The sequence below is a fragment of the Oryctolagus cuniculus genome, chromosome 8 (assembly GCF_051225735.1).
Source record: "Oryctolagus cuniculus isolate XC-2025 breed Fujian yellow rabbit chromosome 8, ASM5122573v1, whole genome shotgun sequence".
NCBI classification, from domain to species: Eukaryota; Metazoa; Chordata; class Mammalia; order Lagomorpha; family Leporidae; genus Oryctolagus; species Oryctolagus cuniculus.
This window is the reverse complement of record NC_142874.1, coordinates 70,458,420-70,530,508: the sequence shown is the minus strand read 5'-3', so window position 1 is coordinate 70,530,508 and position 72,089 is coordinate 70,458,420. Positions and strand designations below refer to the sequence as shown.

The 72,089-nt window shown below is 41.3% G+C and overlaps 1 long non-coding RNA gene across 3 annotated transcripts; it reads left to right on the top strand.

The window, feature by feature from the left end:
* The first annotated feature begins 20,067 nt into the window (after positions 1 to 20,067).
* Positions 20,068 to 55,984, top strand: LOC138843491 (uncharacterized). 3 transcript variants are annotated; one of them, XR_011378257.2, is made up of 5 exons: positions 20,068 to 20,149; positions 28,444 to 28,610; positions 30,077 to 30,136; positions 55,394 to 55,556; positions 55,771 to 55,984. It is a non-coding gene; the product is annotated as an uncharacterized LOC138843491 (long non-coding RNA). The 3 variants fall into 3 exon arrangements; XR_011378256.2 differs by lacking the exons at positions 20,068 to 20,149; positions 28,444 to 28,610; positions 30,077 to 30,136 and adding an exon at positions 33,020 to 33,129; XR_016211989.1 differs by lacking the exons at positions 20,068 to 20,149; positions 28,444 to 28,610; positions 30,077 to 30,136 and adding an exon at positions 39,934 to 40,080.
* Positions 55,985 to 72,089: the final 16,105 nt, after the last annotated feature.

Sequence of the window (72,089 nt, the reverse complement as noted above, 5' to 3'; positions counted from 1 at the left end):
GTTCTACTCATCAAAGATGAGTGGCTTGTTTGGTCACATTGTAAAAGAACCCAGCACATTCTATCCGCCACCAGGTTAGAACACAAGGGCTCTGTGTTCTTTTCCATCTACTGGTGTCAATCAAGAGCAACAGAAATCCATCTTCTCTGCCTACCGAGGTGGATCAACATTCTGTCACGGAAGTCTCTACGGAGCATGCACTACCTTTGCAAACTGGAGCGTTGGAGGAACTTGGTCACCATCAGCTACTCAGACCCTTCAACGAGATGCTCTTCAGGGGCCCCTTTGACCTTTATAATGTTCTTTACTTTCATAGAGAACCGTGATCAGGATAAAGACCCGTATGCTGAGTAACAATTTCATTGGGACATTATGCTGTGTGTGGCCATACAGGGCATTCAAAAGATGGATTGCCTTGATCAGACCAAGAAAACTCAAATAGCACTATTCGTCTCCTTATTGCTTCCAAAGCCTTGTTATTTCAATGATTATATAACAATTGGGCATACTGAGATCTCTGGCAAGGTCCAGAACCTCAAATTGTAAAGAAACATTTTAATTCAGGATACACAACGAGACAGTGTTTTGCCAGCATGCTTGCCCCTTGCCAGCCAGTCCGTAACGATTTTGCCCAATAGGAATTCTGAGCCTAATGACATCCCCTTTGGCCTCCTGCATAATTCACCTAACGAGATTGGAGACAGCTTACCGGAACATTTTTTTATTTTAATTGAACAGTCAGCAACGTATCATACCATGCACTCATTAGGAATGAGAGAGCAGAAGTATTGATGGACCTGTGTTCCACTGTCCTTCCTGGACAGTTAACCGGTCAAGGGAGGCATGAGCCTGCACAGGCAGGGCTGTCACTGTGCCCACCATGCCATTAGAACAAGGCTGAATGTTTATCTAGTTTTTACAAACCAGAGTCCACATACAACTTTATTGAAAAGATAAATCTTCTGCTAAAACTGTTTCAACATTCACTCTAGTCAATGAATATTTACTAACACTGAAAATGTCCACTTTATATAAGCCAAAAGACAAGGCAGAATATGCAAGTAGAAGACAGAATGAAGCTGGTTCTGTAAAAAAATAAAGAAAGAAAAAGAAAAAGAAATAAAAAGCAAAACCACAACTGGAAAAAGAAAAGTTGAAATACATTTTTAAGATTTTGTAAAATCTGTTAAATATAAGAGTGGGAATAAGAGAGGGAGAGAGGGAGGAGATGTACAGTTTGGGACATGCTCAATCAGACTTGCCCCAAATGGTAAAGTTAGAAACGTGCCAGGGGATTCCAATTCAATCCCATCAAGGTTGCATGTACCAATGCCATCTCACTAGTCAAAGTGATCAGTTTTAGTTCACAACTGATCATACTGATAGGTCTAAGAGTCAAAGGGATCACATAAACAAGACTAGTGTCTGCTAATACTAACTGATAGAATTAAAAAAGAGAGAACAATCCAACATGGGAAGCAGGATACATAGCAGACTCATAGAATGGCAGATGTCCTAAACAGCACTCTGGCCTCAGAATCAGCCATTAAGGCATTCGGATCTGGCTGAAGAGCCCATGAGAGTATTTTAGGCATGGAAAGACAAGACAGTATGGCAATACGAAACAAAACAAGACAAAACAAAACCTAAATGAAAGATCTCTGTGAGTGAGATCCCAGTGGAAAGAACGGGGCAATCAAAGAAGGAGGTACCTTTCTCTGAAGGGAGGAGAGAACTTCCACTTTGACTATGACCTTGTCTAAATAAGTTTGGAGTTGGCGAACTCAAAAGGCTTCCATAACCTTCGCAACTGATGACAAGAGCCTAGGGTGATTACTGACGCCATAAAAGAGTGTCAATTTGTTAAGTCAACAACAGGAGTCACTGTGCACTTACTCCCCATGTAGGATCTCTGTCCTTAATGTGTTGTCCAATGTGAATTAATACTATAACTAGTACTGAAACAGTATTTTACACTTTATGTTCTGTGTGGGTGTGAACTATTGAAATCTTTACTTAATATATGCTAAATTGATCTTCTGTATATAAAGAGAATTGAAAATGAATCTTGATGTGAATGGAAGGGGAGAGGGAGCGGGAGACGGGAGTGTTGTGGGTGGGAGGGAAGATATAGGGGGAAAAAGCCACTGTAATCCATAAACTGTACTTTGGAAATTTATATTTATTAAATAAAAGTTAAAAAAAAGAAAAAAAAAGATTTTTGTACATGTGTAAAAGCTGAAAAAACAGACACTGACATGTGGACTGTTTGTCCTGTGCCATGTGGCTAAGTTCTCAAAGGTTACAGGAAGAGAGTGTTATTGCTTAAGATGACGATAATTTATATGAAAAATGAAATACAGGCATGTGAGCAGGAAGGGGAAATTGCTTCATTAATTACCTCGTTATCTTATCAGGGCTCTAATTTTTTGGTTTTCTGGAATGCAGAGCAGGCTTCGCGAGCAGCGCTTACAGTTGCTTGGGCGGCAGCTAGCCGTGCTGGGAGATTTGCAACACTCTTTGTTCATGCTGCGTTTATGCTTCAGAAAAATGAATCTCAGAGCCAGCGTCACGGTGTAGCGGGTGAAGCCACAGCCTGCAGTGCCTGCATCCCAGATGGTGGTGGTTCAAGTCCCAGCTGCTCCAATTCTGATCCAGCTCCCTGCTAATGACATAGGAAAGCAGCAGAAGATGACCCAAGTCCTTGGGCCCCTTCTCCCACGTGGACGATCTGGAAGAAGCTCCTGACTCCTGGCTTCGGCCTGGCCCACCTCTGGCTGTTGCAGCCATTTGGGGAGTAGACCAGTGGTTGGAAGACCTCTCTCCATGTAACTCTGCCTTTCAACTAAATAAATCTAATCTTAAAAAGAAAAAAGTGAATGCCATCCTGGATGTGTTTGCTGCCTCCCAGGTCCAAGGATAGGGGAACAACTTTTTCCCACTTATGCTTTTAGTAGGCACAGCTGTCCCTGCCTCCATCTGCTGTGGTCAGGGCAGAGCCTAATGCTACCCCCCACCCCTAAGATGAGCTCCAGAATCCAGAGTTCCTACACTTGACCCTAGTCAAAAGGTTGAGAAGCATTGGGAATGCAGAGTTCCTGTGAAGGAATGAGAGAGAGAGAGAGAGAGAGAGGTCTTCATTTGTTGATTAAGTCCCCAAATGGCCACATGGCCAGGTCCAGGACAGACTGAATTCAGGAGCCAGGAACTCTATCTTGATCTCCTACATGGGTAGCAGGGCCATCATCTATCTGCTACCTTCCCAGGCACCTTAGCAGGAAGCTGTACTGAAAACAGAGTAGCTGAGATTCAAACTGGCACTCCAATGTGGGATGCCTGTGTTGCAAGCAAAATCTTAACCCACTGGGCCACAACCCTGGCCCCCAATTTCTATTTCTTGATTCTGTAAAACTCTGATATTTGTAGATTCAATTTGCACACTTTATGAATGAATCAGTTGGTAGCAGAATTAATACAATAGATTACAATAACTTTCATATGTTAGAAATATTCCCTCGATCTTAAAGGATGAGGCTGTGGAATGACTAGATGAATGGCCAGCATAGAAAATCAAATCACCTATGTAACATAATACTAATGGTAATATGAAAATTAAAATAGCAATAATGTAGCAGTAATCATTATAATAAAAAAGACTCCACATTTGATGTTCTTTGAAAATAAAAATGGGGGGAATACACTCTTTGTTTCCTTCTCCCCCATATGATTTTCATAAAGACACATGAGTATAGATTTTGTGTGTGTGTGTGCATGTGCGTGAAGTACAGCCCCGACACAGCCTACCTGTCCCTGTGTTTCAGTCCACAACAGTTGCAATCAGATCATTACCCACAGGTATTACATCGGATCACTGACATTTTCCAAGATGTGTATGTCCTGGAAAACTGAGATAAAACTGATGTAAGAAAATCCTAGTAAGGAGAGTTTGGTGATCCATGAACAGACATGTGTGATATGTGAACTGTTTGTGTAGTATGGCTTCTTGACCTCAATGAGCCATAGTAAGAGGTTGCCAGCTGAGAGTAAATGTTATGCATATTTATCTTAGAACATTTCACGTGGTGTCGCATATATTCTATCATTTCAATCAAAGCTAACCTCTGTGAGACAGATGGGGCAGTTACATCCCTGTACAGATGAACACAGCAAATTCAATCAGGGCAGGTGATTTGATTTGACTATACTCTGTACTGCCTCAAGTGACCTGGAACTGGGACGAGGCTGGGCTGCCGGACTTCAGTCAGCACTTCCTCTTCTCAGCTTCCGCCCTCCTTACTCTCGGTCGCTGCTCTGTCACCTGGAGCCCATGGCTGCCATCACGATCTTTTCTCTCCTGTGCAACAGTCTTCAGTTGGATGGCAATTCATCAGGAGCTCATAAAAATGTTAGCATTTCCTCTTCTGCTGTGCCTCTTCTCCTTGGGACAAGTTACCTGAGCCCCAGGTGCAAAGCAGGATGGTTCAGTTGCTTTCTCTGCGCTGTCATATTAGTTGACATCAGCATTGCCAAGAGAAACAAAGAATTATATATATATATATATATATATATATTTTGACAGGCAGAGTGGACAGTGAGAGAGAGAGAGACAGAGAAAGGTCTTCCTTTGCCATTGGTTCACCCTCCAATGGCCGCCGCGGCCAGCGCGCTGCGGCCAGCGCACTGCACTGATCTGATGGCAGGAGCCAGGTACTTATCCTGGTCTCCCATGGGGTGCAGGGCCCAAGCACTTGGACCATCCTCCACTGCCTTCCCAGGCCACAGCAGAGAGCCGGCCTGGAAGAGGGGCAACCGGGACAGAATCTGGCGCCCCGACCGGGACTAGAACCCGGTGTGCCGGTGCTGCAAGGCGGAGGATTAGCCTAGTGAGCCGTGGTGCTGGCAAGAATTATATCTTAAAACATAAGTGATTCCAGCTACTTCTGTCCCAAACAGTGGGAAGCAATTATTGGCTGCAGGTGATGACTTTTCACCCAGGAAACTCCTTGTCATCCCCCTTGAGTGGAAAAGGTCAGGCTCCGATGATTCCCTTGTCTCTGTGGAGGGCGGTGCCGGAAGGTCTGTGGAGCAAGACCGCAGGCAGAGGGTCATTAGGTAGACGCCAGACGTGTGCGCTAGGGCGACAGAGTACTTTTCAGAGGATGTGTCATGACGAGTGCTAAGTTAAAGGGCTGTAATATCATGTCCTTCGTCAAATGCGAGCCTCGTTGAAAATGGCTCGGTAGAAACACAAGCCTTCAGTGAGTGAGGTTTGTTGGGGAGGGGGATTGACAAGGGGCACGATGATTGCATCTCAGTCTTAGCTGGGAAAGTACACGTGGCTGATGCTGGAGGTGAAAGTCTAGACTTCAGTGGGTTCACAAAAACAGATGCAGAATCTGGGGCACACGCCACACAGATCTGTGGAGATTTTGAGGGGCACCAGGCTTCCTATTTGGTTTTCGTTTGCCAATTTAATGGAACTTTTAAAATATTATGGTGGTGCCTTCCATTGACTTTTTTCTTATACAAAGAAGAGACAGAAAAGTCGTTAGTGATTATTCTCAAGAAATCTGAGACTAGGCCATGGCCAATTAGAAGTCTTAAAAAGGCTCTTAGATTAATGAACCATAGACACTGAGACACTTCAAATATCAGTACGTTCAACCATTCTCTACCTTCTCCTCCTTCTCAGCTTATTTTGCAATAAAGGAATCTAAGACCTAGACAGAGTACCTAAATTACTCAAGGTCAAGGGGGCCTCTGAGCTGTCACAGACGCAGGACTAGAGCCTGACTGTGGAGTCAGAATCAGAAGCCCTGGGTCCTGGTCCAAGCTGCGTTTCCTTAGTTTTCAAAGTTCTTTCTTTAAAAAGATATTTTTTTTCTAATATTTGTTTGACAGGGACTGAGAGAGAGAGAGAGAGAGAGAGAGAGAGAGAGAGAAGAGAATGAGAGGGACAAAAAGGGAGAGAGAAAGAGATCTTCCATCTGTCGATTTACTCCCTAAATTGCCTGCAATATCCAGGGCTGGGCCAGGCTGACGCCAGGAGCCTGGAACTCAGTCCAGGTCTGACATGGGGGCAGAGACCCAAGTACGTGAGCAATTACCTGCCGCCTGGCAGGGCTGCGCTAGCAGAAAGCTGGAATCGGAAGCAGTGCTGGGATGGGACCCAGGTATCTTGATATGGGCTGTGGGCATCCATGCAGCGTCCTAACCTCTGTGCCAAGGGACCTACCTCCCTTTACTCGCTTTCTTAAGTTGCAGTTCCTTGCATGTGAAACGGGGAAGGTAAAATCGTACCTTACAGAACTTTTGGAGAACCAGGTGAGTTACTGTGGAATTTGAAAATACAACGGAATATCGGAACACGTGATTGGTATTATTTAGGAGGTTGTGTGTATTGCCAACAATGATATGAAAAAGATGACTTTGGCTTCCCCAGCAAGTCTGAAAACTGTAGCTGTGGTGTCATTGGGGTGACTCCCCTGTTCCCCGAGTGTGTGCACAACACACCTGCAGATGCTGGCAAGGGACACACAGCGGCGTCTGCAACGTCTCCTGGGACAATGGGCTTTGCCTTCTTGGTGAGTGTCCTAAATAATACATGATTTTCCTCTTCTTCCTGCAAGCATTAGAATAAAATCTGAAATCTCCCACTTTCTCCTAAGGAAGTTAGGGATATTTCTTCAATCCAGAGGGTCAAGCATATCATCCAAAGAAGCTTGAGGGAAGCCCTTAGCATGTTCACCTGTGCCTCTCGAGAGCCCCAATCCTGGGCACTCTTGGTAGAGCAAGTCACGTGAGGGGCCCTGCAGGCTCCCAGGCTGAGGGCTGTCCAGGTCATTTGTGGCCTGAACTCTTCTTATCTCCCTGTAAGAGAAGATTCCTGGGAGGAGGGGGAGGGAGGTTAAGTACCGGGAATCTAAGTCCATATGTATCGTTCCCATAGAAAATCCCAGATTGACTTCTCTCTTCCCTGAACACTGTTGGATGCGGCAGGGAAAAAAATTTAGACACAAGGATCACATTTGAGTTTCAGCTTCACTTTTACATCTTCAGTTTCCAAAACCCTCTCAAAGCGTCCAGTCTTCTAAGCTAGAGCATTTTACTCTAAGGCAAGAAGAGAGAGAGAGAGAGAGAGAGAGAGAGGGAGGGAGAGAGAGATTCCCTAGAGGTGTTTGCCTTTGCGGCCTGGAAAGAATGGAGTCTGTTTTACACCCAGAAGCGCCGAGCCCGGCCTCCCCCTCAGCCAGTGGTGAGGAAGGATGTACCCCTTTAATCTCACGGGCAACAAAATACCACAGCACATGCCTTTGGCAGGTTCACTGGGGGCTGGCGGCAGGTTGGCCAGGCCGGCAATCAACAGCTTCCAGAGTTCAGCATGACAGGAAGCTCAGTCTGCTCATTAGCTAGGACCGGCTGAGATTGGTGATTAGTCTCACAGTGTTCGCATATCTGGCCCAGGGGACCGGAGAGGTTCCCAAAACATCCCAGACATTTGGTCGTCAACCCTTTCCTTCCCTTCCCTCATCACTCAGGAAGTTAGAAAAGAAAATAAAAGCAAATTAAGAATTTTTGTTTTAAAAGCAACCAAGTTGTTTTTTACATTTTCCATTTCTTTTTCAAACAAGTCACACGTATAAGGGTGTGGAGAACCATGAAGCACACACAACCTTAGCTCCCTCTAAGGCTACAAAAAGCAGGAAGTGAATCCCTTGCGGATGCCACTTTCTCAAGAAGACATTTCTAGAGCAGGGATGAGCCAGGGGGCGTGTCTGGAAGGTGAGTGGCCGCTCTCAGAGGCAGGAGTGCTTTGTGGTGATGGGGAGGAAGGTTGGCGGGAGGGCCTTGGGAGGATGCATCAGGCTCTGGGAAGTGAGGGCAGCCTAACAGCCCCCAGATTGGGCCTAGGAATAGGCCTCCTGCAGCGGGGCCACATCCTCCTTCCTTCTGGGTGAGCCAGCTCGGCTCAGTAGACCCACAGTAATCACCCCAGCAGGTCTGCGCATCAAATGACAGCACTGCTGAGGGATTAAGAGCAACTCTACCCCCTTGGCTTGGACTTTGGCATTTTCATTAAAATGACCTTGGGTGTGGTGAGAAAGGAATTCAGGTAACAAGGATCCAGTCTTAAACACGTCTGTCACCTGGAAAAACAACCCAAGGGCCCTTCAGGAAGGGCCTTCTTTCTGGGCCTCCAGCGGAGTTGTCACACTTGTTTTCCCAAGTGTTATTCTCATGGGATTAGCCTCTGGATTTGGGAAAAGTAGGGAACTGAAGGGCCTTCCCTCGGTCAAATGAGCAGCAAAAGTAAACTACAATAAGCTGCAGCAGGCCGACTCCTCGCGTTGTCCGGGCTGCCTCATCTGGAGACTTCTTTCTTCCCCTCCTCATCCAGCTGTTCTTGCGGGAGGAGAGTGCGCCATCTTGCACCTGGTGATGGCTATTGTGAAGAGCAGTGCTGCCAGTTGGACAAAGGGCTGTCCTTGCCGGGGCAGGAGGCTGCAGCCCAGCAGATGTGGATAGATTGACTGTGGGCCTGAAACTTTGAATGATAAAGAAGAGGAGGACATAGAGGCTCCAGAAATTTAATGACCTCTGAAATGGGAGGACTTCAGAGGACAAGCAGTCTGATGATGACTAACAAAGTTCGTAACAAGAAAATAGAACTCTACTTCTATGGGTTCTTGGTGTGGTTTACACGAAAGAAGGCAAAATCAAAGAAAAAACATTTGCTAGGATCACTCATGAGATCCACAGGCTCAGATTAGGAAATGGCAGTGAGATTGGGATAGAGTTAGACAGCAGAAGTCTGCTGGATTTGCAAGGAAGTTTTGTTGGTCTTTGTTTATGGTCAACAAAGTGTGGATCTTAATCATTTCTAGTATCAGCCATGCTCAGTTCTTGAGGCTGGGGTGGGTTGGGGTAGCAGCTTGGTCATGTGACATGTCTTTTCCCATCAGTGGATGGAGTGATGAGGAGGTGAGACCTAGTTCTTGGCCCCAAGATTCATGAATGATATTAGGGTTGGAGGCTCCCAATCCAATCATTGACAACATAATGAGAGCTATCTAGTGTCGGATAAACTGTGCTACATAATATTTATTGCTTTTTATCTTTTCTCATTTTGGAGAGAAGGGACGTCAGGATCCCTCTGATGATGGAAAGTCTAAAATTCTAAAACTTAAGAGTGTTTGGAGACCAGATTTTAAGCTATATGAAGGTACCATTTACTATTGTAGTTAGAGAAATAAAAAACTGGAACAAATCTGATGAAAGATAAACAATATCGCTACATTAGTAACTTTAAAGTATTATTTAGAACAATAAAAGAAGATTTTAAAAAAATGAATCTTTATTATTATTATTAAAGATTTATTTATCTATTTGAAAGGCAGAGAGTTACAGAGAGGCAGAGGCAGAGACAGAGACAGAGGACTTTCATGTGCTGGTTCATGCCCCAGAGCTGGGCTGATCCATGTTCATGGGTTAGAAGATTCAATACTGCTAATACTTAAATTCTTTCCAAATTAATCTATTAAGTCAATAAAATATAAATAGGAGTTATGGTCAATATTTTGGAGGTGGGACTGGATCACTTGATTCTAAAATCTACATGAAAAGACAAAAGACTAAGAGTAGCAAAGCCAAACTTGAAGTAGAAGGAAGCTGGAGTATTTTCATTGTGTGATAGCAAGGTTTATCATAAATATAAGGTAGGTAATTGAAAGAATATGATATTGGTGTGAGAGTAAATAAACTGTCCATTGAAAAGAATAGAAATTATGGAAATAGACCTACGCAAATTTAACCAAATGGTTTATGATGTAGTAACCCTGGAGAACAGTGAGGAACGAATCATCTTTTCAATGAATGTGTTGTGTTAATTGGATATCCACATTGACAAAAATTGTAGCACATACCATACTGCAAAAGTCAGTCTAGATAGACTATCAATCTACATGTGAAAAATAAAATACTAAAACACTAGGAAATATTTAGATGAATATCTTTTTTGCTTTTGAGTAGACAAACTTGTTAAAAACTGGTATCAGATACCCTAACAGGTAATTAAATAGTCATATGATAGAGTAAATAAAAATAAAACTTTTTGTTTATAGAGTGAAAAAGTTCTTGTACTACATGTATGTAATGAAAGACTTGGCATCTATAATATATTACAGAATCCTAAATTGGTAAGAAAAAGGTAAAACCCAAGAGGAGATCAGGCAGAAGTCTTGCAAAAGAGAATTTCAAATGTGCAAGAAACATATGAAAAGTTGCTCAGTTGTATTAAACTTAAGAAATTCAGTGAATAAAAACTATAATAAGATACTGCCAAAATGGCTAAATGAAAATAGTAGACAATATCAAGTGCTGGTGAAGGAACTGGCTCTCTTGTTAGATCAAATAATAAATTTGAAACAAACTGCACAGCAGGACTTATTAAAGGTGAGCAGATGCATATCCCATGAAGTGGTAATTCTAGTTTTGGGTATATACACAGCAGAAAACTGTTTATCAGACCACCAAAGATATATGCCACAGTAGTGTTACAGTCTATTCATAACAGCAAAAAAATAAAAAAAAAATTAGAAAGCAAGCAATGTCCATCAGTGTTAGAGTGGGTTGATAAATCCTACTGCCTTCAAATAATGGGTTACTATATAGTAATAACAATGAATGATCTACACTAAAAGCACCAGTATAAGTGCTTCATGCTGAATAGAAGAATTCACAAAAGACTGCATAATTCTTTTTATGAAGTAGGAAGACAGGTAAAACTGATCTACAGTGATAGAAAAAGTCAGGGTGGTAGTTCTTTCTGGATGAATCATCACTGGGAAGGTGGGAGTCTGTGATTTTGGTAATGACTGAGGGCCACTTGTACGGTTAGGTTAGGTTTGTGAAATTTCAGTAAGCTGTCCATATATGATATATAAATTTCTCTTCCTATATATTTTTCTTCAGCACAAAGCTGAAAGGATAGTTTTGGGGCATTTTATTTTATTTATTTGAGAGACAGAGTTACAGAGAGAGGTAGACACACACGCACACATACACACACACACAGACACAGAGAGAGAGGGAGACAGAGAGAGAGAGAGAGAGAGTTTTCATCCACTAGTTTACTCCCCAGTTGGCTGCAACGGCCGGAGCTGTGCCCATCTGGAGCCAGGAGCCAGGAGCTAGGAGCTTCTTCAGTCTCCCATGTGTGTATAGGGGTCTGAGGACTTGGGCATCTTCCACTGTTTTCCCAGGCTATAGCAGAGAGCTGGATTGGAAGAAGAACAGTCAGAACTCGAACTGGTGCTCATATGGGATGCCGGCACCATAGGCAGTGTCTTTACCCACTACACCAAGGCACCAGCCCTGTCTTAGAGCATTTTGAGTGTTTTTGTTTCAGGGACCTGATACGGTAATTTGAGTAGACTGCAGATTGAGTTTAAAGTATTTTAATTTCTCTTACTACTTGTGATTGCGCTGTTAGTCCCAAGGTGAAAATCTGAATGTTTATATGTAATTTACATATAAATCATTTTAAACTCCAAGGAGGTATGTCCCAAGTTCTTGTGGAGACTGAGAATGGAATGTGTACTTGTGCAGGGAGTAGGGATGGACTTAGGGAGTACTCATGGAGAATATGATGTTTAAGAAGAGCTTTATGGAGGTTGAATCAAACCAGTGCATTTCTCCTCCATCCTTTGCTATTCCTACTTTTAGCATCATCTAAAATTATATTATTACCTGGGCAACTAAAAACAAAACAAAACAGAAAACAAAAAAGAAGCCAGAAGCTATCTCCAGGAACTCAGATTTAATTGATCTGTAACTAGGATCTGGGCATTACTGTATTCTTAAAATGTCAAAGAGATCACATAAACAAGACTAGTGTCTGCGAATACTAACTGATAGAATAAAAAAGGGAGAGAACGATCCAACATGGGAAGCAGGATGCACAGCAGACTCATAGAAGGGCAGATATCCTAAAAACTACTGATTTAGGCAGACAGGGTGAGAAAATCTTTATGGATGGAGAGAGGAGTGAGACACAAGGCCAGGAAACTGTAAATATCTCAGTGAGGCTGCATTGAGGGAGCAAGTGGAGAGGAGGTGGAGATGGAGTTGGCTAAGTTGGCTCGCGAGGGTCCAAGCTAAGTACCAGCCTGAGGTGTGTGTATCTCTTTAGCAGCTGAGGGAAGATGTTGGAGTATTAGAAGCCTATGAAGGAAATGACCAGATTTACAGTGAGCTCCTTGGAGTCTGGCTGATCCGGAGAATGAACTGGAAGGAGCAAGATTGCTGGCAGGAAGATGAGACTTTAATTAGGCTTCTTAACACAACATTATAAGTTTTAGGGTCCTTATAATCATCCCCAGTAATGAATCCGTTTCCTCTGCGTTTGTGACTTCCTTTCCTTTTCTGAATGAGCACGTCCTGTCCCTGAAATGTCCCCAGTGTGCCCTTTTGTCCCGCTTGTCTTGTAATCTCAGTTTAAACATAGTCTTCTTTGGAAAGCCTTTCTTATCCCTTCTCAGAGAAACTTGTCCGAAAAGTGGAAATAAGGGAAAAGAGGCACAACCTCAATGGCTGGGTTTGTCTGTGCCACCCAAGGATTATCTAATTCTGCAGGAGAACGCACTTGTGTTAATTCTGTTACTGACGAACTGGTGAAAGTGTAGACACTGTGAAGTTGCACGTTAACTTGAATATTACTGTGTAGTAGAAATGATAACCCAAAGATTACAGCTTTGTTGTCCTCTAGGACATCCATCAGTCTCATATGTAGTTATCAATCATATTCTAACATTTTAAAAACATGTGTATGAATACCTAATTCTTCAAATGAACTTTGGGGCAGCTTTACCTTTTACTAGTCCCCATATTATCAGCTAAATAAGACTTTGGCTTCTATTTATTCTATAATTAAATGGGAATTGTGCAGTTAATGTTTGGCAAATTTTACTTCAACATCCTCTAAGAGTGAATCTCATGGTTTGATTCCATCATAGCCAGACTACTTCACTCCAGTCACCAGCACCATCTTAACCATTCCTAACCCTTTGACCTAGCTTCAGGGCACTGTGCTATGGAATCATATATTTTTTATGTGTAAAAATGTTCTTTTAATTTTTAAAATTCTGTTTTTTTGAAATCTAGGGAAATTATCCAAATACTCATGTGTCTTACATTCCTTTCTCTGATTTTTATGAATACCAAAGGTGACAAGGTAGCCCTCTAATTTTGCCTAGCATTTTTCTTTTTTTAAAAACTTTTATTTAGTAAATATAAATTTCCAAAGTACAGTTTATGGATTACAATGGCTTCCCGCCCCCATAACTTCCCTCCCACCCGCACCCCTCCCATCTTCTGCTCCCTCTCCCCTTCCATTCACATCAAGATTCATTTTCAATTATCTTGATATACAGAAGATCAATTTAGTATATATTAAGTAAGGATTTCATCAGTTTGCACCCACACAGAACATAAAGTGTAAAATACTGTTTCAGTACTAGTTATAGCATTAACTCACACTGAACAACACATTAAGGACAGAGATCCTACATGAGGAGTAAGTGCACAGTGACTCCTGTTGTTGACTTAACAATTTGACACTCTTGTTTATGGTGTCAGTAATCTCCCTGGGCTCTAGTCATGAGTTGCCAAGGCTATGGAAGCCTTTTGAGTTCACCGACTCTGATCATATTTAGACAAGGTCATAGTCAAAGTGGAATTTCTCTCCTCCCTTCAGAGAAAAGTACCTCCTTCTTTGATGACCTGTTCTTTCCACTGGGATCTCACTTGCAGAGATCTTTCATTTAGGAGTTTTTTTAATTTTTTTTGCCAGAGTGTCTTCGCTTTCCATGTCTAAACTACTCTCATGGGCATTTCAGCCAGATCCAAATGCCTTAAGGGCTGATTCTGAGGCCAGAGTGCTGTTTAGGACATCTGCCCTTCTATGAGTCTGCTGTGTATCCTGCTTCCCATGTTGGATCATTCTCTCCCTTTTTTATTCTATCAGTTAGTTTTAGCAGACACTAGTCTTGTTTATGTGATCCCTTTGACTCTTAGACCTATCATTATGATCAATTGTGAACAGAAATTGATCGCTTGGACTAGTGAGATGGCATTGGTACATGCCACCTTAATGGGATTGTATTGGAATCCCCTGGCACATTTCTAACTCTACCGTTTGGGGCAAGTCCAATTGAGCATGTCCCAAATTGTACATCTCTTCTCTCTCTTATTTCCACTCTTATATTTAACAGGGATCACTTTTCAGTTAAGTTTCAACACCTAAGAATAATTGTGTGTTAATTACAGAGTTCAACCAATAGTATTAACTAGAACAAAAAAATACTAAAAGGGATGAAGTATTAAATTGTTCATTAACAGTCAGGATAAGGGCTGAACAAGTCATTGTTTCTCATAGTGTCCATTTCACTTCAACAGGTTTCCTTTTTTGTGGTTGGTTAGTTGTCACAGATCAGGCAGAACATATGATATTTGTCCCTTTGGGACTGGCTTAATTCACTTGGCAAGATGTGTCCCAGATTCCTCCATCTTGTTGCAAATGACCGGATTTCATTGTTTTTGACTGCTGTTTAGTATTCTATAGAGTACATGTCCCATAATTTCTTTATCCAGTCTACTGTTGATGGGCATTTGGGTTGATTCCAGGTCTTAGCTATTGTGAATTGAGCTGCAATAAACATTAATGTGCAGACAGCTTGTTTGCCAATTTAATTTCCTTTGGGTAAATTCCAAGGAGTGGGATGGCTGGGTTGTATGGTAGGGTTATATTCAGGTTTCTGAGGAATCTCCAGACTGACTTCCATAGTGGCTTAACCAGTTTGCATTCCCACCAACAGTGGGTTAGTGTCCCTTTTTCCCCACATCCTCGCCAGCATCTATTGTTGGTAGATTTCTGAATGTGAGCCATTCTAACCGGGGTGAGATGAAACCTCATTGTTTGCATATGCTCTAGGGATTCCTGAGTTGCTAATTTCCAACTTCATTCCCCTATGGTCTGAGAAGCTACATCATATGATTCCAATTCTTTTGAATTTGCTGAGAATTGCTTTATGGCCTAGTATGTGGTCAATCCTAGAGTAGGTTCCAGAGGAAGCGGCAAGATGGCAGAATAGGAAGGGAGCACACTGATAGTCTGGGAAGAGACAGTTTAATAAAAGTGGAGATACTGCAGGTTCAAGGAAGAGTTGGGGACGAAACAGCAGAAGAAACTCTTCCGGATCTAGTGATTCATGGTGGACCTGTGTGGAGGGCGTGGGAACCCACGGCTCAGAACACCAGTTTCTCTCTCTCTGCTCACCTCTCAAAGGTGAACAAGACAAAGAGCAGGTGCCATTTTGGACATACATAAAAGCTGCGTGACCTCAGGGCTGCACCCAACCTGAGCCAAGCAGAAAAACCTGACTGGGTGGGGGGGTGAAATAATAGGAGATTAGAACCTAGTGAATGTGTGGAGCTAATGAACTGAGACTGTGAAAAAAGAGACAGTGGGTGAAAGAACTCACAGAGTGCACGTGAGTACTCTCCAGAGTACTCACAATTCGGTAACATTGGAAACCCAGTGGGAGACTGCAGGAGAATTTGAGCCCACACTGAGAGCAGAACAGATTCCCTGTGTGGTCCGTGGGAAAGAGCAGGCGAATGTTATACCCACAGGAGCCAGAGATCGGAAGCTGACTACCTTCAATTTCGCTCAGCTGTGCGGAATTCCCTTCTGAATCAAAAAAAAAAAAAAAAAAAAAGAGAGAGAGAGAGAGAGAGAGAGATTTACCACGCCTAACCTGGGAGTGTCACCTTTGGCACACTCTTAACCCTGAGGAACCAAACAGAGCTCTCTGCATTGTGGTTTTGATTTGCATTTCCCTGATTGCTAGTGATCTTGAACATTTTTTCATGTGTCTGTTGGCCATTTGGATTTCCTCTTTTGAAAAATGTCTATTGAGGTCCTTGGCCCATCTCTCAAGTGGGTTGTTTGTTTTGATGTTGTGGAGCTTCTTGATCTCTTTGTAGATTCTGCTTATCAACCCTTTATCTGTTGCATAGTTTGCAAATATTTTTTCCCATTCTGTCGGTTGTCTCTTCACTTTCCTGACTCTTCTGCAGTACAGAAACTTCTCAATTTGATGCAATCCCAAATGTTAGTTTTAGCTTTGACTGCCTGTGCTTCCAGATATTGCTTGTTCAAATTGATAAACTCCTAGATAAGTTTAATGCAAGAACTGTCTTTGAACATAACCTGTAATAGTTGACAGATGAATTGTTGGATTCTCTGCTTTTTAAATTTCCTTGTGAAAAAAAAAAAAAACTGGATGTGATTTAATTTGATATTATATAATTTTTCAATGATAAAAATAACACATACTTGATGGGGCACAAAAGAAGAAAAATGAATCAACCACTGGTCAAAAATTAAAAAAAAAATAACTAAAAGTTGCTGTAATTATCTTCAAATACAATTTTAAATCCTTTATTTTATTTTTAAAATTTTTGTTTATTTAATTTATTGGAAAGGCAAAAAGATGCAGAAAGACACAGATGAGATCACCTATGGTTTGGTTTACTCTGCAAATACCTGCACCTATTGGGGCTGAGCCAGGAGCTTAGTGAGGTCTCCCATGATGTGAGTAGCAGGGGCCCAGGTACTTGAGCCATCACTTGCTTTCTCTGATTGCGTATATGAGCAGAAAGCAGGAGTGAGGAGTGGAGCCAGAACTTGAACACAGCTTGATATGAGAGGTAGGCATTCCAAGTGACATCTTGCCAAATACCCTCCTGCATTTAAAACATTTTTATATTACGACACTTTTCCCTATAACTACACATTTAGATACAAAATGTATAACCCTGAAGCAGATTGAAGAAGGTTCTCAATTACTGCATTTTCTTGAATTTGTTTGATTTCAGTATTTACAAAACCAGCCAGCTGTCTTTCAAAAGCACAGTGAACATTTTGTTCAATCTTTATAATATACTTAAGAGCTAAAGCATAAAGTGAGAAATTCGGGGTGCCTCTGCAATGCTCCACTTTTATGTCGTTCTTACTCTTCAGGGTGAGTGGGTTCACATCTTCCTTTCATGTGTGCTCGGGCATTGCAGGAGTTAAGGAAGAGTTATAACAAAATTTTCACCGGATGAAATTTATGTTCCATTTCCAAGCTCCTTTTTCCTGTTTGCCATTTTTTATTCTTCTTGAAGTGTCAGTTCCCAAATTCATTATGACTCTTGTCTTAACTGTCATGCAGGGTCAGGACCAGGGTCAGGATTAGGGTCAGGCCAGAGAGGTGCTGAGGATGTAAAATTTAAGGGGGAACTATCAACTGCAAGGTCCACACCTGAAAGTGAGTACTTCCTTAAATTTTGTGTCTCAGGTAACTGACTTGCTTCAAATTGGTCTCCAGCAAGATCTGCCCCATATGGAGAAGTGAGAAATCTGGAAAACAGGGTATGTCGTTAGCATGACCTCTAATAATGAGTAATTATCAGTCTGGATGCTAATAATTATAACTTTGGCAGCTAGATTGTGGACCACTGGTGCTTACTTGGAGCGTATTAGAAATGCAAATCCGGACGCCCACTCACAAAATTAAATGCTGCATTAATTTAAGAAGATCTTTGGTGATTCCTATACCTGTTATATTTTGAAAATCATTGCTTCAGGGAATTGTCATTGTGACAGAGATTGCTACCTTAGACAGATATCTTTTTTTTCTGAGCATGAAAATAATTTATTGATTAGACATCTGATTTATTCATTAGACGGATATCTTGGCATATGGGTTTCACTGGTCTTTTTAGGAGGGAATAATTATAAAGGGCAGGATTCCAATGAGTTTAGAATATCTGCACATTTTGCTATGAATCATGTATATTCTTTATAAAAACAAAAACTTCTGTTCTTCAATATTTAATACTCCTAGCTTTGAAAATGTCTTCATTTTCCTATTTTTTCTTCTGATTTTCAATTGTCTTCTATAGTTGGGCTGTTATTTCTGTGCTATGTTTAAGTATGGTTTGGATATGTCCCCTCTAAGGGTTTATGTGTTGAAATGTAATCACTATTGTGAACGATTAGGAAGGGGGAACTTTAATCCAACTATGGTGTTTAAAGGTGGGGCCTCTGGCAGGTGATCAGGATTAACGGATGCCCTGTAATTGCAGTCTAATGGCTTCATAAGAGGGAGAGACTCCAAAAGAGATACACAGACACACATGCATGCCGTGTGATGTTCTGCACTGCCCTAGGACTCTATCAGCAAGAAGTTCATCATCAGATGCAGCCCCTCAGTGTTGGACCCCAGAATAATGATTCAAAAATAAATTATTTTTCTTTATAAAGTTATCCAGGCTCAGTTTTTTTTTTTTTTTTTGACATGCAGAGTTAGAGAGTGTGAGAGAGAGAGAGGCAGAGAGAAAGGTCTTCCTTTTCCGTTGGTTCACCCTCAAAATGGCCGCCACAGCCGGTGTGCTGCACCCATCCAAAGCCAGGAGCCAGGTGCTTCCTCCTGGTCTCCCATGCGGGTGCAGGGCCCAAGCACCTGGGCCATCCTCCACTGCACTCCCAGGCCACAGCAGAGAGCTGGCCTGGAAGAGGAGCAACCGGGACAGAATCCAGCGCCCAGACCGGGACTAGAACCTGGTGTGCCGGCGCCGCAGGTGGAAGATTAGCCTATTGAGCCATGGCGCTGGCCAGGCTCAGGTATTTCCACATAGCAATGCAAATAATACTAGTATAATCACAAATATACATTTTAGTTTCTTACTCCTACATTTTTGAAAATGATGCATAAAAGATGTGCACCCTTTTACTATTTGAAGACACTGGAGAACTTCTCAAAGCAAGCAGAAATGGAAGGAAATTTAGCCCTTGAAGGAAGGGTAATTCACTGGGTGAGATATATATATATATACACACATATGTATATATATACATACATATATATATATATATATATGATTTTGCTGTTTCTGAGTGGACAATACATTCTGTGGAGTATTTTCTAGGACAATTATATTCAACCAGAAAGCTATAGTCTTGTTGACTTGAAGTATAAGAGGATAGTTTGGGGCTACATGAATGATTAAAAATTCAGAGGGGATGTCTTTTGAAGGAAGACTATGAAATTCTATGAATAAGCTCTCCTGCCCGGTGGTTGATTTTTTTTATCTTGATATTCAAAAGGGGTAGCTTTAAAAATTCTATTAGAAGGCAAGAGTGGAAAGGCTGAAGGTGAAAAACAGATATTTCAACAGATGCTTGCTAGAGGGGAGACAGAGTCTGGAGTTTCACCCCTACTTTTTCAGAAGGGCTTGGTGACTGCTTTGGGCTTTTCATTTGAAACTCCAACCAGGCTATGCTTCAGAAGCTGTAAAAAGTTACAGGATTAGAGAATTTGCTTTCATACAAAGTGTGAATTAAAAAGACATGCACCAACAAATTCTCCACATTTATGGAAGTTTCATTAAGAATGCCTCTTCAAAATCCAGTTGGTCAACCAGTAATTAAATGGCATGCTAGAACAAAAGTTAACACTCCTCGGAGAAATGTAACAGAATTCAGTGTCTCTTCAATGTGTTATTCACAGTGTACCATTTGCAATAAAAGTTTTTGTGCACATGAACAGACCTATTATAATGGGTGAAAGAAGTGAATGCAAACAGATTGAATTGACATAACAAGACAGTACACCAGGACTTTAAAGCAATCATATATATTCAAAGACTTAAAGGAAAACATATTCATAATAAATGAAGAAATGAGGTACTACAGTTTGAACATGATTTTGCTTGTAAACTCATACAGACATTTAGACACCAAATTCTTATGTTAGCAGTAAACAGATTAATAATGGAACATGGCTTAATGGTGGAGGCTTGATCCAAGAATGGTGTTTGAGGGCTGGGCCCATTGAAAGGTCTTCAGGTCACTAGGGGATTTGTCCCCCATTGTCTTGTGAGGGGGTTGGTTATATAAGATGAGTTACATCGAGCTATTATTCTCTTTCTGCTTCCTGATTCACCGTGTGATCTTTTCATGGCACATGTTCCACCGTTTCTCATCTTCTTTAGATGCCAGACCAATGAAATAACCTGATTTGGACTGTGAACCTTCAAAACTGTGAGTGAAAACAATCCTTTTCCTTTATAAATTAGGTTTTCTAGTATTTTAGTTATAGTAATGAAAAGCTGACTAATACATGGGGAAATAGCAGAGGAATGAAACTTATAAGAAGAACCAGATGTAAACTCTAAAATAGAGAATTACAAGAAATGAAAATAGAAACCTGTTAAAATGAAATGAATACTATGAGAAACGGTGACTTGATCAGTCCTTGCCCTGACTGTTGATGAACAACTTAATACGTTATCCCTCTTAGTATTTTTTTTGTTTGTTCTACTTAATACTATTGGTTGAATTCTGTAATTAATACACAAATATTCTTAGGTGTTGAAACTTAACTGAAAAGTGATCCCTGTTAAATATAAGAGTGGGAATAAGAGAGGGAAGAGATGTACAATTTGGGACATGCTCAATCGGACTTGCCCCAAACGGTAGAGTTAGAAACATACCAGGGGATTCCAATACAATCCCATCAAGGTAGCATGTACCAATGCCATCTCACTAGTCCCAGTGATCAATTTCTGTTCACAATTGATCATCATGATAGGATTAAGAACCAAAGGGATCACATAAACAAGAATAGTGTCTGCAAATACTAACTGATAGAATAAAAAAGGGAGAGAATGATCCAACATGGGAAGCAGGATACACAGCAGACTCATAGAATGGCAGATGTCCTAATAGCACTCTGGCCTCAGAATCAGCCCTTAAGGCATTTGGATCTGGCTGAAGAGCCCATGAGAGTAGTTTAGGCATGGAAAGCCAAGACACTCTGGGGAAAAAAAAAAATGACCTAAACGAAAGATCTCTGAGGGTGAGATCCCAGTGGAAAGAACAGGTCTTCAAAGAAGGAGGTACCTTTCTCTGAAGGGAGGAGAGAACTTCCACTTTGACTACGACCTTGTCTAAATATGATCAGAGTCGGTGAACTCAAAAGGCTTCCATAGCCTTGGAAACTCATGACAAGAGCCTAGGGTGATTACTGAAGCCATAAACAAGAGTTTCAATTTGTTAAGTCAACAACAGGAGTCACTGTGCACTTACTCCTCATGTAGGATCTCTGTCCTTAATGTGTTGTCCAATGTGAATTAACGGTATAACTAGTACCGAAAGAGTATTTTACACTTTATGTTCTGTGTGGGTGCAAACTGTTGAAATCTTTACTTAATATATACTAAATTGATCTTCTGTATATCAAGATAATTGAAAATGAATCTTGATGTGAATGGAAGGGGAGAGGGAGCGGGAGATGGGAGTGTTTTGGGTGAGAGGGATGTTATGGGGGGGAAGCCATTGTAATCCATAAACTGTACTTTGGAAAATTATATTTACTAAATAAAAGTTTTTAAAAAAAACATTATTCCCAAAGTCCTAGCTGATAAAATTCAAGAAAACTAAGGTAAACACATGAGAAAGGATGAAATAAAATTGTGTATTTGCAGGCAATGAGTTGAAATCATCAAATGTTGGCAGAGCTCTGGAGTTCCAGTTGTGGTATAGTTGTGCAATGGAATATTACTGAACAATATAAAATAATCATCTACTGTTGCAACTATACAGATTCATCCAGATCTTTAGATTCCATTTACAGAAACTTCCACAGTAGTTAGATGGAATCCATTGTGCTCAAAATCAGAACAGTCTCTGCCTGTGTGGGGCTGTCCCTGCCTGTATGGGATAGTCTACGGAAGACAGTCTGGAATCTGGCACAAGAACACTTTCTAGGATGCAAATAATACTTAATACCCTGATTTGGATGCTTTTGTATGATATCATCAAAATGTCCATTCTCCCAAAAGCAATTTATAGATTCAATGCAATACCAATCAAGATACCGAAGACCTTCTTCTCAGATCTGGAAAAAATGGTGCTGAAATTTATATGGAGACACAGGAGACCTCGAATAGCTAAAGCAATCTTGTACAACCCAAATGAAGCTGGAGGCATCACAATACCAGATTTCAGGACATACTACAGGGCAGTTGTAATCAAAACAGCATGGTACTGGTACAGAATCAGATGGATAGACCAATGGAACAGAATTGAAACACCAGAAATCAATCCAAACATCTACAGCCAACTCATATTTGATCAAGGATCCAAAACCAATCCTTGGAGTAAGGACAGTCTATTCAATAACTGGTGCTGGGAAAATTGGATTTCCACGTGCAGAATCATGAAGCAAGACCCCTACCTTTCACCTTACACAAAAATCCACTCAACATGGATTAAAGACCTAAATCTATGACCTGACACCATCAAATTATTAGAGAGCATTGGAAAAACCCTGCAAGATATAGATACCGGCAATGACTTCTTGGAAAACATCCCAGAAGCACAGGCAGTCAAAGCCAAAATGAACTATTGGGATTGCATCAAATTGAGAAGTTTCTGTACTGCAAAAGAAACAGTCAGGAGAGTGAAGAGACAACCGACAGAATGGGAAAATATATTTGCAAACTATGCAACTGATAAAGGTTGATAACTAGAATCTACAAAGAAATCAAGAAACTCCACAAGATCAAAACAAACAATCCACTTAAGAGAGGGGCCAAGGACCTCAATAGACATTTTTCAAAAGAGGAAATCCAAATGGCCAACAGACACATGAAAAAATGTTCAAGATCACTAGCAATCAGGGAAATACAAATCAAAACCACAATGAGGTTCCACCTCACCCCAGTTAGAATGGCTCACATTCAGAAATCTACCAACAATAGATGCTGGCGAGGATGTGGGGAAAAAGGGACATTAACCCACTGTTGGTGGGAATGCAAACTGGTTAAGCCACTATGGAAGTCAGTCTGGAGATTCCTCAGAAACCTGAATATAACCCTACCATTCAACCCAGCCATCCCACTCCTTGGAATTTACCCAAAGGAAATTCAATTGGCAAACAAACAAGCTGTCTGCACATTAATGTTTATTGCAGCTCAATTCACAATAGCTAAGACCTGGAACCAACCCAAATGCCCATCAACAGGAGACTGGATAAAGAAATTATGGGACATGTACTCTATAGAATACTATACAGCAGTCAAAAACAACGAAACCCAGTCATTTGCAACAAGGTGGAGGAATTTGGAAAACATCATGCTGAGTGAATTAAGCCAGTCCCAAAGGGACAAATATCATATGTTCTCCCTGATTGGCGACAACTAACTGAGCACCAAAGGGGAAACTTGTTGAAGTGAAATGGACACTATTAGAAACAGTGACTTGATCAGCTTTTGTCCTGACGGTTGATGTACAATGTAATACTTTATCCATTTCAGTATTTTTTTTTTGTTCTAGTACCATTGGTTGAACTCTGTAATTAACACACAATTATTCTTAGGTGTTTAAATTTGAACTGAAAAGTAATCCCTGTTAGGAATTTGGAAAACATTATGTTGAGTGAAATAAGCCAATCCCAAAGGGACAAATACCACTTGTTCTCCTTGATAGGTGACAACTAACTGAGCACCAAAAAGGAAACCTGTTAAAGTGAAATGAACACTATGAGAAACGGTGACTTGATCAGCCCTCACCCTGACTGTTGATGAGCAGCTTAATATGTTATCCCTCTTAGTATTTTTTTTTGTTTGTTCTACTTAATACTTTTGGTTGAATACTGTAATCAATACACAATTCTTCTTAAGTGCTGAAACTTAACTGAAAAGTGATCCCTGTTAAATATAAGAGTGGGAATAAGAGAGGGAAGAGATGTACAATTTGGGACATGCTCAATCAGACTTACCTCAAACAGTAGAGTTAGAAACATACCAGGGGATTCGAATTCAATCCCATCAAGGTGGCATGTACCAATGCCATCTCACTAGTCCCAGTGATCAATTTCTGTTCACAATTGATCATCATGATAGGACTAAGAACCAAAGGGATCACATAAACAAGAATAGTGTCTGCAAATACTATCTGATAGAATCAAAAAGGGAGAGAATGATCCAACATGGGAAGTGAGATACACAGCAGACCCATAGAATGACAAATGTCCTAATAGCACTCTGGCCTCATAATCAGCCCTTAAGGCATGCAGATCTGGCTGAAATGCCCATGAGAGTATTTCAGGCATGGAAAGCCAAGACACTCTGGGGGAAAAAAAAATGACCTAAACGAAAGATCTCTGAGGGTGAGATCCCAGTGGAAAGAACAGGTCTTCAAAGAAGGAGGTACCTTTCTCTGAAGGGAGGAGAGAACTTCCACTTTGACCATGGCCTTGTCTAAAAATGATCAGAGTCATTGAACTCAGGGGGCTTTCATAGCCTTGGCAGCTCATGACAAGAGCCTAGGGTGATTACTGAAGCCATAAACAAGAGTTTCAATTTGTTAAGTCAACAACAGGAGTCACTGTGCACTTACTCCTCATGTAGGATCTTTGTCCTTAGTGTGCTGTACGTTGAGATTTAATGCTATAACTTGTACTCAAACAGTATTTTTCACTTTGTGTTTCTGTGTGGGAGCAAACTGTTGAAATCTTTACTTAATGTATGCTAAAATGATCTTCTGTATATAAAGAGAATCGAAAATGAATCTTGATGTGAATGGAAGGGTGAGGGAGTGGGAAAGGGGAGGGTTGCGGGTGGGAGGGACATTATGGGGGGGAAGCCATTGTAATCTATATTCTGTACTTTGGAAATTTATATTCATTAAATAAAAGTTAAAAAAAAAAGAAAAAAATTTTTTAAACTTGAGCATTTCATTCTCTCACAGTGTTGAAGGCTGACATTGTGGGTTTTATTTATTGATCGATTTTTAAAGATTTATTTATTTATTTGAAAGGCAGAGTTATAAAGAAGGGGGGTGAGAGAGAGAGAGAGAGAGAGAGAGGTCTTTCATCTGCTGATTCACTCCCCAGATGGCTGCAACAGTAGGAGCTATGCCGATCTGAAGCCAGGAACCAGGAGCTTCCTCTAGGTCTCCCATATGGGTGCAGGGGCCCAAGGACTTGTGCCATCTCCTAGTGTTTTCCCAGACCACAGCAGTGAGCTGGATAGGAAGTGGAGCAGCCGGGACTCAAACTTCAGATGGTGGTTTTACCCACTACCCCATAGTGCTGGCCCCAAAGAAATAAATCTTTTTTAAAAAATCGCACTTTAATTACCATGGATTTTTGTGTTTGGTGGATGTTAAGGAAGGGTGCTACAATGTTCTGATTTGGGATACTAAATACTAAGAGCAAAATGCAATTCAAGTTCATTAAAGCAGATAAAGAAGAAAGTTCCACTATAGAACCTAGGATGCCACTATTGAAAAAAAAAACTTTAAAGGTAATCTTGTACTAATTTCTCATTCTAGGCATGAAAAAACACAGGCTCAGAGAAAAGAAATGACTTACCCAAAGTCATGCAGTGGAAGAATGTTGATGATAAACCAGGTGTTTGGCCTTTTCTCCAAATTTTCTCTCAACAATGTTACCTGATTCACCTTGTCACATTTTCATCTGTCAAAGTCACAACCCAATAACACTGTCTCTCATCATAGTGGGCATCTATGAGCCAGGAATGATGAGATGCAGGCAGGTTCTAGATTCAGTTGGGTGTATGGTCTGGGTGGGTGCCAGGCCCTAGGAGTCACAAAATGTTTAGTTTGGTGAGACTCCCATAACCACCATTAGGCATTGTTTTTTGGCCAGGCGCTTTTGCTTTCCAAGGATTGTGGGGAAGTCATATGAGGGGACTTTAAACCCTTCATGGAAAATAGAATTGAAAGTGTATTTTGTGTGGATCTTTCATATTGTACATTTTCCATGAAATTTCAGATACCTCTTGTACTGAAATTGGTGCAATGGGTGAGCAGGTATTGAAATAGATATGCAGAGTATCAAGGGAGCACAGATGCTTCAACTTAGCCAAGAGAGTTCTGGAAAATTTCCTCAGAGGCATTGACATATGTGATCCATCTTGATGACAATCAGGTGAGAGGAGTGAAAGAAAGGAGAGAGAGGGTTTTAGAACAGGAAACCCACCTGGCCGAGGATAGGCAAAAGCTCACTGCCTCTCAGATGGACTGTCCTTTTGTTGTCAGATTTGAACCTCATTGTTTTTATGCCCCAATATCTTCTTGGTTCCATGTATAGGCACCCATGACCACTTTACAAATTCATTGCTTTAAAGTGTTTCTTTTCCTTGTATATGTCTTCCCATTTGCTTTCTGGATCCACACACTTGCTGCCCGCCCCAGCATGGAGATCTGTCCCTACTCAAAGAGCCAGGCTGTCTAGGGAGAAGATGGATGCATAGAAGGTCAGGAGGAAAGGTTGGAGCAACAGGCACCATGCGGTTCCTGAAGTTCCTCAGATATCTTGATAAGGTGTTTGAAGTCTATGCAAAAGGTTATGGAAACCATTGAGGCATTTTCATTCCAGGAGATACATGATTAGATTTATGCTACATAGAGATCATTGTGGGAAGGATGAATTGGAGGGGTCACGTCTGATGGCAGCAAGAATGAATGGGAGGCTATGAGAATTATCCACACAAGAATTATTGTGTGCCTGAACTAAGACTGCAATTGCTGAGAGTAGAGTGAAGATGATGTGTATTAGTTATGTTGTTAGACTAGAGAGACCATAGTGAGTGGTTATAACTAGGGAATCTTTCAGTTCGTTTGATGAATTCCAAGTGGCCATTTTGTTTCTGTTGTTCTTTCATTCTTTGTTAAATGTGACATTCAACTTCTAAACCCCTCACAACAAATTGGTAAAAGAACTTAGCCCATATATTGGCATATCCTTATTAGATGTTAGCCGTGCAACAGAAAAGATGGGAGATTCTGATATTCTTAGCATATATCTGATTTAGGGAGGGAGTAATCCCATTTCCAGTCAGTTGTATTGTATTAGTCAGAGTTCTTCAGAGATGCGGCATCTATAAGATACGTAAATATGAAGGAGGATTTATTAGAGTAAGTGGCTCATCCAGTTTCGGCAGCTAAGAAGGCCCGTGTCAAGTCATCTGTAGGCTGGAGCCCCCAGGATGACGGCAGTGTGGCTCAGTCTGAGGACCACAGAACCAGGGAGGCCAAGAGTGCAGCTCTCAGTTGGAGGTTGACAGCCTCAGTGCTAGGAAGGAGGTTGCTCTCATAAGTCCTGGAGTCCAGAGGGCAGCAACTGCCATCCAAGGCAAGAGCCAAGTGTGTCAAGGCTTCCAGAGTGCGAGACTAATTCATTTCTGCAGTCTCCGCAGTCTCCCAGCAGCTGATGGTGCCTGTCCACACTGAGGCCTGGTTTTTTCCATGGAGTCCATTCAGACTTGCATGTAAATATCGCCTGGAAACACCTTTGCAGACACACCCAAAATAACGATCTTCCAGGCTTTCCTTGATCCAACTTGACACAATAAAATTAATCATCACTTCCATTTAGGAGGATGGTACGGTTTTAAGAACTTCAATAGAGGCAGGCACTGCGGCTCACTAGGCTAATCCTCCGCCTTGCAGCACCGGCACACCGGGTTCTAGTCCCGGTCAGGGCGCCGGATTCTGTCCCGGTTGCCCCTCTTCCAGGCCAGCTCTCTGCTGTGGCCCGGGAGTGCAGTGGAGGATGGCCCAGGTGCTTGGGCCCTGCACCCCATGGGAGACCAGGAGAAGCACCTGGCTCCTGGCTCCTGCCATCAGATCAGCGCGGTGCGCTGGCCGCAGCACGCCGGCCGCGGTGGCCATTGGAGGGTGAACCAACGGCAAAGGAAGACCTTTCTCTCCGTCTCTGTCTCTCTCTCTCTCTCACTGTCCACTCTGTCAAAAAAAAAAAAAAAAAAAAGAACTTCAATAGAACTACAGCCTATTTTAATGATGATTTCATCTGAATATAAATCAGAATTCAGCAAGATCAGAATTTGTCTTTGAAAAGCACTAGACTTACAATGTTCTTTTGAGATTTTCTTCTCTATGCTGTTCCCTTCATGAATAGCCGAGTAGGTTGGTAGAATTATTCCTCAAACCTGTATGGCAAAGAGGCAGGATATTTGGTTAGTACAAGGCAATGCATTCTTTCATTCAAGGTGAACCTTATTGCTCTACTTCTCTGCTCTGTTTTATGTGTTTTCAATTGTGTGAACTCCTGTTTAGAAAAGTTTGATACATAGCTCATAGAAAGTATTTTCATTTGGAAGAGTAGTTAAGAGAAAAAACTTAGTAGTGAAGAGTAGTTGTCCTCATGTGACTTTTATATCATTGTTACTGGTCAAAGAACAAGGCCTACTGGTCTTTCTAACCTTAATACTAAAACAATTTTCCTTTAGAGACAAATTTTTAAAAGAGAGGTATTTATTTGACAAGTTTTTTTACTTCTACAGGCAGTCACATTGCTGAAAGCAAAACTGGAGAAAAAAATCCCATAGGCACAGAGCCAACTTTGAAGGTGGGACCCTACTGAGTTTCAACCAAACGCACTGACAAGGCACCACAGGTGGACTCCACATGGGAGGATGAAACAATGTGATTGTGAAGGTCATGTTGACAGGTCCGTATCCATAATCTATTCTTCTTAAATTTTATCTGTGCATCTGGTACGTATTTATGCATGTACTTTTACTGCAGGAGCTTAGAGTTTTTTAAGTAGGTCAAGAATATCTATGCTGTAAAACCTTCTGATGGGGAGAGATGGCGAGGTGGTGTGACTGTGATGGCCAACGCTAAGGGCCTTGGACCATGCAGACCCTTGCTCGAGTATCTGAGGTTGTTTGGGATCCCTGCCTCTAAGAATAGGGTTACCACAGACTGAAGCACCAGTACTGTAAAAGCCAAGAAAAGTTCTAGTATTGGAGATTTTGTTAAAGAAAGGAGTTGAAAACCACATGGTCAGTACCAAGGCAATGGTTCTCTGCTTCTATTGCCCATGAGAAGCTAAAAGGAATAATTTGGGAATGGGAGATACAGAGACAAGTAGCATGGCAGTCATGACTTACAGCGTAGAAGAATGTCAACCCAAGGGTGTGTGATTGTCTCTGTTGAGCACAATTCTGGGCCAGTGTCTTAGTCTGTTTAAATCACTCTTCAGCAAATGCACTATCTGAACAATTTCTCAATGTGTGATTAACATAGATAAATATCCATATTATCATCATTGTAAATGGCGAATGAGCCCCCAAGGAGAGCTGCTACATTTCTCATGTTTTCTAGTAGAGGGTTAGAGTCTTGTGTCAGGCGACACAGTGTGACCCAGAGTAAGAGTTCAGAGCAGCTCTTTAGCTCAGGGTGAATCACTGTCTGACTCTCAAGCTACAGCTAACTGCATTGTTTGGACAGCTTCAGAGGTCCTTTCCTCATGCCGAGTCCTTTCACTCCCTGTTATTATCCAGTACCTGGGTTGGCTCTGCTTTTTATTGAAACACATCAAGTATCTTTTTGCTTAGTATCTTACTTTCTCCCTCCCTCCCTTTCCCTGGATAGCCCTCTATCTTCTTTGTTTCTTCCTTCCTTTCTTCCTCCTCCTCCTTCTTAGTGTTGTTATCTTCTTTCCTATTCTCTTCTCCTCCTCTCCCTCCCCTCCCCTTCCCTCCCCTCCCATCTTTCCTGTCCTTTCCTCTCCTCTCCCCACCTTTCCACTCTTCTCCTACTGTCTTCTCTCTCTCTATCCCCTGAACTTTCTAAAGTTGTAGTTCAGCATTCTTTGTGCCATTTTGTAGATGTTCAACCTTTGGCAACTTTTTAATTGTTTTTATGTCTCAGTTTTCTCATCTAAAATATGGAGAAAATGAATGTGAGTTTTAAAAATCACGTGTTTTGAGAATATTGCTTCTTATCATATTGAGCAAAGAAATGAGCAATAAAAATGGTTTCTGGAATCTTGTGTCAACAAATTTGCTGTGATTCCCTATCGTGTCACCAATGTTTTTGGTTTTACAACTTTGAACAGCCAGGTTCAAGAGCAGTTATACTCTCAAGCTATTCATGGTATTGATTAGTTTCCTTTTATTCATGTTGTAGAACATGACACCTAGGGCTATCTCTGGAGGAAATTTGTATCTATGTATCCAGCGGTCCCAGGTGAGTAAATGAAGATGAACCTGTTGATATAGCCTTGTCTCCTGGTTTCCAGAGGGTGAAAACTCCCTGCTAGATGTGTGTTGTGTGTTGTGTGCTAGAAGTTGTCTTGTGCCACTTTACAGAATGTGGAGTGTGAGGGATTGTCAGTATTCTGCAAGCACCATCACAACCAAGCCATGGCCAAGGTTGGGTGTGGAGACCATGTCCTAACGTGAGACAGACTTCACCCTTGATGGAACCCTGGGGTGCCATGGGTACCCCCAGAGTCAGTCACTGAACTGCCACTAGGGGGTGCCATACGGACATAGCTATGCTGGAGCTCAGTATTTGTGACCCTGACTCTGAGACGATCCAAAGCTAGCCTTGGAAGCTCTTTGTGTAGATGAGAGAACTGCTGAAAAGGAAGAAAGCTGGGGGAAATCCAGAAGGAAAGGTCTTTGATAGAAATAATAGTGATGATAGCTCTCATTTATTGAGCACTTAATCAAGAGGCAGGTATGGTTTAAGTGTATTGATCTTGCTTATCATCACAATCACCCAATGAAGACCTTCATTTTTTTCATAAAACAGATAAAAAGGCGCCTAGAGAAGCTCACTCAGGGTTATGCAGTTTTTTTTTTTTTATTTGACAGGTAGAGTTATAGACAGTGAGAGAGAGAGAGAGAGAGAGAGAGAGACAGAGACAGAGAGAAAGGTCTTCCTTCTGCTGGTTCACTCTCCAAATGGCCACTACAACCGGTGCGCTGTGCCGATCCGAAGCCAGGAGCCAGGTGCTTTCTCCTGGTCTCCCATGTCGGTGCAGGGGCCCAAGCACTTGGGCCATCTCCTGGGCCACAGCAGAGAGCTGGATTGGAAGAGGAGCAACTGGGACTAGAACCTGGAGCCCATAGGGTTATACAGTTTTAAGTGGAGGAGCTGGTGTTTAATCCTGGGCCATCTGAATGCAAATTCTGCTTCACCTGCCTTCTTGCATCTCAACCCTGGTAATGCAGAGTGGGGAAGCACTGAGGTTATCTATTACAGAGAACAATGTGAAACAGCAGTAGGGCAGGTGGGATGGAGTTCCAAAGGCCCAACAAACCTGAAATGTATCTTTGCATGTATCCTCCTATTCTGGGTGATTTGAGCCAAAGTTCGATGTTTCCAACTGTCATCCAGTTACTATAGTTGTAGAATGTGGAATGGGTTTTTGTGGATTGTTATCTGTCCAGAAAAAAAGTCTTTGCTGGGAGAAAGAAGTTGACGGAGTTCAGGACATACCACCCCAAGTAGATTGCTTTGAACTTCAAACCAATGGCACACAGGGAACTGCAAACGCAGGGAAAGGCTTTCTCTGAACTTTCCTTTTCTGCCTAAAGATAGGCCCTCCAAAAGGAACTCAGTTGTCATTAATCCTTTCTCCAGGAATCTTATCAACCAAGGAATGAAGGTGAACCCTTTTCACAGGAAAGGAGACTCAAGGTCAACAGTATGCTTTGGCATAGGGTAGCATCTATTCTTCTGGAGGTCCATTCATCTGTCCCCCAAATCAGTCACTCTTTCCTGAGTCACCTACATGCCCCTGCTGTCTCCCCTGTGGAGAGTGTATATAAGTTTCTGGATCTCCCTGAGTATTGCACAATCATTTTTCTTTTGTGTGCTGTTCCTGTGCATGTAATAAATTTATATACCTTTTCTCCTGTTCATCTGTCTACCAAGAGCTTCTTTCATAGATTTGGTTATTGAACCCTTACAGGGTAAAGAAAAAGTTTTCCCTTCTCTACAAGGGTAAAACAAGAACCTGTGAGAATCTGACTCTCTCTGATTTTCCTATCAGACAGAGATTCTGGCAACACTGAACGTACATATGTCGGTAAGCGCAATTCCAGACTAGAGATGATAGAAGTTGAATCATGCACATTATCTGAGAACTGTTGCTTGAAGGAGGTGTCTCCAGGTCTGAGGTCTTAGAGGAAAAGCCTTACCTTGTGTTATGCAGGTGCAGCTGAAGTTATGGGAAGAGAGGACGTGTCTAGGCTGGAACCTTGGGGATAATCAACATTTAAAAAGCAGATAAGTTGGATACTTTAAGGAACCCTAGAAGGTGTTTGTTGAAAAGTAGGGAAAAAGTGGTTACCAAGACAAAAGAAAGAAAGGAAATCAAATACTCCCCAGAAGTTTACTAAAATATGAACTGAAAAGAGTTCATTAGATTTTTTAGCTCCGATTGTTGATAATTTTAACTGTTTTAACACAAGTCAGATTCTCTGGGGCCATGGAATAAGGTAAGCAGAGTAAATGCTGAGGGCCGATGGCTTTCTTCTGGGCACTCTTTTATGACACGTGTGGATAATGAAAGCAGAGGTATGAGAAGACGCCTGTTGAGAGCAGAGCATTCCTTGATGGGATCACAGCTAACGCGTGAATCCAACAACCTTGCTGATAGGAGACTAGGAATGACTCAGCTTGATATTACATCCAGTTCAGGACGTCCCAGTTTATGAATTTGGGAGGAGAATCACCTCAGAGGTTATAGGATCCTAACACAAGAGGCTGATTAGTGAGTAGGATGACCCGCTTAGGTACGGAGGCTGCCACTTCTCAGAACAGGCAACGCAGTGAACATGAACGAGAACTCCAGCTGTACCATGAGAAATTGAGTTTAGAAATCAAGATTTCCTGACACTGATTGAACGTTCAAATAGGCTATAAGAGTTCATAAGAAAAGTCTTCTTAGAGGCATCAGAAATGTGACATCTACAGTTTTTAAATAAGATCTTGAAGAGTAATGCTGAAGGTGATCTTGATTAAGCCTATTTGGGAGAGAGTAGTTGGCCAGTGGCTACGTTAGTTAAGAGGCTGTCTAAGCACCTCCCAACAGCTGTGTGCTGTCTCTTGCCAGCTGAGTTGAGCTGGTTTGACATGGACTGGTTGTTTGTAAGCCCCAGAGAGCCTTTCTGTATCTTAAACCCCAGAGCTGCTCACAGTACATCCTGTGCACTTCAAGTGTAGACGTAAGTAAATTTTAAAAATCCATCTGGCGTGAACTGATTCTAGAATTCTAGAATGTAAAATAATTTGGACAAAAGCAAAATTAAAGTGGAAATCTCAAAGTACAACATGTTCTCGTGTACTTTGGAGGCCACCAAATCTTTTTATTTTTGTCTCAAATTGAACTGAGCGGGTGGACTTGTTGGATAGTTTATATACTATTAACTATCTGGCAGCACTTTGAACTTTACCTGCCCTCACCCCCAATTATATATTTATTTTTGGTGGAAAATAATAGAAATTAACCATGTGATCTTTTTCCCAATACCTTTATGTTTTCTTAAGGATTTTTTGTTACTCTTCTATTAATTAAATTAATTTATTTGAGAAGCAGGAGGGAGAGAGAGAAAGTGGGAGAAAAAGAGTTATGATAAATTAAATTAATGTATTTGAGAGACAGAAATGAGTGAGGGAGAGAGAGAGAAAGAGAGAAATAAAGAGAGAGAGAGAGAGCACACATTCCTATCTGCTGGTTTACTCCTAAGTACTGCAATAGCTAGGCCTGGGCTGGGCAAAGTCAGGAGCCAGAACTCAATACAGGTCTCCCATGTGGGTGGTAGGAATTCAATTACTTGGGCCATAAATTCTGTCTCCTCGGGTTTGCATTAGTAGGAAGTTGGAGGTGGATATTGAACCCAGGTTCTCTGATATGGAATGTGGGCATTGTAATCAGTTTCTTAGCTGCTAGTCCAAATGACTGCTTCATTTTGCTGTTTTAAATAAGCAACAATTTTATGAAAAATCTTTACAATGATATTTTTTCATACTTTGAATTAGTTTATTGATATAATTACCATATCAATAAAAATCTATGTGAAATGTGTTGATACAGATAGTATCAAACTCAAATACTTGTAAAAACAGAAAAAAAGAAAGAGAAAGTTTCACTTAATATAAACTTTGTTGTCATGATGATCCCTAAGTTTAATATTGTGGTAAGTTGGGAAAGGATGTTGATTTTTCTTTTACCTAATATAAATAGTTATTGAACCAGTGATAAACAAGATAAGTAGGCATTTCCGTGGCTAACTGTGTTTATGTGCTTGTATTCATCCATGTCTTCCATTCCATCCCTATCTTTAGATTATATATTTAAATTACTACCTTCAGAACAAAAACAAGGATAAAACACTAGTTAAGGCAGTAGTAAAAATAACAGTTGTGCTGAATAGATAAATTAGCTATCCTAGATTCATTAATTCATGGTAAATCCAATAAACTCATTCATTCTCAGATTACTCAATCACGTGGTAGCCACTCTGTGTTAGGAAGTGTGTTAAGAACTGACGATGAGGAACACACGTGTTCCCTGCATTCCAAAAGCATAATTTGTGGGATAAATAGAAAAAATTGAGGGAAGAATGCTAAAGACACCATTGGAAAAACTGTTGGAACCCATAAATGAATTCAGTTGCAGGATCCTAAATCAACATGCAAAAACTGTAGTATTTCTATATGCAATAATGAAGTGACTGAAAAAGAAATTAGAAAGCAATTCCACTCACAATTGCCACACACATAAAATACCTAAGAATGAATGAAACCAAAGAAGTAGAAGATTATATAACATTGATGGAAGAAATTATAGAAGACACCAAAGAGTGGAAATTCATCCCATGCTCATGGGTTGCAAGAACTAAGGTTGTTAAAATGTCCATATTACCCGAATTATTTACAGATTCAGGGCAGTCCTCATTAAAATAATAATGCCATTCTTCACAGGAATAGAGAAAAGAACACCAAAATTCATATGGAATCACAAAAGACTCAGAATAGACAAAGCAATTCTGAGCACAAAGAACAAAGATGGAGGCATCACAACACCTGTCTTCAAAATGTCATACAAAATCTATCACCAAAACAACATGGAACTGGCATATAAGCCAGCAGAATAGAATATCCAGAAACTAATCTGTGTATTTAGTCAACTGATATTTTTTTATAAAGGTTCCAATAACATACATTGTAGAAGGGACAGCCTTGTGAATAAATAGTGTGGAGAAAACCGGATATTCATATGCAGAAAAGAAAACTATACTCCTCACCTCTCACCCTATACAAAAGTTAACTCAGAGGCCAATGTAGTGCAGCAGATTAAGCCACTGCTTGCAACACATCACATACTGGAATGCTGGTTTGAGTCTTGGCTACTCTGCTTCCAATCCAACTTCCTGCTAATGCTCCTGGGAAGACAGCAGAACATGGCCCAAGTGTTTGGGTTCATGCCACCCATGAGGGAGATCTGACTGGAATTCCTGGTTCTTGGTTTCAGCCTGGCCTAGCCCTGGCTCTTGCACCCATTTGGGGAGTGAACCAAGGGATGGAGAATCTCTCTCTCTCTCTCTCTGTCTCTCCCCCCTTCTCTGTTACTCTGCCTTTCAAATAAATTAAGTAAATGAAACTTTAAAAAATCAACTCAAAATGCACCAAGGACCTAAGTATAAGAGCTGAAATTGCCAGCGCCATGGCTCACTAGACTAGTCCTCCGCCTTGCGGCGCCGGCACACCGGGTTCTAGTCCCAGCCGGGGTGCCAGATTCTGTCCCGGTTGTCCCTCTTCCAGGCCAGCTCTCTGCTGTGGCCAGGGAGTGCAGTGGAGGATGGCCCAAGTGCTTGGGCCCTGCACCCCATGGGAGACCAGGAGAAGTACCTGGCTCCTGTCATTGGATCAGCGTGGTGCGCTGGCCATTGGAGGGTGAACCAACAGCAAAGGAAGACCTTTCTCTCTGTCTCTCTCTCTCACTGTCCACTCTGCCTGTCAAAAAAAAAAAAAAAAAAAAAGCTGAAATTGTAAAACTACTAGAAAGAAAAACTTTGGATAATAATTTAAGTCATTGGTATAGGCAAAAACTTTTTTTGATAAGACACTTAAAATACAGGCAAAAAAAGCAAGACTTGACAAATGGATTATATAAAACTTGAAAGGTTCTGCATAGCAAATGAAGTGATCAACAGAATGAAGAGACTGCTTACAGAATTAGAGAAAATATTTGCAAACTATTAATTGGATGAGTGACTAATATATACAGAATATATAAGGAATGCAAACAGCTGAATAGAAAAAAATCCAATTAAAAATAGCCTGAATAGATACTTCTCAAAAGAAGAACTGTAAATGGCCAATAAATATAGGAAAACTCACCATAACTGATCATCGAGGAAATGCAAATCAAAATCGCAAGATATCCCACTCAGAACAGTTATTATCCAAAAGACAAAAAATAGCAAATTCTAGTGGAGATGAAGAAAAAGGAAATCTTTACACAGTTAGTGAACATGAATAGTAGTATGGGTATTATGGAAAACAACTTGGAGTTTCCTTGAAAACTGCAAATAGAACCGTGAAAGTCCCCAGCAATCCCACTGCTGGGTATATAGTTAGAGGAAATGAAATCATGTTATTAAAGAGATATTTGCAAACCTGTTTACTGCAATAAGATTCACAATAGCCTAGATAAGCAAGCAACCAAGCTGCCCATTGCCAAGTGAATGGTTAAAGATGTTTATCTACACTATGGAATGTTACTAATCCATAAAAATGGGTGGTTTCCTATCATTTATGGCCACATGGTAATATGGGAGAGCCTTGTGCCAAATGAAATAAGCCAGGCAGAGAAATACAAATTCCTACATGTGCCTTCTTACTTATGGAAGCTAAACAAGTTGATCACATATACACAGAGAGTAGAATAGAGGTTAGAAATATAGGTAGTAAAGAACATAGAGAGAGACTGGACAATGGATGTGAAAACAAAGTTAGGTGAGAGTAATTAGTTCTAAAGCTGTAAGTACGGTAGGATAATTATTGGTTATAACACTTATTATGCATTTTGTAATAACTAGAGGAGAAGAGTTTCAAGATTCCAACCTAGAAACAATAATATTTGAGGAGATGGAAATGCTAATGACCCTGGCTTGACCAATCCATAGTGCATACATTAATTGAATTATCATACTATACCCTATGTAAGTACAAATACATGTCAGTTCCAAAATAAAAAGAAAAAAGAAAAAATCAACTTGCCCTAAATGAATGTGCTTATTAGTGGATCTTTAAGTCTGCTCTACTGATCTACATGAAACTACCCTTTGTAGTTTATATTGATAAGTCATTCAATTTTGCTTTTCTTTTTAAAGCTCATTTTGTTTACTTGATTTTCTGGGCATATCCACATTGACTTGAGGATCTGGGGACATGTCAATTTTTGTAAAAAACATGGTTGGGAATTTGAAAGGATTACATTGAATTGTAAGTCAATTTATGGCATAAGGTGAGCTCCATTATCATTGGATGTATTTCACTTTATTGACTTCTCCATTTTTCTTGGATTTTTTTGCTTGATGCTATTATAAATGGAATGCTTTTCTTCATCATATCGTCATTGTTGATTGATTTTATGTAAAAGTATAATTTAAAAATTACTATAAAATTTAATAATAGACATAATATTACTCTGTCTAGAAAAATAAGAGACAAATGAGTGTAATTATATTAGAAATCTTTGGGTTGCATGTGACAGAGACTCAACTTAAAGCAGCATGAGAAAAATAAGGAATTTATTGCCTTACATCTTACAGATGTTCCAAACAAAGAAAGTATGAAAAAGCTGAGAGTTAGCCAAGCCTTGGGGACAATAGGCAATAGTAATTTTTCTTAGGCCTGAATTTCTCTCTTGTACTTCTGTGTCTTACCTCCTTTGCCCCTTAGCATAGGCCAAATATATTTTGTGTGGTGGTGAACTCATGACTTCAAATTTTTCTACTACCTAAAAAAATTATCATTAATTATTTTTTGGAAATAACAGGTAGCTGACTTATTTGGAAACATCATTTTAGGTCTTTTTAAATGTTTTGTATAAAGGGAGGAAGAGAGAGAGAGAGAAAGAGAGAGAGAATTTCCCATCCACTGATTTACTCTCTGAATGCCTACAACAGCCAGGGCTGGGTCAGACTAAAGCCCAGAGCCTGGAACTCAATCCATATCTCCCACATGGCTGGCGGAGCCCCACTACTTGGACCATCATCTGCTGCCTCCAGGTCTGCATGAACAGAAAGCTGGAACTGGAAGCAGAGCTGGGACTCAACCCCAGGCACTCTGATGTGGGTGCAGGCATAGCAGCTGTTGTCTGAACTAACATACCAATCTGCCAACCCATCTTTGTCTAACAAATGTATCTATTTGAGAGGCAGAGAGACAAGGATAGAGAGACAAACAAAGTGAGACCTCTTGTCTGCTGGTTCACTTGCCACACTTGTACAGCTGCTGCGGCTGCCGGGCCAGGCTGAAGGCAGGAGCCAAGAATTCATTCCTGGTGTCCCATGTAATGGCAGGGACCCAACCACCTGAATCATCACCCACTACATTCTGTAGTATGTATTAGCAGGAAGCTGGTATTGGAAGTGGGCCTCCTAACCAACAGCTTAACTGCTGGTCCAGACACCTGCTTCTTTATTTTTTTTTTTATTTGACAGATGGAGTTAAAGAGAGAGAGAGAGAGAGAGAGAGAGAGAGAAAGGTCTTCATTCCGTTGGTTCACTCCCCAAATGGCCAATCCAAAAGCCATGAGCCAGGTGCTTCCTCCTGATCTCCCACGCGGGTGCAGGCGCCCAAGCACTTGGGCCATCCTCTACTGCCTTCCTGGGCCACAGCAGAGAGCTGGACTTGAAGAGGAGCAATCGGGACTAGAACCCGGCACCCACATGGGATGCTGGCGCCGCAGGCGGAGGATTAACCAAGTGAGCCATGGTGCCGGCCCCCAGACACCTGCTTCTTGACCTCAAGCTCTTGACCATCAAGTCTATGCTTTCATAAAGGAGACGGACCAACTCACTTTGAAGCTTCAGTTTAAAAAATCCTTGAGATGTTCTCCAATCACCCCAGTTCATGCTGAGTTCACATCCAGGTCAATCAGGTATGGCCATTGGGATAGGCTCAGGTAAGAATATGGCAGCTTTTAAAAAATTTAAGTTCAATTTATTTGAAATGCTGATAGGACACACACACGCACACACACGGGACGGGGGGGGGGCGGTCAAAGTCAGTAGCTTGCTTGGATGGCAAGACCTCCAAGGTGTGCGTCAGAAGAAATTCGAATTTGGAGTGAAGTGGAACTTGAACCCAAATACAGTTGTGAGCCTTTTCTGCTTCTTAACTTGCACTGAATGTGTCCCTGTGTGAGCTTATGAAATAGCTACGAGGACAGAGATGTGGAGGGCAATTGTGTAAGAAGAGTTGCACACCCATGAACCATATACATCCTAGCATTATGAGTGCCATGATAGAAATCAGAACTTGTATAAGCAGGTCATAAAATGAGGCTTATTCTATTTGGGGGAATCAGATGATGTCATAGGCAAGAGGTGAGACTTGCATTTGGCTTTGAAATTTACTATTCTTCAGGAGAATTATGGGTTTGGGGGAGTGGGTAGAAGATGTAAGACAGGTAAGTAGGAGTATTTGGGTATTTGGAAATACAGTCAAGGCCAGAGCAGTGAGGATACTATGTTTCAGATTTTGTTCTGTAGACAAATACTAAAATGTTGTTTCTGAAAGAGGCACCTAAAAGTTGCTTTACATTGTTTCCAAGGTAAGAAAAATAAACCATACATACATCTTGTTTTTCTGCTCTATCATAATATAGATGATATCATTTCCTTAAAAGTATGGAAGTTCAACAGAATATTTATGCATACACATTATGTGGAATACATATGATTTCTGTAGAAGTTATAAGTAATGCTTTCCCATAAACCTCGCAATGTTGACAGGTAGTGTTAAACATGTCAGAAAACTGGCCTTGACTCTGGTGTCTGACCTATGGAAGAGGGAGGAAAAAGGACTTGAGAATTGGACCAGAGGATTGGGAAAGGCAAGACCCAGACTATGAGGTGGCTTTGAAAATAAATGAATGGAAGGTAAAGATCAGTTTTAAATTGGAAATGGAAAAACCACTTCTAGGAATAAATGGTTCTAGGAGCCTAAAAACATGGAACCGAATGAGGGTGGAAACAGTGATGACAATAAGGCTTTAGGTACTTCTACCCATATCCACTAGTTGCAGAGTTACATTATTTTATTATTTGCATTAATTGGACTTGAGAATTGGAATTTATGGTCAATGGTGCTAAATCACTACCCTCTGATTATGGGTTTTCATGTATTAACAATTGTCCAGTTAATTAGTAACCGCGTTGGCAGGAGCTGTGTCTTTTGTCTTTCAATATGACTAGCTCAGTGTTGAATGCATAGAACAATTTGTTGATTTACCTCTAAAACCTGACAAGTACATTTTATAAGATATGGTAGATATATATATTATAGTAAAATACATTTTAACTAATGTCTCCACTGGAAAATTAATTTAGGTAATCAAGATTTTTCTCTCAATAGAGGACTGATTCCTCACCTTCATAATCAGTGCAGTGGACCAAGACCAATACACAGTGTAGAATTTTTAGATATTTGGTTTTGGTTTGAGAAAGATTTACTTAAAGGGGAGCATATTTCAGGAGGACAGGACAAGTTTCCTTGGCAAGTTTGATATCAAGCTTTTGTTTTGTTATACTTGATTATGTACTTTGGCTGCGGAAACCAAACATATGTTCCAATCCAATTTAGTTCCTGCTCAGGGTGGTGCTCCTTATTTGTTCAAGAGTTTCAGAAGTAATTTTTTTTTTTTTTTTTTGCATTTACTCTGAGCATTCGACTCCATGTATTTCATGGAAAACAGGCACTCCAGGGATTTGCGTTTGAGTCATTACTTTCATAGTAGGCTATGCTTTTCAGTCATTTTTAGTGTGGCAAGTTGCATGTTGTATATTTCAAAGGACAACATATTTTACTCTGTTGGAGTCACATGCAATGTAAATATGTTTCCTGGCATAGATACAGAAACGTCAGTTAGACTCCTTACATGTCAGGGTTTAAGAAAAATGCATCTGTTCACTATCTAATTCTATTAAATCTCTATCTTTAATTTAAAGTTCATTAGCATACTTCATACTTTTCCTAAGAGAAAAATTCTTTTAGGATCTCAGTGTATGTACTTATTCAATGCAGTTCATGAATTTAAAATCTTGACAAAGATAATCATAAATCTGAGGTAAAAAACAGTTTGATAAAGGAGAAATATATTCTTTTAGACTTAAAAATTGATTTCATAGAACCATGATATCAAAAATTGAGTCGACAAACTCAATTGTTCAACATAATTTCCTTCTGCATTTCTTTTCTTGTTTTAAAGATTTATTTATTTATTTGAAAGGTGGAATTACAGAGAGGCAGAGGCAGAAAGAGAAAGAGGTATTCCATCCACTGGTTCACTCCCCAAATGGCTGCAAATAGGTGGAGCTGGGCTGATCTGAAGCCAGGAGCCAGGAGCTTCTTCAAGGTCTCCCAATGTGTACAGGGGTCCAAGGACTTGGGCCATCTTCTACTGCTTTCTCAGGCCATAGCAGAGAGCTGGGTCAGAAGTGGAGCATCCGGGCCTCGAACCCAGTGCCCAGATGGGATGCTGGTGCTACAGACAATGGTTTTTATCCACTACACCACAGGGCCAGCCCCCCTTTTGCATTTCTTAAATGTTTTTCCTAATACGTCTGTTGGCTATGTGAATCATAGGATTCCCAATGATTTGATAAATGTGAAAATGAGGTTAATAAAGTTAGACTTGACAAAAGTCATCCAACAGTGAGTCACAAATGAGAATTACCCAACATAAATATGCCATTTCCCCTAAATTCTGATTAAGAAAAAAGAAATGTGCTTAAGACTTTAAGAAATTATTTTAACAAAAGAGTCATAGTAACACACTAATCAAATATTAGAGTTGGACAGAATGCTCCTAGCAATGACTTGGGTCAAGTCCTTAATTTTCAGATGAGAAAGATAGGCCTGGAGAGTTGACCTATCATGTGTTTATTCATCACCTGAGACTTTAGCCCATTATACACTGGACTGATCTATGATTGCCTGCTGTGAGAGCTCATAGCCACAACCCTCATCATCTGCAATGGAGTGTTACTGTGTGCCATTCAGTATGGGAGTGTTGTCTTAATCCTTTCAATAATCGGATGATTACTTTTTTTTTTTTTTTTGACAGGCAGAGTGGACACTGAGAGAGAGAGACAGAGAGAAAGGTCTTCCTTTTGCCGTTGGTTCACCCTCCAATGGCTGCCACAGCTGGCGCGCTGTGGCCGGCGCACCGCGCTGATCCGAAGCCAGGAGCCAGGTGCTACTCCTGGTCTCCCATGGGGTGCAGGGCCCAAGCACTTGAGCCATCCTCCACTGCACTCCCTGGCCACAGCAGAGAGCTGGCCTGGAAGAAGGTCAACTGGGAAAGAATCCGGCGCCCCGACCGGGACTAGAACCCGGTGTGCCGGCGCTGCTAGGTGGAGGATTAGGCTATTGAGCCGCGGCGCCAGCCCGGATGATTACTTTTAAAAAGATTTAGTTATTTTATGTATTTGAGAGGCAGAGCTACTGATGGGGTGGAGAGGGACAGACAGAGATGATAGAGATAGAGATAGAGATAGAGATAGAGATAGAGATAGAGATAGAGAGCTAGCTAGCTAGAGATCTTTCACTCTCTAGTTCACTTCCCAAGTGGCCACAACAGCCAGATCTGGGCCAGGCTCAAGCCAGGAACCAAGAATTCCATCCTGGTCTCAGCTCAAGAAGCTTTGAACCGATTCATTCTACAGAGTAAACAAATACATGCATTATACACTATTCCTGACCTCATGCCTTACTTTACATGTGTATTCATGGGTGGCAGGGGCTCAAGTACTTGGACCATCATCTCCTGCCTTCCCAGGCACATTAGAAGGAAGTTGGATCAGAGGTGGAGCAGTCGGGAATTGGGAAACAGGAAAGCATGGCTAAACCCACTGTGCTACCATGCTGATGCCAAATCCAAAGATTAATAACATCACATTATCCCCATTTAAAAGGAAAAGAAGGAAGAGAATTAAAGAGTGAATTCACTTCTTCAATGAAATGTTGAATAGCTTTGAACCCAGATCTATCTGAACTTAAAAATCGAAAGATTTTCAACTGTTCTACCATTAAATGGCGGTACTGTGGTGAGATAATTGCCTTGTGTGAAAGGTTCAGCACAAGGCATCAAGGCAGAGTTTTGGTGAGCTATTGAATCCTGCTCACCTGGGAGCGTGGTTTCGGAGGGGAAGACGTTGTGTTCATGTGTGAGGGAGTTCCTTTGAGTGGATGCTAGGGGAACTCTTAAACTTGGTTAGGTGATCCTCTCTATTTTAATTACCTTATTTTCAGTCTTCCTTCTTCGCCTCCCTGCTGATGTAGAAGGAGAGTGAGAGAGATGGGCAGAAGGTTAGAAAATAACAGCGCAAGAAGCTTTGAACTGATTCATACTTCAGAGTAAACAAATACATGCATTAGATGCCATCCCTGACCTCATAAACCTTACTTTGCATGTGTGTGTGTGTGTGTGTGTGTGCAGGAAGACCATAGCCATGGACCTTTTCTTGACCATCTATTGCTGTGTACAGCAGTGTCTCTTCACAGTAGTAAACTGATTTAGGCATGGTGGTGTTGATTTTTTGTTTGTTTGTTTTTCCTCATTATGTTTCTTGTAAGTTTGGAGGCTGGGAATTGGATCCCAGCAGATATTGGTGCTGATCTTTTAATTGATCAAAGGCCCTGGCTGCTCTCAGAATGTGTTTTCAAAGATCACAATAGCTCCATGAACACTTTGTTTTTGTACATATTATAGTTGTTTGGTGAAAATTCATCATATGGATGGTTAAAATCTGCAGGGGCTGGGAGATGTGAAATAGGATGTGGTAGGAGAGTAAATAAGTAAGAGAAAAAAAAAACTTCCCGAATTTATTCTGCCTGCAGATAAATATGCAGGAAGCTTTTATATCAATGGCAGCTGTAGGTTTTTTTTTTTTTTTTTTTGGTTAAAAGCTCTGGAGATATTTGAAAAACAAAAACAAACTGCATCTGGAAGCATTTCAAGCAAAGGAACTGTGAAAAATGTTGCATGATCTATTAGGGGAAGCATTAGTTGCATGGAACACTGAACTCCAAATGAGAAGATTTATTTTTCTCTCATTTTATGTCTTGAGGAAAGAAGTGCACTGCTCGTATCAGGGCATTGTTCCACAAAGCCCTCAGGAGCCTCAATCCCTCCTGCTGTAGTGTTTCCCTACACAAGTGCACCTAGTTTCTGTTCCTAAAATCATCTCAAGGCCCAAGAAGGCTGCATCAGCTGTAGCCACCACATCTCATCTTTGAGCAAAAGGAGGAGCAAGCAGCTGAGCCTCCTCCTCTCTTTAAGGGCATTTGTCATAGGTTGCACCTACCTCTTCCATTCATATCCAGAATGTAGACAAACAGCTGCGCTGAGCTAGCTGCAATGGTGCTAGGCAATGAGTGTTTCAGGTGGAGTTCATGGATTGTATCACTATGGAGCATGAGAGAACAGGTAAGGACAAATATTACAGTTTCCACCATCGGTGGCTCCTACTCTTCTCTCTGTCCTCAGGCTCACAAGCCCATAATTGTTTTTACAGATTTATTTTATTTATATGAAAGCCAGAGTAATAGAGAGAGAGAGTGGGCAGAGACAGACACAGAAAGATTTTCTATTCTCTGGTTCACTCCCCAGATGGCCACAGGGGCTGGGACTGGGCCAGGCTGAAGCCAGGAGCCTGGAATTCTATTTTGGTGTCTCCCATGGGTGGCAGGATTTCTCTTGGGCCATCTTTTGGTGTCTTCTCAGGCACAGTAGCAGGGAGCTGTATCAGAAACAGAGCAGCCAGGACTGGAACTGGCACTCCGATGTAGGATGCCAGCATTACAAAGAGAGGCTTAACCCCTGTGCTACAAGGCTGGCCTCTATCCAGCAGGAACATGCGTTCGATGCAACTGATTTTTTCCAACTTGTGTCTGAGATGCAAAACACCTCCCAAAGCCTCAAGACATGGGGTGGGTGAAGAATGGTGTTAGAAGAAGAGAAAGATCAAATGGATTTTCAATGTGCTCTGGGTCTCCCTACAATTTTTCAGGACAGATGAGCCTCATCCAGTACGTCAAGTTCCACTCAGAAGGATGAATTTAGAATTACAAAACGATTCCGGTTCCTTCAGGCTCCTGGAATGCTGTGGTGCCCATGCCCGACTCAGCGTTTCAAATTGAGAAACAGCTGGGGCCACGCCTCCCACCGCCTGACCTGCGGAGGATTTCCTTTCTGGGGTTTTCGTAGGTGTCATCAAGCCCAGTTGGGGAGGCTTTGGCAAACCCAAGGCTTTCCCCTTCCAGAAACTCGCTGATCCTGCCTCTGTGGAAGGGGCCAAATTTGTCAGTGAGAAAAGAATTTTAAGAAGTATCACGAAGTAAACTGTTCTGCCATACTCTGCATATTGACCTTTAGTAACAAAGGCTTCTTAGGTTTTCAAACAGGGCATTGAATCATCTTCTTAAGCGATCAGCAAGTGCAGAGACAAAACACAGGAGTTCACTTAGCTCTTCAAAAGAGAAAACTTAAGTAGACGTAGGTACAATGGAAAACAGTGTCTCAAAGTAAAAATACGTTCCCTCTTTCCCGGCTGGGATGACTTGTTCTAAGTTCTTCCGGGTGAACACCGGGAGCCTGGCTGTCTTGTGTATGCCGCTATAGATCAGATTTATCCTTACGCATTTTTCAAGTTCAATATTTACCGCATCTAGAGAGTTCCCCTGTTCTTCAGTTATTTTTTCCCTCTGTCTCTTCCCTCACACACTTTAAAAATGATCCAAGTGTTCCATTCACTGAGTGTGGGAAGACACAGAGCAGAAGGAGGAAAGAATGACAGAAGCTTCGTGAAGGCCACCAGAAACCCCTGCCAAGAAGCATTTTGGAGAGGATAATAACACTGAAACACAAATACTCTCCAGTCGCTTTTACCGTGAGGATATCCAGCTACTGTGCGCCGTTTAAATTATCCACCTAAAGGCAACAGTTTGCATTGTAATTGTCTATGCTTACACCTAGAAATGTTTGGCTGGCCCAAACCAGTTCTCAGATGTTGGTCAGTGTTCTGGGTTTTAAAAGGGCTTGTCGTTTGCGGCCATGGTTGTATCAGTTTCCAAATTCAGGGCTGTGACTACATTCCAGTAGAGCAGTCAAAGTTGTTTTTATAGCCTTTGACAGAGAAGAACAGCAAATGTATTGGGTCAAGTATGAGAGAGTTTTTCCTGCCCCCAAACTTCCCACCCCCAGAAAGCAACAAAATTAAAAACAGAGGGACCCGAACATAAATGTGTGTCTGGGAATCTGATGGATTGATTTCCCCCTAATATACCTGCTTTGGTAAATGTTTGCAAGGGGAATGTTTGCCTGTGCCTCAAATGTCATGGCTTTCCTTTGGTCTGCCTCGGTAGATCCAATTTCTCAGCAGGGCAACGTATTCCGTGTTGTTTCCAGTATTTTCAATGGACAAGAATCATCTGGTTCATTATCCATGGCTGGGCTGGAAGCGGAGTGCAGCTGGCTACAGCTGTGTTGAAGCAGCCTGAGAACAGAACTGTTCATCCAAGGTGGTTTAAGAAGGTATTTGCAAGTGGAGCAGACAAGGCTGTGTGCCAAGCTCAGCTGGTGTCGGGAGTGAACTTCCTGTGGGCATTTTCCTGCTCATTGGTGGGCACATAGATGGAGTTGAAAAGAAGGCGGAGTACTCCCTACCCTGAGGGCTTCCTTCGAGGCTGAGTCTCGGCCCCTCTGGGGCCCAACAGACAACGTAGTGAGACCTTGTCATCCCCATGTTTGATCACTTCTGGGGGGCCATCTCAGCAGCGACACCACAATTTTATTAATATCGTGGCTGTGTGTTTACATGAACTCCTTCCATAATTCTCCTGTGGTTGGTTCTGAAAAGCATGCCATGTTTTGTGTGCAGGAAGTGTTTGTCCATCTAAGGAGAAAACTCAGGCTGGCTTGTCGCTCCAGGGGAGAGCAGAGAAGGCAGGATTATAAGGGAAAGGGCGAAGAGGAGGAGTTGGCAGGAAGGGCCTGGGAGTTTGCTTGGTTTTGGACATACTAAAGGAAGGAGACTGAAGCTATGGAGTTAGTAGGCCTGGATGTCACAGGTTAGAGGAACGGGCAGGGCTGGACAATCAGCAATACAAGAGCAAGAATTCCTCAGTACTGAGATGGTAGAGCAGGCCAGGCCCCGGCTGTAGAAGATGTGAGGGTGCTTGGATGGAGGAGACACTGAGACAAACTTTTGGCAAAATAGAGGATGTTTTCACTTTTTCCTTTTATGTACTTCTGACTACGTGTGGGTGCTTGCTGCCAAGGGAAGAACCGTATACTGTCTCCTCTTGATTTAGCAACGCTAGAGATAGTCAGCTTTCTGGGAAGAACTTATAAATATTACTCGGAATTTAGTAATGGGTCTGTGATTGGATCTTACTTTGAAAAAAAAAAAAAAAAACCCTGCCAACCAAAAATTTTTCCTTTATAGAATTTTACTGAAAATTTTCCAAGATAGGCAGGAGAGAATTTTAAATTATTTTCAAAATTCAAAGAAGTAGTTAAATGAAATATGGTTTATCTTACCTACTGGTCCTCTTCTTATTGAATAAGAAAGCCTAGCAGGAAAATTGATGGATAAGAAATTTAGAGTACTTTCTACTAGGTTTAATGTCTTCTATGGTATCATAACACACCATAGCAGAACCAACATGTAAACTACAATAGGAATAGGGAAGTGTGCTTATGGAAGAGCTATAAAGGGATAAAGACCACCTGAGATTGAAATTTCTTGATCATATCAACAAATATAGTGCAGCTCTAGTGAAATCTCTTAAACTATGTTGATATATAGAGAGGGGAGTAGAGGTTCCCCTCTATCTCCTGTCACCTCCCTCTTCACCCTGCCCCCCCCCCCCCCCCCCCCGCCCCAGCGCCCAGCTCTCTGAATTTTCAGGCTGTTGACTGATGCGCATGATGAATGCAGGAGAATGATTTCCTGGGAGGCTCAGTGCAAGCATTAGCAATCCAGGTCTAACCTCTGGCACAGTCCCCAGCTAGTACAGAACCAACAATGGTAAGCACCAGGACCAGCTCTCCCTTTACAGTGGGTGCCAGGAGGCCTCCGGACCTCAGGTAGCACAGGCCGAAAATTACTTCTCAGTATCACTCATACACACCTACAGAGTAGAATTATATGGATGGCCAGACTGTGCTGTGTTCAATAGTGTTTTTACTCTTCCTACGAGCTTAGCTCTACCTCCATTCAAAGAGCTGTTTAAGCCCCCTTTGAGTTCTTGTCTCAAAAAGTTATATGATGGAGCCGGTAGCAGGTAAGGTCACTGCCTGTGGTGCTGGCATCCAATATGGGTGCCCAGTTCAAGACTCAGCTACTTTACTTCTGATCTAGCTCTCTGCTATGGCCTAGGAAAGCAGCGGAAGGTAGCCCAAGTGCTTGGGCCCCTGCACCCGTGTGGGAGACTGGGAAGAAACTCCTGGCTCCTGGCTTCTGATTGGCCCAGCTCTGGCCACTGTGGCTATTTCAGGAGCAAACTTGTGGATTGAAGACCTCTCTGCCTCTGTCTCTCTGAAACTCTACTTTTCAAATAAATAAATAAATCTTAAAAATGTTATATGAAGTACATGCATTTGTTTCAAAAAATGAATGCTCATTGAGTGCTTTTGTTATGCACTGTACTAAACTCTAGCCTCTGTTAGTTGGAACAATTTGAAAGAAGATGATTTTGTGCAGTAAATGTCCTTATCTACATAGAAACTCCAAGGGATGTATACTATTAGATGAGCTGTGAGAAAAGTAATGGTAGTAAGACTAGAGATGTTAGAAAGGCGAATTTTTATGAAAATTAAATAGTACTTGTATCCTGAGTTTTCATGGGCTCTGATGTACCTTTCCGGATATTTTATATTAGATTGCAGGTGAATAGATGACATACACTCTCATTCTTGTCTCATAGTGTGCTCTCTAAATTTCATGAACTCCACTAAACCAGGTTCTCCCACTGACCAACACTAATATTTAGAGCGAAGTTACCTAAGATTCAGAATGCACGGTCAGAGATAATGTACTTGTTGGTGGTGTTCTCACACCTGACATCTGGGCCTCTTCCTCACCATGCCCACATCCCTTGCTACTCAACTATGGCCCACAGATGAGTAACATCAGCACCACTTGGGATGCTTTTAAATTCGCAGAATATCTGGGTTTCATCTCAGATCTAACTCTAAGGCTTTGCAGATGCAGTCAAGTTCAAGAAGTTGCTGTCATTTCCGAGCTGAACATCACAGCAACTGTGTGGTTGCACTAAGTGTGTAAGCTGAGATCCTGCGGTTTTTATTAGCAGGAAACATGGGGCTATCTTCAGAGCACCTTTGTTCCTATCTGGTCCGAATGAAGTAATAAGAGAAGAATGTCCTGGCAGCACAAACAGCTGAGGCTGGAAGCAAGCTTTGCTCTGTTACCCTCATCTGTTCTCAGCTGCTTTCAGACTTCAAAAATGAACCTTCTGGTTTCCACATTCACACCATGTTAGAGTCATTAGAACAGAACGCTATCTGGACACAGGCACTGTACCAACACCTTGGCTATGCATTATGTTGAAAAGCCAACACCAAACCTGAGGGACATTCAGTGTAATTGTTCCAAATGACAAAACTGCTCCGGCACAGTTCTCTGCTGGGTATTGCTATTGCAAAGATAAATTGGGAGTGTTTTGTTTGTTTTAACCCTAGCAACTGTCCGATAGCTTTGTCATGTTTCTTTTATACCTTGGGAAGTAAAAAGTGAGAAGGAGTGTGTTCCCAACGCCTATATGCCAACCATGCCACATGGGATGAAAGAATTATGACAAGTGGTCCCCAAAAAGGAATCAGGCTAAGTCTTGTGCTTGATTCCTGTGGCCACAGAAATGCATTGCCTTCATTCCTAAGGACTCTACAACCCCATGAAACCTGGGGCTATGCTACCAGTCCAGGGTTCCAGCCTCTGATTTACATCTGGGAACAAAGAAAGAATCTCTTTAACCTCAACAGCAAAATCTAGTGGAGAAGTTGCAGGTATTCTTGCTAAAACTCTCCCAGTCAACCTCTTGTAAATATAAAATAGCAAGTACTATGCGTTTCTACACAAACTTTCGAAGAACAGAAAAGAAGTCGTAACAGAGAGATCAAGAAGAGCCAGCACTGTGGCACAGGGTTAAAGGCCTGGCCTGCTGCACCAGTGTCCCATATGGGCACCAGTTTGAGTCCTGGCTGCTCCACTTCCAATCTAGCTCCCTGCTAATGTGCCTGGGAAGGCAGTGGAGGACGGCTCAAGTGCTTGGGCCCTTCCACCCACAAGTGGTATAGGGTGACTTGAATGTTTGAAAAAGTATACTGCTTCTGGAGAATTCTGGGATACAGAAAATATTTAAAACTATTTTTGTGGGGAGCAGCTCGGACTAGACTAAGTTACTGGAATTAAGACTTATTCTATGCATCTGCTCTCCTCTGTGGGGAGCAGCTCGGACTAGACTAAGTTACTGGAATTAAGACTTATTCTATGCATCTGCTCTCCTACAATATGGCGCTGGGAGAGGAGAAAACAGCTTCTACCCAGCTGCCTCCAGTTCAACCAATAAACTGTAGGACTTGCTCCTGATTGGAGAGCAGCGTACTCGGCGTGTGGGCAGCCGAGTTAGGATTGGCGGAGGAGGACTATAAAGGAGGAGAGAGACGGCATGCACCAGGAACATCTATGGGGAACATCTAAGGGGAACACCTGTGCAGCCCCCGAGAGAGCCAGCCGGCGGTGTGCCGCTCCCCTGCGGAAGTGGGGAATGTGGCCAGGGGGAACTACCCTTCCACGGAGGTGGAAGGGATAGTAGCCAACCCGGGAAGAACCAGCAGCAAACCCGGGGAGGGCCGAGCAGACAAAAGAACAGCGCAGGGTCCTGTGTTGCTCCTCCACGAAGAGGGGGAGCGACATAATGGTGCCGTGACTCGGATAGGAAACCTGACTCGGATAGAAAACCTAGGACGGATAGGAAACTTAGGACGGATAGGAAACCTAGGAGGGAAGAAACGGGAAGAACTGGGAAAATATCGGAGAGAGAGACTAGCAAACAGCCTAGGGAAAGCCGGACGAGAAAGGTGCCGTAAGAAGCTATTGAAAGCCTAGGCATAGACTTGGATATGGACTGTGGGAAAGAAGTCAGGATTTGAAAGCGAAAGTGAAAGCTTTCATAGACTCGGATGCGGACTATGGCGGGGAAGCTAGGAGATTGAAGGCGAAAGTGAAACCTGGAGGAGGCTTGGACTCGGATACGGACTGTGGGGAGTAGCCAGGAGAAATGAGAGGAATATTGTTGGAGGAAAACTTGGGGAAGCATACCGGGTAGAGAGAAATGTTGGGGAGGATGAAGCCGCGAGTGCAGGCCAAGCCATCTTGGAATTCTTCAAGTCACCCCGGGGAGCAAGAGGCGAAGATCTGGAACCAGAGGCAGAGACGTGGGCCGCCAGAATTCGCCAGGTTAGTCCGGGGAACTTGGACTGAGTGCCGGTGGTGGCGGAAACATTCGCGGAGGCCGCCGCGTGCAGAGAGAGCACGGGGCGTTGGCGCGGGGCCGTGGTGCGGGCGCGAGGTGCGTGGAGACCGCGGAGTGTGCGCGCAGAGCCGGGAACCCGCCGGCGGGGCGAGGCGCCAGGAAGCCGCGCAGAACTGTGAAGCCGCCGCGCGGGGCGGGCGCCGGCGGGGCGAGGCGCCGGGAAGCCGCGCAGAGCCGTGAAGCTGCCGCGGGGCGAGGTGCCGAGAAGCAGCCTCGGGGCGGGCGCCGCCGGAAAGCCGCAGGGATAAGAGAAACAGAAGTTTGGAAGTAAAAGTGAGAGAAATGGGAATGTTGGCAGACAGAAGTAAAATGGGAGAAATAGGAATGCCCGGAGATAGAGAAATAGAGAAATAAAAAGGCCTCCCTACAACACTGCAATGTGAGAGCTTGGATTCGGTCTGCCTAATCAAGTGAGGCGATGAGCACCTGCGGGCAGCTAGCAGCTTATGCACCGCAGGTCACCGAAGACAGGCACGAATTAACATCAGTAAAGCTTCCCCACAATGCAACAATTAGGAGGCTTGGATTCGGTCTGCCTGATTTAAGGCGGTAAGCGCCAGCAAAGCTCGACCAGAGTATGAGCTGCAGGTCACCGAAGATAGGCACGAACCAACACTAATAAGTCTCCCCCACAAAAAGGCAATGAGAAGGCTTGGATTCGGTTTGCCTGATAGGTTTTGTAAGCCCCTGCGGGCAGAGCAGAGCATGCGCTGCAGGGCACCGAACACAGGCACGCATCAGCGCCTAAAAACCTCCTCACAACATGGCGAAGAGAGGACCCGGATTCGGTTTTCCTGATTGATAGGACTTGTAAGAGCCTGTGGCAACTCTAGCAAGTAGAGCAGAGTGTGTGCCGCGGGACACCGAAGACAGGCGCGTATCAACACCAAAAAATAAAAAGAAAGGGGGATCTGTGGGGAGCAGCTCGGACTAGACTAAGTTACTGGAATTAAGACTTATTCTATGCATCTGCTCTCCTCTGTGGGGAGCAGCTCGGACTAGACTAAGTTACTGGAATTAAGACTTATTCTATGCATCTGCTCTCCTACAATATGGCGCTGGGAGAGGAGAAAACAGCTTCTACCCAGCTGCCTCCAGTTCAACCAATAAACTGTAGGACTTGCTCCTGATTGGAGAGCAGCGTACTCGGCGTGTGGGCAGCCGAGTTAGGATTGGCGGAGGAGGACTATAAAGGAGGAGAGAGACGGCATGCACCAGGAACATCTATGGGGAACATCTAAGGGGAACACCTGTGCAGCCCCCGAGAGAGCCAGCCGGCGGTGTGCCGCTCCCCTGCGGAAGTGGGGAATGTGGCCAGGGGGAACTACCCTTCCACGGAGGTGGAAGGGATAGTAGCCAACCCGGGAAGAACCAGCAGCAAACCCGGGGAGGGCCGAGCAGACAAAAGAACAGCGCAGGGTCCTGTGTCGTTCCCCCATGAAGACGGGGAGCGACAATTTTGATTATTGTGTGATCCTCAGCCTCAGTAGGCCTGCTATAGGTGACGGGCATTGGTCAATATAAAGGCACCATAATCTTCCACTTTTTAAAATATATGGAGTTGTCTGAATGAGATACTTGGAAAGGAAAATGGGGAAAAGATAAGTACTATGTACTTACTTATTGTAGCTCATTATGTTTAATCATTAAATTATATTAGTTCATAACTCCTGTAGGATCAAAGATATATAATCTAATGGAATAGGCATTAAGAATTCAGGATTCTGGCCAGCGCTGCGGCTCAATAGGCTAATCCCCCGCCTGCGGCGCCGGCACCCCGGGTTCTAGTCCCGGTCGGGGCGCCGGATTCTGTCCCGGTTTCCCCTCTTCCAGTCCAGTTCTCTGCTGTGGCCAGGGAGTGCAGTGGAGGATGGCCCAAGTGCTTGGGCCCTGCACCCACATGGGAGACCAGGAGAAGCACCTGGCTCCTGGCTTCGGATCAGAGTGGTGCGCTGGCCACAGTGGCCATTGAGGGGTGAACCAATGGTAAAGGAAGACCTTTCTCTCTGTCTCTCTCTCTTTCACTGTCCACTCTGCCTGTCAAAAAAAAAAAAAAAAAAAAAAAAAAAAAGGAATTCAGGATTCTTATCACTGAATTTTTCACATTTGATTACATCAAACCTATCACAAAATGTTAACTATTTTTTTGGTGAACATGGTTCTTGACATGTAGTAACTATGTCTCAATAATAATGATTTAATATAGTAACAGTTCTAATTTATTGGAGGCAAACTGCATGCCTAACCCCATGTTAGATATATTATAATCTTATTATAATCTTAAATCATTCAAGACTGTTCGTATAGCCTTTGTCCATAAAAATAATTACAATAACAAGTATTACAGCTTGCATGTATATATTGCTTTATCATTTGTATAGAGCCTTCTGCATGTTTTCATCAATCTATTCAATTCCTATTAAAGAATACTAATTTTCTAACAAATTTCACTGAGTTCTCATAGACTAGCATTAATGTGTGTCAATAATTCTTTGCTTATGGAATGGTGAGTAAAGTGAAAATAGCATTTTCTCTCTCTCAGATACTGACTCTAAAAGAGAGAGTTGTCTGTGCAGAGCCAATGGACTGAAAGTTGGCCTAAGTAGTCAGGCTGTGGGAACCAGGTGCCTGATTTTTATTTTACATTTTCTTCATTTCAGTTTTGCTTGAAAACTTGATTTTCAGCCCTCTTTATTGTCCTTTTCTTCTTTCATTTTGTCTTTTGAAATTTGTTCGAATTGTATTGGCTTAGGTCTTCCTGTGGTTTGACAGTGTCATTGGGCAGGGTGTTAAAATCCTCCTAATTCTGATGGCAAATGCAGTGATAAGCCTAAATGATAAGTACCAGAATGTTTCAAATGGTAGATATTTGTTATTGAGAGTCTAATATCTGTAATTACTATCTTTAATCATAACAACAAAGCAGCTACTTAAGATTTGATGCCTCTTTATTTAAAAAATTATTTCAACTGTTAAGATGCCACTTAGGATACTCACATTCCATTATCAGAGTGCTTGAGTTTGAGTCTTGGCTCTGTGGCCAATTGCATTTTTCTGCTAATGTGTACCTTGGGAGGCAAAAGGTGATGTCTTCTTACTTGGTACCTTGCTACCCATAGGCGAGACCTGGACTGAGTTCCTGGCTCCTGGCTTCAGCCTGGCCCAACTCTGGTTGTTATAGGCATTTGGAGGATGAACCAGTGGATGGAAGATCTCTCTCTCTTTCTCTGCCTTTCATATAAGTAAAAATTGTTAAACAAAACCAAAAACACCCTCTGCATGTATGTTGATGATTTTCAAACAGGGTTTTACATGTATTGTTGTTTAAAATCTAAGACATAGTTTTATATCCTGTGTGAACCCCGTCCCTCTACTACTCTTGGATGTGATACCCAGAAGGCCTCTGGTCAGTATCTCCTTTACTAAATGGCTCTGCTCTGTTTTCTATTTGCCATAAGAAGATATCACCATTCTCGCTGGATAATTAAGAGATGAATCACTTTATATCTGGCTCTGTACAAGATGTTTGCATATGATCATGAATCAAAGAACAGAGATTCTCCTGTGTTCATAAGGATTAATGTCATTAATGATACTTTATTTTCTTAAATTTTAATTTTTTTTCCCAACCAGCACAAGATGAACACATTGTTATGTTGATATAAGGAAGAATATTGCAACATGTCTATCTCCCACTCCAGTCAGTCTATGGAGAGGCAATAAAACCAAGGAAGACTCTCCAAGTTATGATCTGCCCTCATTTCTACTTTTCCAGGCCAACTTGAACAGGGCACAGGTAAGTGTGTGCCACCTTTTGCAGATCCAGGATTTCCTTAATCCCAATCAAGGCAATTTGGATAAGCAGCTACATGATTTGCTACCACACTGGTCAGGGACACAGGAAATGCAACCATTCTCAGTGTTGCAGAAATTTTCTGCATGCCTGGCTGTTGATGATTGGATTTACATATTTACCCATAACCATAAAATATTTTATCCTTTGTTCCCAGGTTCTTACCTGTGTCCTCCTTTGGGACTATCTTATACAACTGCCTACTCTGAAACTTCAGTGGGTTTATACTGTGGGGCCCTTTGATCATCATGTAATTGAAGGTAAAATGGGAAGTGATGTCATAACGTGGTTTTGATCTGCATTCCCCTGAACACATTTGTATATACTTGTCCATTTGTATGTTTTCTTTGAATAAATATCCATTCAAGTCAGTAGCTTATTTTTTAAATTGGGTTATTCGATTTGTGCTACTTTTTAAAAGAGATTTATTTGAAAGGCAGAGTTACATAGAGAGGGAGAGAGAGAATGAAAGAAAGAGACAGAGGTCTTCTATCTGCTGGTTAATTTCCCCAAATGGCTGTAATGGCCAGGGCTGGGCCACATAATTGCCAAGAGCCTGGGGCTCCTTCTGGGTCTCCCAGACAGCTGGCAGGGGCTCAAGTAGTCACGCCAACTTAACTGCTTTCCCAGACACGTTAGCAGGGTGTTGGATCAGAAGTGGAACAACCAGGACTGAAACCAGCACCATATGGGATGCCAGTATTGAAGGAGGCTCCTTAAAGAACTTGCTGTGCTGCAGTGCTCATCACACATTTGTGTTCTATGTGTGCTATTGTACTCTAAGAGTTCCCTGTATATTTTGGAGGTTAACTGTTTATCAGAGATAGGGTTTGCAAATATTTTTTCATTTCATAGATTGCATATTATTCTGTTGATTGTCACCTTTGATGTGCAGAAACTTTTCAGCTGGAAGTAGTTTCACTTGTGCTTTTAGTGTTCTATCTACAGAATCATTGATAAGACCAATGTCATGAAATTTCCCCTATGTTTTCTTCTAGTGCTTTTACAGTTTCAAGCTTTATGTATAACTTTTTAATCCATTTTGAGTTGATTTTGTGTGTGTATAACACAGAGGTCCAACTTCATTCTTTTACAGGTAGATACTTGGTTTCCCCATCACCACTTGTTGAAAAGACTGTACTTTGTTCATTGTATATTCTTTTTTTTTCCTTTTTTATTTAGTAAATATAAATTTCCAAAGTACAGTTTATGGATTACAATGGCTCCCCCCCCCCATAATTTCCCTCCCACTCGCACCCCTCCCATCTCCCACTCCCTCTCCCATTCCATTCACATCAAGATTCATTTTCAATTCTCTTTATATACAGAAGATCAATTTAGTATATATTAAGTAAAGATTTCATCAGTTTGCACCCAGACAGAAACACAAAGTATAAAATACTGGATCCCAAATGCCTGCAATAGCTGGAGCTGGGCCAGGTTGGAATCAGCAACCAGGAACTCAACCCAGGCCTCCATTTGGGTGGCGGGTTCAAATACCTGAGCTATCAACTACTGCCTCCCAGGGATCACATTAGCAGGAAGCTGAAATTGGGAGCAGAGTCTGGACTTGAACCAAACACTCAACATGGGATGTGGGTGTCCCAGATGATGACTTGACTGCAATGCTAAACACTTAACCACCAAGATAGGATTTCTGATAGGGATTGCACTGAGTCTTTAATTAGCTTTGAGTAGTACATACATTTTTAACAATATTTGAGTCTTCAAATCTGAAAATACAGAATGTGTTCCATTTGTTTGTATCTTTAAATTACTTTCATCAGTGTTTTACTTTCTTGGTTAAGTTTATTACTAAATGCTTTATTGTTTGTTATGCAATTTTAAAAAGTTTCATGTCCAGAGAGTTTGTTGTTAGTGTTTATTTTGCATCTTGAAAGTTTATTGAATATTTAAAATTAGATCTAACAGGTTTTTTTTTTTTTTTTTTTGGTGGGGATGGAATCTTTCCTAAAAAATGTAACCATTTATTTTTATTCAATGAGAGAAAGAGAGAGAGAGAGAGAGAGAGATATCTTTCATCTGTTGCTTCATTGTCCATGTGTCCACAATGGCCAGGGCCGGGTCAGGAGCTAGAACTCAATCCAGTATTTCCATGTGGGTGACAAGGACCCACGTACTTAAGTCATCACCTGCTGCCTCCCAGGGTGTGCATCAGCAGGAAGCTGGGACATGAACCAGATCTTCCAATATGAACGTGGCCATCCATGACAAATGTCTTCCCCTGGGTGGAGTCTTTAGGATTTTCTTAACATATATCATTCTCAGACAGAAATAATTTCACTTTTTTCTTGCTAATTTGGATGCCTTTTGTTTCTTTGTTTTGTTCAATTGCTCTTTCTAAGACCATCTTGAAGAAAAGTGGCCAAATTGGACATCCTTGTGTTGTTTCTCATCTTAGAGAAAGCTTTCAGCTTTTTAGTTATTCATCATACCACCAACTGTGATGTTAGCTATGGGTTTGCATACATGGTCTTTATTATGTTGAAGTAATTTTCTCTGTTATTAGTATAAAATGAGTTTCTCCTTAAAAACGTATTGAATTTTATGAAATGATTTCCTTGAGTTTATCAAAATGGTCATGTGGTTTTTATCTATCATTTTGTTAATGTGATATGTCACATTAATTGATTTTGATATATTGAACTATCTTTGCATCCCAGGAAAAACTGTACCATATGATCCTTTTGACATGTTTTTGAATGTGATTTGCTAGTACTTGAGGATTTAGGCATCTGTGTTTACCAAGTGAAATTGGCCTGGCTTTCCTTTCATGTGATATGTTTGTCTGGTTTTATTATCAGGATAATTCTGGGCTTTCAAATAAAATGAGTTTGTAAAATGTTCATCCCTCTTCAATATTTTGGAAGTGAATGAGAAACATTGCCTCTAATTCTTTAAGTATTTGGTAGAAATTGCCAGTGTTGCCATCTGATACCAGAGTTTACTTTCTTGGGAAGTTTTTGCTTACTGATTCAATTTCCTTATCAAATATAAATCTCTAGACTTTCTATTTCTTCATGGATTAGTATTAATAGGTTGTATGTTTCTAGGATTTTATTTTTTCATGTTATATTGTATAATAGTGTATAATGTTCATAATGGTCTTTAATAATCTTTATGTTTTTCATTTATGTTGCATTCAGTGTAATATTATCATTTGAGTCTTTCCCTTCCTTAGTTGTTCTAGGTAAAAGTTGTACATTTTGTTTATCTTTTCAAAAAGCCAACACTTAGTTTTGCTGGTTTTTATGTTATTTTTCTATTGTCTATTTTTAAATTTCTGCTCTAGTCTTTATTGTTTCATCCCTTCTGTAAACTTTGAGTTGATTAGGTTTTCTTTTCCTTACATATTTCTTTATTTTTTTTTTTTAAATTTATTCATCCTGTCTGGAAGACAGAGTTACAGAGAAAGAGGGAGTGATAGAGAAAGAAAATCTTACATTTGCTGGTTCACTCCCCAAATAGCCACAATGGCCAGAGGTAGGCCAGACAGAAGGCAGGACCCATGTGTCTGTAGGAGGGTCTTTAAACCAGTGCCCTGTGGATATCAAAGTATGGCTATAGTCAATAAATTGTATGCCTTCTCTTTATCTTCAAAAAAGGAATTTATTACATGTTTTGGTCACAGCCTAACATGTGAACATTTCATTTCACAACTTTTCTGTCACTCATTAGTAGAGAGCAGGTAAGATCACCATATCACCACATAGGAGCAGTTAAGATAATAGACAAATCTCCTCTTGGAGTTTTTCAAACTTTTAAACAACAGGTACTGTGGGAAGTGTGCACACACACACACAACAGCAACAAGAATCAAAACTCAATGCTTAATTGCATTGTTGAAAATAGAAACAGTCTTGAAGCATCTTCTTGGCTGTAAGTCACACATAAGCAAACACTTAGGTAATAGACATAAAAGCTTAATACTGGGTTACATATGGAGGAAATTCTAGATAATCCTAAAAATGTGCAAAAGCACGGGTTCTTGAAGAAGAACAGGCCTTGGTGATGTGCAGTATTATTGGGGTTGTGTGGCTGTTCCTCCAGCATCTGTACCACCTGCTCACGCTGAGGGATTGTGCTGTTTTGGAACAGTGTACCTTGGGGCCCACAATTTTATTTTGTTTCCTGCTTGGCTCAAGATTGTAATTGTGGAACTTTAGATCTTAACTAGCAGGTGAGTCAGATATTTATGTTTGTGCAGATGATTTCAAGGGCTATGAAGTCATCTGCCCAAGGCAGTGTCTGCTCTGCTGTTCTTGTTGTCATCAATGTCTCTGGCAGAAATGCTGAGTGGCAGGTGCAGAGGGTGTAAGTGCTGGTTTGCACCAGAGTTCTTGTCCTTGGGAGAGAAACGTCTTCCTGTGATGGGAACAGTTGTGACTAAACAAAAAGGTAGGAACACGTCTAACATCTTCAGTTCTAATAATTCCAACATTTCCAGGATCTATGAGGACAAAGGACATTCTATAGCAACACTGTCCTGGCGGCAGCTGTCATTGTATTAGGAATTTGATCCAACAAGCAGCTCCACATGACTGACTTTTACTGTCACATATTCTATTTCATTACCAAGACTGTAAAATACAATGACGGGCAGGGCAAGTCATGATACCTGTAATGAACATTCAGTGTTCTTCTGTTGGGAGCAAACATTTTGGATCCAAAAATAATTGGATTTGTATTTTAGCTCAGCCATTTGCTGTCTTTACGGTGTTGAGCAAGTTGTGTACCACCTGGAGCCCTTGTTCCTCACTGTTCAGTTGGAGATAAAAAAAAAATGATGCCTATTTCACAGCCTTGCTATGCGGGCTAGGAGTGTCCGTGCCAAGAACCCAAGGCATATAGGTGAGAACCTGTGGGAGCCGATCATGTGTTCATTCTCCCTTGCACTCCTCCTGGTTCTCTGTTCTATAGCCAAGGGGCGTGAGCAGCTGCAGCTACAACCCAGACACACTCATGCACACGTTCACACAGCTCCTGGGGCCAATTTCCTGCTCTTGCCTTCTTTCCAGTTCCCATCATCCTCCCTCCCATGAGTCCTTCCTTCTCTCCCTCATCATCCTTCCTCTTCCTCCTTGTGTCCCTCCTTCTTCCCAACCACCCCTTCCCTCTTTTTTCTCCCATCCCCCTCCTTGAGTTTTTCAGACTTCTTCACGATAGGTTAACTCAATCCACTTCTCTCACGCTGGTGGAAGGCACTCAACCACTTGAGCTTGCTGCCTCTTGGGCTGCACCTCAACAGGAAGGTGCAAACAGGAGCAGAGCTGGGATTCGAACTCATGTGCTCCAGTTGGAGATGTGTGTGTCCCAACTAGCTTTGTCACTGTTGCATCAAACACCTGCGACCCTCTCCATGCTCCTTCCCCTGTAGGGTGTTGCCTGATGAAAGGCTTAGGAGTAGAAGCTTCGCGCATGTGCAATACAGATCGGAGGAACGCTTGTGTGCCCTTCTTCAGTCAACAGCTGTTTAGTAAATGCTCACTGATGTACCGGAAGTTTTACATTACAGAGGGAAGAAATATGAGATGTGATGTAGATTTTCTATCTGCATAAAGACTATATTGTCACTAGAAGGAGTCTTGTTTCTGCTTTAAAATGTGACTCTTCAAGTCCAAGATCCACTCTGACCGTACCCTTAAAGGTGAACTTATTTCAGTCATATCTTGTTTTGAAATTACATAAATTAATTAGAGATTAAAGAAATTAACATGAATGCAAAACAAACAAAAAAGTGATCTTTTGAAAGTCTCAAAAAAAAAAAACAGACACTCAAAAGTTTCTGAAAAATTAGTTGTGGCAAAAAGAATCATGAAATATTAGAAGAAATTATAAATATCTAGGAAAAAATCATTGTATTGCTTCACAAATATAAGTCTCACAAATGTAAGTCTCAAAAGAGTGCAAATGAAAATTTTAGAGGTTGCATTTTGAGTATGGTTTGTGCTAGATAGGAAAAGAATGAATTCGAACTTAAAAAATATTTTGGCCCACCATCAAAAGATTGAAAAAAATGCATATAAATTTAAATGTTTTGGCTTGGAACAAAATATTTAAGGTATGTAAGCATTCCATCAAGTTTTTCTGTTGACCACAATTACTATTATACCAAAATCCTCTACAATGTATAAAATCATGTGTCTCTGAAATAGTATAGCTCATAAAGAATATATCCAATAAACATTCATTGTATAAATGAATCATTTAAAAATGTATCAGATGAAAATTACTTTATGTAATACATCATTGTATATTATATGAAAGTACCAACTGTAGATTTCTGTACAATTTTCTGTTGTTTCAATGGCAAAAGTGTTCAATCTTTCTTCTTCTAGAAGAAAGACAACACCCAATCTTTCTTTGTTAGTGGAGTTCTGAATACATTTTGCTGTTTTACTTTTATTGTGTTAATTTTCAATGAAACATATGAAACATTTTAAATAGCTATATGATGGGGCAACATATTTGGAAAATATTTTTATCTAAAATAATAAGAAAGCTCCTATTTCTGAGCTGAAGTTCATCAGAACCAGAACGGAGTCAAGGCCTTACTCATACAAAACTATAACTGTTGAACTTTTCTGTAAGTATATTGACCTTTATGCTGTAGTGACCTGCCATTTCACCCTGTCTGCTTTATCTCTGCATTTTCTCCCGCATCTCTGAATAGTAACAAACTGCATTTCTGTTGTGGGCTCCTCATACTTTCCCACACATGTAATATCTACTTTTAGAACAGCTCCGTTTTTAAAACAAGCAACTACATGAAGACAATATGCTAACGAATTAGGCAGGAGATTTATATCAATTTTCCACATATTGAGGAGTGAAAAAGCAAATTTGGGCCTGCAGTACTCTGTCTTGGTGAAAAATAGCTTGAATTAAAAGCATTATTTAGAATTTCTTTCTAAGTAGGTCTAAAATGCTAGAATTTTGCCCTGTTCGGTGGTAGGCAGTATTTCCCTTCAATAAAGGCAGACCTTTAAGGCAAAATTATGGTATAACATGAAAACAATAGATTTTGACAGTGTTGTTTTGTACTTAAATCAAGAGGAAAATGGATTAAATTTAAATAAGATCATTTAGGAATATATTGTTGCAACTCCCATATTTGATATTATTTATCATCACAAAACTAAGTAGAAAATCACCCTCTATCATCCTGAATTTGTTCTTAGCTTAAAACTTTTCATGGCTTATCTTTTGTTTTTAATTGGTAATGGAAGAGCTTACAGTTTTAGAACAATTCATTTTTTTCTCCCAAACTTTCTAATCTAGTTTTTGAATCTTTGTGCTATTTTGGCCTCCTATAGCCATTACAGAGCACTAAAAAGACATAGTTTCATGCGCTGAATGCCTATTTGCATTAGTTGAGGGAAACAACTTCTTTAAGGCAAAACAACAGAAAGTTTTTGCATTAAGTGTTAGGTAGTGTTAGGTAGTGTCAGCTGCTGTAAGGCATATGAATACATTGAGGTGTGATCAAGGAGCTAATAATCTAAAGAGGCAAGCTATATTAATTTGCTCTTGTTTTAAATAACAAAATAAATACTTAAAAGTCAAATTAAGGGGCCAGCGCTGTGGCTTAGCAGGTAAAGCGGCCTCCTGCCTGCAGTGTCAGCATCCCATATAGGTGTTGGTTCGAGTCCAGGCTGCTCCATTTCAGATCCAGCTCTCTGCTATGGCCTGGGAAAGCAATGAAAGATGTCCCAAGTCCTTGGTCCCTGTACCCACGGGGGAGACCTGGAAGAAGCTCCTAGCTCCTGGCTTCAGATCGGCACAGCTCCGGCTGTTATGGTCATCTGGAGAGTGAACCAGCTCATGGAAAATCTCCCCCCCCACCCCGCCACTGCCTCTCCTTCACTCTCTGTGTAACTCTGACATTCAAATAAATAAATAAATCTTTTAAAAAAAGTCAAATTAAGTGTTCTTTAAGCATGGAATATAAAATTTGGAAGCTATGTACCATGTGGGAGAAAACCAGTTCTAAAGCAAAATCTGACAAATATTGACTTAATTGACAGATATTGACTTAAAGAAATTCAAGTTTCTTTCCTTTAGGAATTATTCATCTTTAATTAATATGCTAGTGAATTTTGTAAATTTTAAAGGGGATAAAAGATATAATGTGTTGCATTTGCTAAATGCAGAAATTAAAATGAAGTCAGGCTATCTTGAATTGACATGACTTGGTAAATGATTAAATATATGAAATAAAGAAAGAGTATAAAAACAAAAGATGTTGAAGTTGAAAAATGATAGAAAATTATTTTATAGTCATGACTGTCATTTGTTGAACTGGTATTTCATACCAGGCACTGCGCCTCAGAAATTTAAGCAATTTGTCCAGGGTCATATAGGTAATGTGTGGTTGTCACAAGAGTACAATTATATTATGGTGAAATGATTGATGGAGAGACAACAAACACATCAGTGAAAGGATATGAAGTTTCTTTAAAAACTAAGGATGTGGAAGCGTATGGTACCAATTATACAAAGCAGGAGGCAACCTAGCTCACTGCCAGATGGAGGGACAGGTGCAGCCAGTCCATGCTGTGCAGTGTGATGGCTCCGCGGATCGGCCTTTTTTTAGGGGAGGGTAATCCATCTGCAAGTCAGTGATGCAAAATAGCATCATATGCCTGAGTGCTTATCACGGGACTGGATGAAGCAAGGGTCAATTTGCCAGGAATGGAATCTTAAGATTCATTCTTAAATGTGTAACTGTTGGAGCCAGGATTTATATCTAGGTCTATTTTGTTTCAAAGCCCACAGTTTCCCTCTATCCTTAGCTGCTGTTTTTATGGTCCCCATGGAAAGAAGGTTGGAGCCATCAGAGACCCACTGTCTGCTGCTATTCGCTATCAGAGTCTACTGAAGGCTTTGCCTCCCTTTTCTTCATAACATGGATATGAAAGTGTCGCTGTTGCTGAACTTACTTTTTCTAAGTCTTCTGTGCAAAAGAAAAAAAAATTCAGCTATGTTTCAAGGGATTCACTGAGTAGCACATTATGGTTTGTATATATATTGGACAGGTTATGCTGTGGTTGTACATCTTTGGGTATGCTCCTAAGACTACGGTGTTATAACATGCACAAATGGTATTTTGCCATGACAGCCATACCCAAAGGAAGACTCTCGGGCTAACTTTTAGAAAAAATGTTTATTTATTCATTTCTTTGAAAGACAGAATGATAGAGAAGAAGAGAGAGTCCATCAGCTAGTTCATTCCCCAAATACCCTTGACATCCGAGGCTGGGCCAGGGATCTGGAACTCCATTCTGATGTCCTACATGGGTGGTCAGGACTCAAATACTTGAGCCATCATCTGCTGCCTCTCAGGTGCGTTGGTAGGAAGCAGAGTAGTTGGGACTCAGGCACTTTGATATGGGATGGAGGTGTTCCAAGTGGTGATTTAACTTGCTGCACAACAATGCCTGTGTTCCAGTTAACTTTTGAGAGGCACTGATCTGAATTCTTACACATACTTCCTCACTAACCTCTTAGCAAAGGGAAGAAGGCAATGCTGTCAATATCCCTATATCTTAACTAAATAACATAACAGCTAACAATATCCCTATATCTTACCTAAATAACATAACGGCTAAATAATTTTTCTAAGCTCACATAATTGATAAATGTAGTAGGTGGGATGGAAACCCAGGAGGTCAGATTTGTCTCTATGTTTTTAACTCCTGCCTTCTCCTGCCATGGAAATCATTTTGCAATCATTGTGTGTTTTGCTTCTGTCTTCTTGCCACTTTCCGTTGGTGCTGCTGGTACCTTGTCTGCCTCTTTGAAGTCTTGGGACGCTCTCTCTGCTTGTCACTGCTGTCTTCAAATGAAACTTGCCCATTTTCTCCCTGTTGTTTAACTTTGAAGTCCTACCTTCAATGACAAGTCTGTCCTCAGGGCCCGTTGGATCAACACTGTTTTGAGGGTGAGAATGTCCCCTTTCGTAGTGCTATGATACTTTTACCTTTCCTCTTTTTTTCTTAAAAAAAAAAAAAAACCCACAAAACTGTACCCTTACTGTTGCTTTTTCCTAAAACACATACTTTCTTTTCTTCTGTTGAGGGGCTTAGAAATATTTTGTTGGGATATAGGGACATTTGATAGACATTCAAAATTTGTACAAAACAATTGTTCCATTGATTTTTATTACACCTAGCTTTCCTAACTCTAAATCTTTTTCTTTTCTGATAAAACCAGCATGATTGAGCTCCTGCTATTAGCTAGGCACCATGCTAGTAACACAGAGGTAAATAAGAAGTCCTGGTCTTCAGGGGCTCTGTGTGTCAGAGGACAGATGTGTACAGATACAGAACTTTGAAAACAATGAAAGAATGCCTGGAGTACCTGGGAATAAGGACGAGCTGAAGAAAGGAAAGAGTATGTGACTTGGTGCTTTGGGAGATGAGCAGGAATTCACAAGGTAGAAGGGGCACAAAGGGCAAATTAGGCTGAGCGAGTTGCATGTGTAGATGCACAGACTATGGCATGCCCACAGCACACTACAGGGGTAAATGAACTCCTGATCAGCGCAAAGCACAGAGTATGTGTGGGGGAATGGAAACCCTAGCCATAGATGCCACACTCAAGAGTTTGAGCTTGAGAATGAAGACGTTGCCAGATGTGGTCTCTCCATGAATACTTCCACCTCTGCCACGTCCTCCCTTACCTCCTGCTTAGGAATAGAGCTGGTGGTAAAGCTGCTTAAGGTTGGCTTTCAAAGCAACTTCTGATTTCGACAAAACACGTGGTGTGCTAAGCTTTCAACATCAGGAAGATCCTCAGCCTTTCCCAACACACCCGCTGCAGCCATGCTAACAGCGATGAGGCCAGGTCCGTTTCTCCAGCGATCACACTGCACAGCTTTCACCGTCTTCCGCCTTCTGTAAATGGAATGTTGTTTGGTGAAGGTGGCAGCTCATTGACTCAGGCCCCTCTGGCGATGCTTGGAGACAGTCCGCTGCACGTGTGTTTGAATTGTTGGAATCAGCCTTGTCCTCCTCTAAACTATCAAGTTTCTGTCTGGGTCAAAGAGTGATCCTACTAAGAATGGCTGGGATGCTGGATCATTTTCATCCCTAAATTTATAATTAAACAAAACTTCCATTTAAAAATCTTCCTTAGATTTTCTTTATAAAAATGCATTCATTGCCTGCACAGATCATATGGGTTGTTTTTTTTTTTATTTTTTTATTTTTATTTTTTACAGGCAGAGTAGACAGTGAGAGAGAGAGAGACAGAGAGAACGGTCTTCCTTTTGCCTTTCGTTCACCCTCCAATGGCCGCCGCGGCCAGCGCACCGCGCTGATCCGATGGCAGGAGCCAGGTACTTCTCCTGGTCTCCCATGGGGTGCAGGGCCCAAGCACTTGGGCCATCCTCCACTGCACTCCCTGGCCACAGCAGAGAGCTGGCCTAGAAGAGGGGCAACCGGGACAGAATCCAGCGCCCCGGCTGGTACTAGAACCAGGTGTGCTGGTGCCGCAAGGCGGAGGATTAGTCAAGTGAGCCGTGGCGCCGGCCAGATCATATGGTTTTTAATACCACAGTCTCTGGAAAAGCAAGGTGAGCCCATGGCCTCCCTCTGTTTCCAGTCATTGAATGAACATCTGACTAAAAAAGCAATCCATTTGCTAACTGGTGATAAATGAACATATCTTTTTTGAGATTTTTTTAAACTTTTATTTAATGAATATAGATTTCCAAAGTACAGCTTATGGATTACAATGGCTTTTCCCCCCATAACTTCCCTCCCACCCGCAACCCTCCCATCTCCCGCTCCCTCTCCCCTTCCATTCACATCAAGATTCATTTTCAATTCCCTTTATATACAGAAGATCAATTTAGTATATATTAAGTAAGGATTTCATCAGTTTGCACGCACACCGAAACACAAAGTGTAAAATACTGTTTGAGTACTGGTTATAGCATTAATTCACAATGTACAACACATTAAGGCTAGAGATCCTACATGGGGAGTAAGTGCACAGTGACTCCTGTTGTTGACTTAACAATTGGCACTCTTGTTTATGGCATCAGTATACACCCTAGGCTCTTGTCATGAGTTGCCAAGGCTATAGAAGCCTTTGAGTTCACCTACTCTGATCATATTTAGACAAGGTCATAGTCAGAGTGAAAGTTTTCTCCTCCCTTCAGAGAAAGGTACCTCCTTCTTTGATGACCCATTCTTTCCACCGGAATCCCACTCTCACTCACAGAGATCTTTCATTTAGGGTTTTTTTTTTTTTTTTTTTTTTTTTTTTTGTTTGTTCCCAGAGTGTCTTGGCTTTCCATGCCTAAAATACTCTGATGGGCTCTTCAGCCAGATCCGAATGCCTTAAGGGCTAATTCTGAGGCCAGAGTGCTGTTTAGGACATCTGCCATTCTATGAGTCTGCTGTGTATCCTGCTTCCCATGTTGGATCGTTCTCTCCCTTTTTTATTCTATTGGTTAGTATTAGCAGACACTAGTCTTGTTTGTGTGCTCTCTTTGCCTCTTAGACCTATCATTATGATCAATTGTGAACAGAAACTGATCACTTGGACTAGTGAGATGGCATTGGTACATGCAACCTTGATGGGATTGAATTGGAGTCCCCTGGCACGTTTCTAACTCCCATTTGGGGCAAGTCAGCTTGAGCATGTCCCAAATTGTGCATCTCTTCCCTCTCTTATTCCCACTTTTATATTTAACGGAGATCACTTTTCAGTTAAATTTAAACACCTAAGAATAAGAGTTGTTTTTTTTTTTTTTTGAATAAGGAGAGAAAAAGATCATTGGCAGTAACATACACATTGCTTCTTTCCATTCTTATATTGGACACATCTTCCTAGCATTTGTTTCACCTTCATCCTTTTGGACTCCAGTGAATGGAGAACACATATTTATACACACACACACACACACACACACACACCAACAACACCAAATGTCTATTCAACTATTGAACAGAATTATTTTCAGTTTCTAGTGTACATAGTGCAGAATTTATGGTCGTGAACCCTTATTCTCTATGGCATGGTATGAATAATTTATAAATAACCTTTGTAAAAAGTCTCTACACATTTTTCCAGTGCAATGGCAGGAGGACAAATTAAATACTTCCCAGACCAACTTATATTTACCATGCTGTGACTATGCTGGCTCCCCATTGTCCACCTTAAATCAGGCGTGATTACTAGCTTTGTATCATGATGAAATGAGTAGGGAAGTTGGCATGTTGCCAGGTAGTAGGGACATATGCAACACACACATAGGCACACACTGCACACCCAATCTGATTTTTAAAGAACTACATGATAATGATGCAATTCAGTTGATATAAGCATATTCTAGAGGTGCTGCTTAATTTATTTTTCCTGTAACATATGTATATTTATGTATTTCCAAGAAATCAAGTGAACATGATACGTTGTGAATGCCTTGAAGTCTTTTGTATAAACAAGGAACCACAGTAGAAGGGAGTCCATTCATGGCCTTTCTTGGTGTTCCAATATACTGATCGCTGCTGCTTAAATGACTGCACAGCAATAATACAAGTCTTGCCCTGATTGTGTTCTGCTCTCTGCTCATTCATTCTTTGTATGGCTTGCAGGAGAGGCGTAGGATACTTGTTCGTATAAATGAGTGCTCTTTATTTTTTGCTCAACAGAAGCAAAAGTTGAAGTGTTCTACTGAGCAGCAACTGAGAGTTGATTTGATTATTTACTTATTTTCTCTGAGAGGTAATCTGGTGCATTTTGACTTTGCAAACCTTTCCTGTGTATATGAGCTTGTCCTTTTTCCTGTAGAGATTCATGTCACAGGGATATGCCACACCCTCCAGGTCCCCTAGGAGCCAGCCTCAGAAGCAGCTTGCCATAGACAAGGCACCAATTGCGTGAGACGGCAGACAAGCCCACATAATAGAGGGGATTAGAAGAGAACAAAAATTTCTTTGCTTTATTTATAGTATCATTGTGGAGGGTTGAAAAGCTGTAAGTCAGCTTTGCCCGGGTGTGGACTTGCAATAATCTACTCAAAACTTTGATTGTTCCCTCCACTCTGCCTTGTAAAAGCGCCTGAGGATTATTACTGCATAATGTTTGGACAAACATCAATTAACAGACATCAAAACTTTTCCCTTTGTGCCCCTCTAAGAGCGAAGGAAACCCAAAAAGACACGAGGGGGTTGGGAACAGTCACAAGGAGATGACAGGGAGCCAGGCTGGGCACACGACACAGGTGTGCATTTCGAGATGTGTTGGAAGGACCGGGCTTCCTATGGAGTATTTACTATTACTTCCTGGAGTAATTATTAAGCCAGACCTCTACAGAATAGCTCATTTGAAACCTGAGCGATTACAAGGACTTTCTCTTTAAACCTAGGAAATTAGTTGTTGAAAATTAGATGGAGCTTGTGATTCTGGCTGTTGAAATTGGAAGCAGCAGAAGTTATGTTTGTTTTCATAGTCACTTGAGAACTTTTTAATCTTTTTCCGAATTTCTTGGAGAGTTTGAGATGGGAACCTCTTTCAAACAATATGAATAATAGATATATACTTAGCATAAATGTTTCAAAATATTTATATAATGGTTAATGTCCAAGAAAAATATTCCCATAGTTGTATTATATTATGGAGTTTCAAATGTATGCTATTCTTGCCTTTTAGTTTATTCTTATAGAATATTTTCTACCCATACAGCCAATGGTATAAGCAACTGGAGCAAACTTATGGCCAAACTATTGTCTTTATTGTCATTTCTATAATATTTGCAACAGCTTGTTGCCCAATGACCATAGCAACTCCAAGTATCTCTCAATATGTATTTATCTGATAATAATGTCTGTATTTACAGAGCAAGTCCTCAGGGTACCTTCATATTATTAAACACTATGAACGATTGAACAGCATAAAGGAATAAGCCATGAATAACCTTACTTTGGAGACCATTTTATGTGTCACCACCACGGCCTAGTTCCTTGGTTCATTAATAGGCTCCAGTAACTAACTCAGGCCAATTTGCCATATGCAGAAACCTGTTTGGAGTGTTATTAAAGCATACTCATTTTTCATTTTCTTTAACCCCCAGAATGAGTGAATTTGACCTTGTACCCTTCTTTATCATAGGCTGATCATCAGTGATGAGTGATTGAGGCAAACACTTACCTGGGACTGCTTGTGTGCCTCCCAAGCTTGTCCACACTTTAACATCCAAGTCAATTTGAACCACAGGTGATCCCTGTAAATGTGATCCTTGAACCGATTAACTTCTGTTATCTTCATAGCTGGGTTCTGTTCCATGAAATCCTTGGATGGTATCTGTGGTGAGTATGACTGACCTTTTAGAAGATATGCTTCCAAGTAAGTAAGAAATTGTCTTCTGTTTTTGGCTCTGTTGATCATACAAGGCTGTCTCACTTAATTCAGCTAGAATATTGGAATCTTGTACACTATTTTGAGTTTCAATATGGACCCCAAAGAAAAGAAAGGTGGTGTGGTAGAGAAAAGGTGGCTCTTGAAATCTGAAAGATCTGGCTTTTCATGCTGTTTTTTCTATGTATGTCAGAAGGTTGTCAGTGACAAGGACAACTAGTTACAAGGTATAATGTAGCCAGTGCCATTTTTGTATTTGATAAAAGCCCAATGAAAAGAGATCTGTTATTTTAAAAAGTTCCTTTTCTCCTATTTCAGCACCCTAATTCTGCAGTTTGAGTTCCATTTTATCCAGAAGTACCAGCTGGCCTGCCCATTGACTTTATCTGACTGTGTATACAGAAGAAAGCTGAATAAAGACGCAGAAAAACACAAAAGACCAATAAGATATGGCAGAATAATAGCCACTTATTTGGGAGTAAGATTTTTTTTAAGACTTCTCAAAATAAGAAAGTGCATTTAATTCTGCCTAACAGGCACTTGCATTTCTTGTGCATTTAATACTCTACTGCAAGGATAAGGGATCACATTGATTACCACAGCTCGAGAGAGGCTGCTTGGAGGAGGAAGCCCTGACCTGGTTAACTTTAATCTATTATGGTAAAAATATTTATTAAAGAAGATAGTAGATTTCCAAGGTCTTTTTCCATCAGATTGTTGTTATTGGTTGCCTATCACATGGCTATATCATTTTTAGACACTAAATGGAAAACATGTGTAACAGAGAACAGAAATGCATTTTTATTCCATGTTACCATGGGTAACGTCCAAAGTGAAATATGGGGTTTCTTCAAGTAGAACACACTACTTTAATTATTACATGCAGCTTGGAAACATGAATATTTATACAATTAGAAACTTGGACGCATAGCACAAATTCTTTCTAGCTGGACTCTGACATAGGCATTTTCTCCCCCAATATGGTCTATAAATGCAGACCAAAAGATGAAATACTGTGACAGCCATAAATTCATTGGTTCTAGTGAAAAATGTTGCAAGGTCGGTCACATAGAAGAAAATTGTTAG